This window comes from Saccostrea cucullata, unplaced genomic scaffold (assembly GCF_032062105.1).
Source record: "Saccostrea cucullata isolate Sc308-1 unplaced genomic scaffold, CSIRO_AGI_Scuc_v1 ctg1882, whole genome shotgun sequence".
NCBI classification, from domain to species: Eukaryota; Metazoa; Mollusca; class Bivalvia; order Ostreida; family Ostreidae; genus Saccostrea; species Saccostrea cuccullata.
In genome coordinates, this window is record NW_026925394.1 from 131,661 (window position 1) to 203,749 (window position 72,089).

The 72,089-nt window shown below is 34.6% G+C and overlaps 2 protein-coding genes and 1 pseudogene across 2 annotated transcripts; all 3 read left to right on the plus strand.

The window, feature by feature from the left end:
• Window positions 1-18,000: 18,000 nt before the first annotated feature.
• LOC134268733 (uncharacterized) lies at window positions 18,001-20,750 on the plus strand (annotated as a pseudogene).
• Window positions 20,751-42,779: 22,029 nt separating this feature from the next.
• Window positions 42,780-43,595, plus strand: LOC134268728 (DDRGK domain-containing protein 1-like). The gene is made up of 3 exons (XM_062750968.1): window positions 42,780-42,805; window positions 42,905-43,144; window positions 43,427-43,595. Exons 1-3 carry the CDS (start codon window positions 42,780-42,782, stop codon window positions 43,593-43,595), a joined length of 435 nt encoding a protein of 144 aa, XP_062606952.1.
• A 10,380-nt stretch (window positions 43,596-53,975) lies between these two features.
• On the plus strand, window positions 53,976-54,704 carry LOC134268729 (RE1-silencing transcription factor-like). Its single transcript, XM_062750969.1, has one exon. The coding sequence runs from the start codon at window positions 53,976-53,978 to the stop codon at window positions 54,702-54,704; it is 729 nt and encodes a 242-aa protein (XP_062606953.1).
• The last annotated feature ends 17,385 nt before the right edge of the window (window positions 54,705-72,089 follow it).

Below are 72,089 nucleotides of genomic sequence, written 5' to 3' on the forward strand. Positions count from 1 at the left end.
GTGGCATGTTCTCACGGACATGAAGATATAGTGGAAGAGCTAGTAAAAGCAGGGGCTGATGTCAATTTACGTGGTAAAAATTGTAAAGCATGGGATTTAACCTTTACGCCATTGACCTTAGCATGTGAAGGAGGATATATAAATGTGGTTAAAACGCTACTCAAAGCAGGAGCTGATGTTAATCCCCAGGATGAATTTTTAACACCGATAACAGCAGCAATTGAGGGTGGATATATGGGTATTATAAAAGAACTGCTAAGTGCAGGGGCTGACGTAAATCTATATGGAAAGTATGAAACACCACTGACAGTAGCATGTTATGACGGACATTTGAGTATTGTGATGGAGCTGTTGAAGGCAGGCGCTGATGTCAATCTACAAGGAAATGATGATACACCAATGACAGTAGCATGTAACAGTGGATATACAAGTATTGTTATAGAGCTATTAAAGGCAGGGGCTGATGTCAATCTACAAGGAGAGTGTGATACACCACTGTCAGCAGCTTGTAAGAATGGGTATATGAATATAGCTAAAAATCTGCTAGACGCAGGAAGTGATGTCAATAAGCAGGATAAGGCAGGAAACACTCCTCTCTCTATAGCTTTTTTTATCATTCATAAAACTTTCATCCCTGCTATAATACGAATGTTGGATGGGTATGGTGCCGACTCAACTATCAAAAATAAAGAAGGAATGTCAGCATTCTTTATTGCATTAATTAGGAATGAAATTAGTTTTGTAAAGCAATTATTAAGAACAGAGAATGAAAGTCAAGTAGACAGACTGAGGTTACATTTGTTTGAGTGTTTGGTAAACATCAGACACAGTGACGTGATGACTGATAGTAAGGATGATGTGGTGGTGACACGGAGACGAGTGTGGCGTATGGAGGACTGGGGAGATTTGTATTATGCGGTAGTTAAAAGTGATTGAAAGGCTTTAAAGCATCTTGTATGCATAGGTTTGGATGTCAATCAGTGGATACAGCTGTATAATGAAACCTCTGCTGTTCACTCTAATTGACAGGGGTTATTATGACGACGGATTGGTGGATAATGTGCAGATTCTCCTGGAGTCGAATATGGATGTCAATGTCAGGGGGAGGTACAGCGAGTATGATTGCGTGTTAGACAGAGAGGGGGTGTCTGTTCTAGAGAGGATACGATGACAGATAAATAAGGATAAGTGGGATAGAGAGGAAGTGTTTAATTACACGAAAGTGATCAAAGAGGTCAGGAAACACGTGAGGCGATACTCTGTGTGAAAAATATATAGAACTGTATATATCTCCAGTATTGAGTCTTAATATTATAAACGATAATATTACCATAACCCTATTGTAAAACGCTGAAGGGTAATTCTATAGTTTTCAAAAGGCATATAATTACTATTAAGGACGTTCGATCCTGATATTTTGAACGCATTTCGCGCAGGTCTTTTATTCATAAAATTAAGCATCATTTTTAGGTTCTAACAATAAAACTTAATTCTACAATTCAAATTAAACTATATTCAATGAAAAAACCGTGATTAAATTCCATTCAAGTAGAATTAAGCTAGAGACTATATTTTGTGGCGGAAGGTTTTTTCTAGACGAAAATGGTCAGTATTTTCCATTTGAACTATAACAGTACTGTTAATTTTGGATGCCTATTTTTTTTCATGCTGGTTGCACACAAAGCTGTTTTTTGCAGTGAAATATGTTATGCTGGTTCTGAAATATCTATTAAATTATTTCTTATGAATTCTATCAGCAAATTGTGACAAATATAGTAATATATTCTGAAAATCCGGGAAAAAATTAAGCCAATTTTAACGTAAAATTCACACTTATTTTAGTAATATCTGAAAATGTACATCATATACCCGCACTTTTGATGTTCTTTTATAAATATTCAAGATAACGTTGACCTATTTCCTTAAAATCAGAAAAAGTTTAAGACTTTAAAATAATTTTCTTGCTTATTATATTTTCAATGCCGGAAAAATAGCATTTTATTAGTGCAGAAAGGTCAAATAATTGATTATGCGAAGCAATTTGAAAATTGTTCTTAGTCACAATTTTCAAGTGTCTTTTTTTAAACAGACTTAGAGTTCATTTTGTTTCATGCTTTAATTGGTTAAAAATATTGGAGGGAAAACGTCGAAGATGTAATTTTTAATTACTACAAAAATTTCAGCGCAGAAAGGTCATATTAAATGTACTGAAGCGCTAAAAGAAGCATATTGATCCCCATTTTTTGATTTGAATTTTAATTAAGCTATGTATTTAGAAACTAAAATTATACTTGGCAAAAAAAGTTTAAGACTTTAAATATCAGGATCGAACATCGTTAAATGGAGTATAGAAAGAACAAAAGTCTTAATTACTTGCAATGTATAAAAGTACGAACTATTTACGAGACGTAATGTTGGCTAAAATACCGTAAATCTGGAAATTTTTTACTGTAGATAAATTTTTAGCAAATTTGCGCGTGCATTGCATTCGCAAAAATATTTTTCTTAAAAATAAATCAACATGTGAAAATTTTTTTTCTGAGAACTCGTGTCTTTTTTTTTTTTATAACTCAGTGAATAGGCGTCGGTAAGCACTGGTCTAGTAAAGCTCAAAGCTACGTACTTAATCTCTCCAATCATTCACTTACAGAGAGTGAAACATTTTTATTATCAAAGGGATTAAAATATATCCCGACTCCTAAAACAAAAAACGTCAAAAACAAAGTCATGAAAGATTTTCTGGAATTTGCAAGAAAACTAAAATGCAAATATCATTTTAGCACGGATGAAAATGAACGTTTACATCCATTTCGAGAAAATACGGGTTATAAACCTAGCTATACATGCCAAGCACTCGAAAACTATATTGATCTCACACAATTAGAGGTGTCATCAATTCAGATCAAATCAAATGTTTCTAACATATCACCTTTCGAACGGAGGGCAATGTATGACCTACTGAACAATAAAAACATCGTTATCAAAAAAGCAGACAAAAGTAACACTGTTGTGATAATGAATAAACAACAATACATTGAAGAGGGTCTGCGCCAATTATCAACACAGTATTATACTGAAATAGAAAAACCTAATTTGTCTATTATCTATAAAACTATAGAGAATAAACTAAATGAAATGTTTCAGAAAAGAAAATTAGACAAACAAACATTCTCATATCTTACAAAAACAAGCGATCAGAATATACGACCAGGGCGACTTTATTTATTGCCTAAAGTACATAAAATGAGAGAAAACGATAATACATTTCCAAAAGGTAGACCCATCATATCACAAATAGGGTCACCAACGGAAAGAATAAGTCATTACGTTGACTATTTCCTACTACCTATTGTTCAATCTCAAAAAACGTATATCAAAGATACTAAAGATTTCATCAATAAAATTGAAAGTATCAAACCGCCAAAGAACTGCTTACTCGTCACTTACGATGTAACATCAATGTATACAAATATGACCTTCAATGAACTTTCTACGGCGGTAGAAGAAGCGCTATCGAATTTCGACTGCAGCATGCACTCAGACATTCCTTGTCCTGAAACAGCTGACTTGATGTTTTTACTAAAGTGCATTCTAGAAAACACAATATTTGAATTCAATGGCAAATATTACAAACAAACAATCGGGTGTCCAATGGGAAGCCCCAGTAGTCCAGAAATATCGGACATTAGAATGTATCAAATAACTGAAATGTTAGTAAACTCGGAATACAAACAGAAAATTTGTTTTCATGGGCGATTCCGTGATGACGGATTCATGATTTATGATGGCTCGGAAAACGAAATAAAACGTTTTTCGAAACAGCAAATGAATGCCATCTCTTACTGAAATTTACATATGAATTATCTGAGGTATCACTACCATTTCTGGACACATGTGTATACAAAGGAACCCGATTCCAAGATTATCATATTATTGATGTGAAGTCATATATAAAACCAACAAATACATTTCAATATTTGCGCTCACCCCAAATTAGTATTTAAGGGTTTTATTAAGGGGGAATGTATAAGACATGTTTGCAATACAAGTGACTTGACAGAATTTCATGAAGAACTTGCCGAGTTCAGATCACATCTTTTTAAAAGAGAGTACAAGAAAATTGAGATTGACCCAATTATTAATGACTCCTTGGCTTTAAACAGAGTCATAACGTTACAAGAAACTAAGAAAACAAAGGAAATACCTAATGTTCTTATTACAAAGTATGATCCAAGAATCAAAGGTCAGAAATCCAAGTTATTAAAATACTGGTCATTAATCTTGAAAGATGAAACTTGTAAACAAATTTTTCAAACAAAACCAATGATTGCATATGCTTAGCATAAAAGTATTGGTGATTTGCTAACAAATGCTATTTTGCCACAATAAAAATTACGGCCGGATCCCTGATGAAGGTGGGACCGTGATTTAGATTTTTAATACATCAATACGATATAAAACCACCGAAACACACTGCTGAGAAAACATTAATGTCAATAAGCAATAACTTATTCAAAACGATGTCAAAATGAAAGAAACATAGAAAAATCACAGCACTGTGTCGGGTCCTATAAATTTAGAATTGCGTGGCTGATGGGTGTTGCTTATATGCACTTGCCACGTTGCGAGTATATTGGTGGTATTCTAACTGGGCATAACCTGATATGAAAATCTTCAGTGATTTTTATTTTTAGCACCTGTGACAATTCGCAAAAATTTGAAGCGTAAAAATTAATCAACAGCTTTATGTCCCAAATTTGCAAAAATAAATCGACGTTAAAATTTCCAGATTTACGGTAATGTCTTATGTGGATTACAAAACATGGAGCGAAGACCCACTATTCCTAACTATTTCAATGACAGAAAAAATAACATTCATAAACTTTTGTTGTCATATTTTCAACGGTAGAACTATTTATAAGCTTCGATTGAATCAAATTTACATTATCATTCTCCTGTAAAATAGTGATTTCTTAAATAAAACTGTACATCGGGTTGTATATAGAAGTCATTCGTCTGTTTATTTTTAGTCTAATAGGTCATAAAGTTTAAGATACAGACAAGTTTATCATAATAATACATTTAAAAGCAAAATGAAATTCTAAAAAATACAGCTCATACAATCACATAACAAAATACTTAATAACAAAATCGCATAGAGGGTTACGTCAGGGGTCAAATTTGTAATAGCTCTAGACGTATTTTCTTCAGTAATATACATTCACCTCGTACAATGATTTTGCAGGCGACGATTTGATTGGTTGATAGAATTTGAACTCTGACATGATCATCTATGGTATGTTGTCAGATGTTTGTGTAGCGTGTATACAAGTGGACCTAACCCCCTGATTTTAATTAGATTGCAGTCTATATTCTTTTAACTATTCGTATTTGAAAGTTACAATATTTCAATTTAACACTCTACCTGGTATATAAACTTGTGTATTATTAAAACCCTGAATTTGTTTTATGTGTTTTTGTTGTTTTTGTTATCTATATTTAAGCTAGGTTCGATTCATAATGTTCACGGACATTGTCAATCTTTCTTTGTTGTTTTTAATTTATAAAACAATATAATTAATACTACATGTACCTTATTAATGTAGCAAACTTGCGAACATAGTTACATAAGAAAAGGTCATGAGTTTCTGTGAAAAAGTATCCTTAACGTATTTATTCTGTACTTCTGTATGGTCCAATATCTATTCATAAATGTTTTTATTTCTTTCTTTAAGCATTCTTCTATACCACGCAACGAAGCGCTTATCTCTTTCAATGATAGCACCTACTCCAATGATTTTTACTGATACAGTGTACCTAATATATCGACAAATTTATGAAGGGGAAACCCTGGACCCTCACTTGGACCCTACGGCCATACATGGTTTGATTTCTAATAACTATTAAGATTTTTTTTACTTATTTAAAATTTGATTGAATCTAATACTAATACATTTTGCAAATGATTAATGACCATATCATTTTTTCTTAAAAAAGCGCAGTCAAGGATATCAAAAAACCTTGACTTTAATTCATCGTGGGGAATGGTTGTATATAAAGTTGAAAAGTCGTACGTTTTAAGCTGTTGATTTATTGTAAAATCTTGTGATTTCAAATTGTCCAAATGCTCTTGGGAATTTTAAAGTATCCACATCTGATTCACACCATTCCTGAATATATTGTTGCACAGTACTCCTGAAGTTTTTCCTTCACTTCTGTCAATGTCTTAGAGAGGAGTAACGAAAGAGGCCTGGTCGAACATTTCTTGGAATCCGCAATGTTTCTTTGCGTGTAAGGATTTTTATGAAGTTTCAGAATTTAATATATATATAAATCAAATTCCTTTTGGCTCTGTGGAATATTTAAAATATTTAAAACTGACATTTGATTTTGAAGAATTTCTGTCCTTGATAAATAGAAAATAATCAAAATTATGCCATGATTGTTCTTTTGCATTTGTTGCTATGCCAAAACCTTTCAACAAGTAAAACAACCCTTAAAATATTATGCTTCTTTTTTCATGATGATTCTGACTGTTGAAGAGATAAGACGTGTTTTATGAGCTCTTACCTGTACCCAGCTGATAAGTGAAAATGATCAAGAAATCATGGATCTTAGTGTAAATTCCAATCCATTTAAATCAATTTGGAACTCATTTAGTGCATTATCACAATCTTTTACTGGAAAGGATAATGATCTAGACTTAACCCCATCAGTGAGTATACCAGACTTTCTCCAGATTAAGTTCAACAAAGAAAATGTGACTATAAACTATGATGGCCAGAAACATGATTTGGTTCTATCTGTGCTCCAGAAAATACTCTTATTTCATGGAAATAACAAGAAAAACGGGTGCATATACAAGTCTGCATGTGAGTCAGTAACAGTAACTATTTACAAAAGTACAAAAACTATCCTCATTCAAGGGTCTAGTGCCTTTGAATGATACAGGAGAGAATTTCTTAATGAAATGAAGAGTCAACCTGATATGCATAATTTAAGTCAAGATGCTAATCATAGTGAAACGGAATGCAAGCTGGTTATTCACCAACCATCTCCATATTTTGCATCCACCTCAAAATCTACCCACAAATTTAAATGTTTGTCACATTTTGCCAAAATTTGATCAAATCCAATTAATTTTACATAGTGAACAAACACTGGATGTGTTCGGGGTTTGTGAAACCTTTTTAAATTAAAAAAACAGTTGATAATGAATTAAGTATGGGTGTTTTTGAAAGAAAGGATAGATTAGGTACAACAGGTGGAGGGCTTATTGTCTATGTGTCTAAAGATCTAAATTATAAGCGTCGAGATGACATTAAACAAGATGAAATAGAAACAATATGGCTTGAAGTTATAATTCCAAAATGTAAACCAATTTTTCTTTTGTTCTGCCTATCGACCTCCATCTGCTACCTCCAACTGGATTGATGAGTTGGCTAGAGAGATAAATTGTGCATCCCGCTGTGATGAAAATGAAATTATTCTAACAGGTTATTTTAATATTGACCTGCTCAAAGACCCCCCTCGGTACTGGACTTCTGCTCTAGAGGAGTTTGATTTTACACAAGTAATTCAACAAGCTACTAGAATTACACATACATCAAGAACTCATTGACCATGTTTACACTAATGTACCTGAAAACATGTGTGAAATTCAAGTGCCCCCCATAGCTTTGTCAGACCACTAACCAGTGTGTTTCACAAGAAAAACAAATACATTCTTACGTAAAGGAAAGCACACTGAGATAACATACAGATGCTTTAAAAACTTCAATGAGCACAATTTCGTAAATGATTTATATAGTGCGAATTTTACAACACTGGAAAGCGTACGTGATCCAAATGAAATTTTGGGAAAATTTTATATCCTATTTAACAAAATAATGGACAAACATGCAAAGATTAAAACTAAGCGAGTAAAAAACAATAATCGCCCTAAATGGTTAACACCAGAAATCACTAAGGCGCAACATATGCGTGACAGTTTCCTTCAAAATGGTGACCGTGAAAACTTTCGAATCTGGAGAAACAAGGTCACAGCACTTATAGATAGCGCAAAGATAAAATATTATAAGTCAATTGCAACTATAGAGCAAAGCAAAAATCCACAAGTGTCACAATTTGTGATAAATGGCATGGCAATAAACCCTCGCTGCAACCAAGCTTTGAAAAAGAACAAAGAGTACGTGCAAACAAAAGTTTATTATAGTGCTCAAAACATTATATACACACTCTGAACACGCACACACACAACACTCACACAAAAACAAAAAAAACTAAACAAAAAAAATATAATAAACAAACAAAAAAAATAATAATAATAGTGTCTATATACCGACTAAAATATTGTCAAACCCGACCAGACGAATGTTTCTTTGACACGTGCACATATCCGCAGATCTTTCTATAAATGTGACCCCAAGACGTTACCGTATTGTTCGTTCTGTTCGTATATACACACACTGACACAGTCGTTGGTTTATGTTATCGTTGGTACTCAGTCCACATCGACCGTCAACGTCTTAGTACGTAGGATTTCCTCCAACGCTGTAGTAACGACACCCTATAACGTCACACTTACGTTACTTGTACTCACAGCTGGTCGAGCTGGTCAAGCTGGTCACCTATAATAACACATTATTTCAAAGTCTGGGTTTCCATAGTCGGTAATAACGCATTAATAAGGAATAAATGGATATGTCGGGTATAATATCTATCAAAAATTAAACTGAACAAAGTAATAACTTTAGGAAAAGAAAAACAAACAAACAAAATAACCTAGCTAAGAAAATAAACATTTCACACTCACCGCTGCCAATGTACTAAAAATACTACACTTTCCACACAGGAAAACTTCTCAAACACACCAAACATTTAGGCCAAATGCACACAGCTTTTTGTCTGGAGACCACACAGGTCATACATTTTCACTACAGAAGGACACTTCTTCTCGCTTCTACGGCCTGTTAGCAACTCCCACGTCGACAATTTTACAAACCGGTCTTACAGCAGTGACCAACTATCCGTAACGAGTATACGGTGAGAATTGAAATTATGGTACGCCATAACAGACATAAGAAAATTTAATAAAAATTGTGACAACAAGAACATGGAATGTGGAAGACATTAAATAACCTAGCATCAAAATCAAATAACTTTGTACCGATGACTTTTTCTGACAATAATAACACCACTGAGGACACTCAAGAAATTGTTGAGATTTTTAACAATCATTTCACAGGTATATCAGAAAAACTTATCTCGAATATCGTACAGATAGATTTTGCAATTGATTGCGAGAAATTAATGCAGTTTACAAAAACCACAGGGTATGTATACATCTAAAGCATTTCACATTTTTAAGTATGCATGTGCTATACATTTTTTTTTAATTTTGGTAAATGAGAAAATCAAATTTTTTTAAAGAAAATATTCTATCAATAAATATTGTAATATCAGAGGTTTCACTTTCCCAGAGAAGTTTTGTAACCTATTTTTTTCCCCATTTATATGAATAACATAAATTCACTACAGTATACAATGTAGCATAATTTGTTTTGTCAAATGTAATGCCATTTTATTCTACAATGTATATTTAACAATCTAATAGCATATAACTGCATATATTAATATACTGAAGGGAAAAAGAAACGCAGGGTAAACTTCTGAGGAGAATTAAATTTGTTTTTCTTAAAATACTTTTTAGTTTTCCTATCTAACTTTTAAAATTATCTTTCAAAAAGATACAACCAAATTCTCGTATGATTTTGTGTAATTATTCATGAGTTATTGAAGCTCAAATGATGATACCCCCCAAAAGGGAAAATTGAAAACTCTCACTATCTTCAATGTCCATCTCGTGCATCTGTCAGAGTCTTATTTCTCCTTTGCATGGAATTTCATCAGAGCGTTTATCTTTTAAACCCTGGCTATATTTAGCATGGGTAACCACGCAAAAAAATTAGTCAAACGACGCGCGCATGCGTCAGTGAGAGGAATACAAAAGTAAGTTGACTGGCTCAAAAAACCAAATTGCGGAATTGTTTTCTTTCAAAGTTTGTATGAATGTTATGATTATAATCGTGTACACTATAAATGGATGTTTTTGTGGTAGTAAGGTGGCGATTTAACCGATGGCAGGATGAATAACTAGCTCGTAACATGGCTCTGTTTTGCGTTAACGTCAGCGTCACGGTTGATTGAAATCCACTCCAGACCCTCTCTGACAACGGCTAAAAAGTTTTATAGGGGAAAATTTACAAGAGACTGCTTGGTAAACCGTTGTTGCCTTTTTTCATTAATTAGGCAATTCGAAAACAAGACCCCATTGAACTTCCGTAAACTGCGCCAAGATTGCAATAAATTCATAATGTGTCTTAATATTGAAAAACGATGTGCATACCTCATAAGCATCAAATAATGCAACAAGATTTGTGAAGAAACACGTCGTTATCAAATTGCACGTGTTTTGGGCTTTTTAGCGTTTTCCCAACGTGACGTCATAAATTTTACGGTTGAGTAATTCTGAATACTGATTTTAATACACAGTAACTAAATTTCCCACCTGACCAATTTTCGTAATTTTCGGTCATGTGGTCAAATTTTTATCGACAATTATGCTACCCTGCGTTTCTTTTTCCTTTCAGTATATATTGTGTTGTAGGCCTAGCTATTCCCAAATGTTGGACTAATGGATTCATGCAGACAGCAAGTTAATCCATTATTTAAGGAAAATGGTATGCTCAATATTAGCTATAAATCATGGGCTAGATATGAAAAAGAAGACATTGACACCTTGTCAGAATGGATTAAATGTATCAGATCCATGTTAAAGTCACGTATTAAAAGATTGAGGGGCAAAATGAAAACCATCTATCCTTCTGTGTTCAATAAACCAGAAGTGAAAAAAGAATTAGATAGATTACACGATCAGTACGTACTGGTTCCTACCGACAAAGCAGGTAACAACATTGTCTTCGTTTGTAAGGCTCATTATATAAATTGCATTTTAGAAGAACTTGGATTTAATTCCACGAGTGGTATTCCTACTTATACATATACTAGTCTTTCTAAGGAAGAAATTCTTCAAAATCACCTGTCAGTTTTGAATACGTTTAATATTCCACAGAGCCAAAATGAATTTGAACTACCTTATATATATTGGATTCCGAAACTTCATAAGAATCCTTACAAACAAAGATACATTGCAGGTTCCAGTAAATGTTCAACCAAGCCTCTTTCGTTACTTCTCACTAAAATATTGACAGTAGTGAAGGTAAAACGTCAAGAGTACTGTACAACTATATATTCAAGAAGTGGTGTAAATCAGATGTGGATACTTAAAAATTCTAAAGAACTTTTGGACAATTTGAAATCACAAGACTTTACAAAAATCAACAGCATAAAAACTTACGACTTTTCAACTTTATACACAACAATTCCGCACGACAAATTAAAATCCAGGCTTTTTGATATCATTGACAGCTGCTTCTTCAACAAAAATGGAACTCGTAAGTTTATTTACCTCGTCATTGGTCATTTGAAAAATTATTTTGTTAAAACAGATTCTGATTGTACACATAAGTACTCTGAAGTTGACATCAAGAAGATGCTTGAGTTTCTGATTGACAATATCTATGTGGTTTTTGGAGACCAGGTATTCCAACAATCTATTGGAATTCCCATGGGTACAAATTGCGCTCCGTTATTAGCAGACTTATTTTTATATTCATATGAAGCAGAATTTATTCAAAATCTTTTGCGTGAAAAGAAAAAAACACTTGCTGTGGCCTTCAACTCGACATTTAGATATATCGACGACGTATTGTCAATTAATAATGATAATTTCCATTCCTACGTCGACACGATATATCCTGGTGAGCTTGAGATAAAAGATACCACAGAGTCCAACACTTCTACTTCATACTTGGATATTTTACTTGAAAAAGACACAAATGGTAATCTAACAACCAAGCTATATGATAAACGTGATGACTTTAACTTTTCTATCGTCAACTTCCCTTACTTATGCAGCAATATACCTTCATCACCTGCATACGGAGTATTTATATCTCAGTTGATTCGATACGCAAGAGCATGCTCTACGTATGAACAATTTCTTAAACGAGGTAAATTATTGACAAGCAAGTTGATGAAACAAGAATATCAACAGTCTCGTTTAAAGTCATCATTTCGTAAATTCTATGGTCGATACAATGACCTTGTCAGCAAATACAATTTATCATTGAATGAAATGCTGACTGACGTTTTTCATACCAATTGTTAGTCCATTATTTATACACTGAATTGACTACGGATTTTTTCCGTTATTTCCTGATTATGACAATGAGCACACGGCGGGTGTGACCGGTCAGCAGGGGATGCTCACTCCTCCATGGCACCTGATCCCACCTCTGATGTTTCGGAGGTCCGTGTCTGTTCTGCTCTTATTTTGTATATTTGTTTAATGTACGTTGAGATTGAATACTGTTCGTTATTTCCATATCCTTATTATAAAGTTTTGATAATAAAACTAATAGAAGAATTGAAAACATGTATATGCATTCTATGTTAAATGTTTCAATGCATTTTTGATTTCAATTTTTTAATAATGATATTTTCTGAATTTCTCAAATTTTTAGAATTCAATTTATCCACAAGCACATGTAGTGAAGGAAATAATTTACACCTGCCCAGCATTCTGTCATTGGATTTGAAAAGAAATGTTTATTAAATAAATTTTCTAGATAAATAATTATTTGACTTTTTCGAATATTTACTGTACAGGTGTTGAACCTCCCATTTTAAAATCTTAACTTGCGTACTATTTTGTGTGGAGGGTACAAATGTCCATCAAGATCTTATTTCCAGCATGTGCATTATGTTCATTTATTTTTCAATAATATTACCAAAAACAGGAGACTAGAGGTCCCCCTAATTGATTCAAATTAGGAAAAGGGAGCACCATTTGATTCTGGGGGAAGGGGGAGGGGATGAGGGCCTGGCGAGTTTTTCCAAGTCAGATTTATTTTCATTTTCATGGTAATGAAGGACAGATAAATATTTATTTCCGATCAAGAAGATGAATGATAGATTATTCATTTATTTTCCTCTTCATTGAAAAGTCCGACTAACAAGCAAAAAAAAAATGCATACATAAAATAAACGTCTGATTCGTGGGAGGGGGAGATCACTGATCTGCAAGTACATTGTTTTTATTTCTAAAATCTTCAAGCCCCTCATGCACCCTCAAAATAAAATGGCTCTCCCCCTGACAAATACAGGAGTATATTCCAATCTTTTCTAATTAGTTCCTAACACTGCACTTATAACCTAGTTTAAATCCCTTTATTAACAGTAAGCGGTCTGATTGAAAGCGATCGTAGATCATGAACTCGTTTGCAGAAAGAAAAATTATATAAAATTAAGTGTTTGTGCCATAGGTGTTTGAAGCAAAATGATGAAGGGGGGGGGGGCGTAACCAAAAGAAAAAGGTTATGTAAGCCCCCCCCCCCCCCTCATGTTCCGACATCTATGCATACAGTAGAGAGAGAGGGGTATATAATATACCGGGGTATATTATATCTAATAATAAATGGAGGCTTTATTTTCATTAACCATTTGTGTTCTACATTTATATATCGGCAATATTTAGACCTATGTGTGTTTAATACTACATGTATAACGTTTATACACATCTTTGAGGAAATGCCGGAGGTTTGAAAGACATTAAATGTATACAATGTATAGAGAACGAATACACAGAATAGAAAGAAATATCAAGGATTTTTATGCATACCGTTTTGATTTAGAAAAAAAGAGTCCAGCCCTGTCCGCATGTATACTTATTTAAAATTTACGAGGTAAACAAACTTCACCAAGTACTCAAGAGTATCTCCCATGCTGGGTCAATGATGCGTTTGAAAACTATAATTAGATTGACTCTTCCAAAATTTCAATTTTTAATCAAAAAGTGCAAGGGCAAGGCGACAATGTAAAAAGTAGGTTTTTATTTTAAATAATTTATTTATTGTTTAGTTTTCAAAAATTGATGCTCATTTCATTGTTATCCTCTAGTTAATTTATAATTCGCGATGAAATTAAGAAAATATCCTATTTTTCATGCATTACTGTCTGTTTTAGCTAAATAACTTAATTTTATCGGAAAACTAACTAAATGAGCATCACTTTTGAGAAAATATCGGTACATAGAGACAACATAAAACAATTCAGTAATTTTTTTGTTTGCCTTGCCCTTGCACTTTTTGGTTAAATTTGACATCTCATTTTTTGACCTAAAATCGGAGCTTACGTGACTTCAGGGGGGTCACATGATGTCAAAAAATACCGATGGGAAAAACGATTAACATACTCTTCAAGATAACAAATAGCTATTTTAACTAGAGTGTCTTGCCCAGATATAAAACTGATAAACATTATATGTATTGGATACCGTGAGTTTTTAAAGTAAATGTTGCCTTAACTGTACTGCGTGGGAATTCCAATAGATTGTTGGAATACCTGGTCTCCATAAACCACTTATATATTGTCAATCAGAAACTCAATCATCTTCTTGATGTCAACTTCAGAGTACTTATGTGTGCAATCAGAATATGTCTTAACAAAATAATTGTGCAAATGACCAATGACATTGAAGAAGCAGCTGTCAATGATATCAGAAAGCCTGAATTTTAATTTGTCTTGGGGAATTGTTGTGTATAAAGTTGAAAAGTCGTAAATTTTTAAGCTGGTGATTTTTGTGAAGTCTTGTGAATTCAAATTGTCCAAGAGTTCTATAGAATTTTTTAAGTATCCACATCTGATTCACACCACTTCTTGAATATATAGTTGAACAGTACTCTTGAAGTTTTTTTTCCTTCATTACTGTCAATATCTTAGTAAGGAGTAATGAAAGAGGCTTGGTTGAACATTAACTGAAACCTGCAATGTATCTTTGTTTGTAAGGATTCCTATGAAGTTTCGGAATCCAATATATATAAGGTAGTTCAAATTCACTTTGGCTCTGTGGAATATTAAAAATATTCAAAATTGACACGTGATTTTGAAGAATTTCTTCCTTAGAAAGGGAAGTATAAGTAGGATTACCACTTGTAGAATTAAATCCAAGTTCTTCTAGAATGCAATTCATGAATAATGAGCCATACAAACGAAGACATTGTTGTTACCTGCTTTGTCGACCGGAACCAGTACGTACTGATCATGTAATATATCTAATTCCTTTGTCACTTCTGGTTTATTGAACACAGAAGGATATATGGTTTTCATTTTGCCCCTCAATCTGCTAATACGCGACTTGAACATAGATCTAATACATTTTATCCATTCTGACAAGGTTTCAACGTCTTCTTATTCATATCTGGCCCATCGTCTGACGTAATTTTCAACAAAATTCATAATATTTATGAAATCCGACACAAGTTGAAAATTTGGGGTTTCTTATATTTAGGACCTTTTAAGATAAGTGATCTAAGGTCCTCATTACTAACTATATTTACGTCACCTGTAATAACGTGTCCAGCAGGACTATAGTTAAAGGGCGAAGAAGAGAATGAACATGAAGGAGGATTATGTTTCAGATAATCGGTGTCCAGGCCATGTAATGCGTTTTTGTAATTGGAAAGTTTGGAATCTATGGAATATGTATATTTGTAGGAAATACAAGGTGTAGTCTTTAACTTGAAATATGGTGGAATACAAGACTAGACCCTTCTGTGATTAAGAATATTACTTATATTAACCGCGTCAATTCCTTTATTGGCATATTAAAGTGTGAGGAAAAGACGGATTGTTTTAGCTGCATTTTCTTCCGTGAAACGTGCGGGTTTTAAAAGCCTATGATATGCAATATCTATAATCACATATTCGAGCCTATTTTCAGATGAGAGGAATCAAAACTTGGACGTTCCTTGGCCTTTTCAAGAAGACTACTTAAAAGTTTCAAAGGGACAGAGTAAATTTTTGTTCGAATACTAGTATGATGTAAACCTAACTGTTGATTTACATAAGGTAGTAATGAATCAGAAGAGGCATCGTGTATTGCATGTTTATTGTACGAACGATGCCCATGACTACGCTTATGTCTCTGAGCAGTGTGATCAAGCGTTATTCTCAGAGACCAAGGCAACTTGAAAACTGGTTTTTAGCACTTAGCAGACTATGCCGCAGTACTAGAAATTGTATATCCAAAAGAATTAAAAGAAAATGATGAGCTCCATTAGCAAAATGATGATTCTAAGATGAACGAAAAATTAAGAGACTTGGGAGATGAGGAGATCAATTCAGAGCTAATAAGAATAGTTTTGAAAAATGGCATCATCATAAGGCAAAGGAGGAAGGCGAAATGAATCCGTTATGTCAATACTCCATCAAAGTTAATTCTGAAAATCATTATACAGGAAAGATTTTACTTTTCCATCCATGGAGAAAGGAAGAAATAGACATTAAAGGAAACAAATCAACTTATGAAGAAAAATACAACCAACTGAACAGTTTTATAGGTGCTTAAGTAAAGGAGCTGGAAGAGGCACTAAGGCAAGATAAGAGATTGATGTACAATTTGATAGAGTAGCATCTAGTGAAGAGCAAACTGAACAAAGGGACTTCGAGAATGGAAGTAGGGAAAGTGAGGCATTTATGTATTTTGACCCAAGGCGTCCAGAAAATCACCGGAACTATGGCATTGGAATAGATTTTGGATTACCTAGTAGTTATACTCATGATGATCAAACTCTTCAGTACAAAATGATCAATGAGATGTATTTTCAGCTAGTTAGCAAGTTAAACAAATAGCAAATGGATTTTTTTTACTCATGTTCTTCAATGGAAATGGAAAATGGTAATCTAACAACCAAACTATATGATAAACGTGGTGACAAGTTGATGAAAGAAGAAATTCAGCAGTCTCATTTAAAGTCATCATTTCGGAAGTTCTATGGTCGATACAATTACCTTGTCAGCAAATACAATTTATCATTGAGTCAAATGCTGACTGACGTTTTTCATACTAATTTTTAACCCATTATTCATACACTGAATTGACGACAGATGTTTCCGTTTTTCCTGATTATGACAAGGAGCACACGGCGGGTGTGACCGGTCAGCAGGGAAAGCTCAATCTTCCATGGCACCTAATCTCACCTCTGATGTTTCGGGGGTCCATATTGCTCTGCTCTAATTTTGTATTGTTTTATGGACTTTGGGATTGAATACTGTTCGTTATCTCCATATCCTTTTCTTAAAACCAAAAAAGAACCACTAAGAGCTTTCTTTACTGGTGGTGCAGGAGTTGGAAAGTCTGTTGTAAGAGATTTGTATGAAGCATTCACAAGACACTATTGCTCTACTGAGGGGGAAAATCCAGATGACTGCAAGATTCTTTTCTGTGCTATAACTGGAAAAGCTGCATTTAAGTACAAGTCCGTATAAAAATCAGACAAAAGTGATTCATGAAGGTTCCCAGAATTTGATGATTTTCCACACATAGATTTTTCTTGAACTATGATCCATATCTTAAAAATAAAAAAATGTTTTAGTTAATGATTACTACGGAAACCTGGCCGAAGAAATTTTCCTAGGAACTAGCCAATTTTTCCATTTGGTAGGACAAAAAGTCACCTATCTTTTAAGACTTTTAAAAAATGAAATGTAAAAATGAATAAGATTATTCCTCTTCATTAGCATAAAGAAGATACATAAATTTAAGTGTTTTAACAACCCAACACGAATATAAAAGATTTAAAGTTAGTTCTGTGATAGACAACGAAAGATATACATGTTTTGCATTTTTGGCTGATTAAGCATTCTTTTCATACAGCCTTCGGCTTTCAGAGTATCAACAGCATATTTCTTGACTAATAACATGCGGGCTCGCTATTCAAAGAAATTAAAACCCATGTGACATCACCAGTATACATGTAAATACCGACCGCCATGCTTGAATCACTCATATTTTTCTTGGCGCACGTGGTGCGGGCTTTAAGGTATACTTCGAAATATTTTGATTAAATTGGAGTTTAGACGAAGTCTTAACTTTACGTGTTGTATACACAGTTATTTTTTAAGAGTGTTATTGTTTCTCAGACGTAGTCTGGGCTTTCACGTGGTTCACGTGAATTTCATGGTTTGTTGTGAAATTTACATGCATGTCCTCAGAAAATTCTTACGTACTCTCGATAATGGCAGAGTCGGACGATGAATCTTTTGAGGGGTTTAATAGCGAGGATATTAGAAAAGCAGAGAAAAAACTCGCTTCTAAACTAGGAAGAATAGAAACTAGGGCAACTGCAGGTTCTGCAGTGCAAAATGCACCTAATGACGATGGACAAGGGCCTTCAACGTCGACGGCGAAGCTGTCTTCGGTAAGTAAAAAAGGTAGCAAACGTAAAGGGCCAGGCAGTAATGCCACTAAAGCGAAGAAAAATAAACAAGTTGAAATTTCTGGTAATGATATTACTAGTGCAATGTTAAACATGGACACAGAGAGTGTTGACAAGTTCAAGGAAATGATGGGTATAAATGATATAATTGGGTGCATTTATAACCTTCAGCAAGATAAGTTGAATCAATTAGATCAATTAGAACAAGAGTCCAGTGTGGACCTTGACGTCAATAATAATGAGCATGAAGGCTCAAGTCTAAATGAGAGAAATGATTTCGATTTTTTCACGGATGACAAAGAATCTGACAAACAAGGTCATGATGAAGAATTTGATAATGATTGGGACATTCCAGATTTGTTTACAACAGATAAAAAAGGGAAGAACGTTGATAATAAATTGGCAAACATGGTTAACACACTCTGTATTAAAGAGGGCGAAACGGAGAAAATAATAGAGAGTAACCCAAGACCGGCTAATTGTACTTATGTTTTAGCCCCCAGAGTAAACACAGACATATGGAATATTATGCCCAAATTTGCTCAGAGTAGAGACTCAGGCTTTCAAGCTGTACAAAAAACAATTGCAACAGGTACGAGGGGCGTTCAATAAATAATGTCATTGGGGCTCAGAAAGAAGCAAACGACGCTTTTCAATGATTTAGTCTTCATGATTTTACTTATTAATCTCTTTTAATTCAAACACATGTCCGTAACATTTTTTCTGATTGTTTTTAGAACTCATTTTTGAATATGACCCTTAGTATACTGGAAAATGGCAGATCCAATGATTTCCTGGACTTGTTTTTTCTTCTGAAAGGTGTTTTTTTCAAGTTTGGAAATAGAAACAAGTCAAAATGTCAAAGATCTGGCAAATATTGTTATGTGAAAAAACATTAACTTTCTGTTTATCACGTAAACCCCTTTACTCTTTAGGGCATGCGGGTTTAAACGCTGTCATGAAGAAATTCAATTTAGTGGATTCCTGATTCTGGGTCCTTTCTCTGATAAACCTTTCGATTTCTTTGCAAAAATACTGCTTTGTAGACACCTCTAGATATTAAACTATCTCCCCGAATACGACTTTGAACATTAATACCACTAATATTTAAGAATATTGCATATAAATCTGTTTTGTGCTCTTGCAGACCTTTGCTCTTGACAGACCTTCGCCGTTTTTATCAAGTACATCTTATGTTTAATTTTGTTTTAATGGTTTTAAACAATAGATTCATGTTCCAAAATCTGTTTGAATATAAAACAAACGTGGATTACTATAATTACTGATATTTTAAAATAATTGTAAAGACTTTGGTACACGCTGTCGCTTTTACTCATTTTTCAAAATGCAGGGTGACCTTAGAGTACCAAGCTTAATTACTGTCAAATATTTCTTAAAATCAGTGTAAACTACTCCCGATATGATGTCTATCAAATTTGCTATGTGTCTTAAAGTCATTCATACAACATCAATTATTATTTGTTGAAAATTGGCAAACAGTACATTTTTGTTGGCAAGGAGGGTACCCATTTTTGATGCCCATTATATAATTTTTTATCAATAAAATCCACCTGCTAATTTGTCTATAAAACAGGCATCGGTTGCTGTAAATGTCACATATTTTAGTGAATATTTCTTTGGGATTTTTTTTACAAGTTTTACAGCAGCTTTAATGTAGCTTTTATTTTCACTCTAGTTTACTGATTCTTTACCATTCATTTATAATGCAGTGTCTCGAATAGCCCTTGTTTCCCAGCTTCTCACGATAAAACTATGGGATGAAAAGTGGTCACATAAACTGTTATAAATTCATTAAAGATTCAATAATGAGAGAAAGTCAAGCTTTATGTCATATGACTACTATGTTGTATGTCATCGAGCTAATGACATTATTTATTGAACGCCCCTCGTATTATCCCGTTACTCAAAATAGCTGAATTGTCAAAAACAGATGAGAAAACGAAGGAAGTTAGAAATTAGATTAAACAGTCAATTATTCTGCTGTGTAATTCAGTGTATCAGTTGTCTCAGAAAAGAAGATTTCTTTTGAGAAAGGTCTTGCCAAACAGATTCTCAGATATATGCAATGCCTCACAACCTGTAACGGAGTAGTTATTTGGATCAGATATCCAAAAGAAAATTAAAGAGTTGTCAGATTTTGATAAGTACAAAAGGGTTGATAAATTTAGAGGTACTTATAACAACTCGGGCAACAGGGGAAGAAGAAAATTTCCATACAATTATTACTATGGCAGAGGTAGAGGATCAAACAGACCTTTTTTAGGGGGAAGGAACTCATACTCTCGAGATTCGAGACAGGAAAAAAGAGGAAGACGAGAGAAATACTGAGTGACACAAACACGGTAAGTGTGGGGCAATAAAAACATCATTTAACACAGTGGAAAAAGATCATTAAAGATTCATGGGTTTTGAAGACAATCCAGGGTTATGAGATTGAGTTTGATGAGACTCCTTATCAATCAAAAAAGCCATCTCAAATTTCTTTTAATGACCAAGAATTTATTATCGTAAATGAAGAGATAATGGAGTTGCTTAGAAAAGGTGCAATAGAAGATATAAATGAAAATGATGCTTTATTTATTTCTAATATATTTGTTGTTCCTAAGAAAAATGGGAAACTCAGACCTGTGATAAACTTACGAAGTTTAAATGAATTTGTCTCATATGAAAAATTTAAACAAGAGAATTTAAATCAAATTTTGAGTATTTTACAGAAAGAAGATTTTTTCTGTAGTCTTAAAGATGCTTATTTTAGTGCTCCAATTGCAAAGGAGTTTCAGAAATATTTGAGTTTTCAATGGAACATAAAGGTTTACTGTTTTGTGGTTTTACCATTTGGATTGTCTTCAGCACCCAGAATTTTCACAAAGATTTTAAAACCTGTGTATGGTTATTTTAGATCCATTGGTATCAGATGTTCCTATTATCTGGATGATTCTTTAATTATGAATCAAAGTTTGGCTTATTGTATGAAGAATACTCAATTCATTATAGATACCTTACATTTATTAGGTTTCTATGTAAACTTTGAGAAAACTGTGACAAAACCAACTCAAGTAATTGAATTTTTTGGGTTGATAATTGATTCGAAAAAGTTCATGGTATTTTTACCAAGGGAGAAAATAGATAGGATAAAAAGTACTGCTCAGAATTTATTGCAGGGAGACTGCATTAGTATTAGAGAAGTGGCAACTTTCATAGGACTTATTGTACATGCATTTAATGCAGTTTCCATAGGACCCCTTTATAACAGGTCTTTAGAAAGGGACAAAGTTAGGGCATTGAATGAAAATGGTGACGATTACAATGGAAGTATAAAATTATCTAGTCAAAGTAAGAATGAAGTAGCTTGGTGGATAGAAAATATCGAAATAAAAAACGGTAAACTTATTCGATTACTGCCCATAGATTTTTGGATAGAATCTGATGCTTCTTGTGTTGGAATGGGTGCTGTGTTTAGAACAGATTACTTTAGCAGACAGTGGTCAGAAAGAGAGAAAATGTTCCACATAAAGTATTTGGAGTTATTGGCTATATTCTGTGCTTTAAAGTACTTCTTTAAAGATAAAACAAATGTTCATGTCGGCATTAAATGTGATAATAAGACAGCCATTTCTTATGTAAATAATATGGGAGGAATGGTTTCAAAAGACATGGATTATTTAGCAAAGGATATTTGGCAATGGTGTTGTACAAGGAATATTAGATAACTTGTCAGTATCTTCCTGGAAAGCTAAATGAGGTAGCAGATTATTATTCTAGAGAAACTACTACATCAGGTGAATGGAGTTTAAAATCAGAAATTTTTGATAGAATTACAGTTTTTTAATCCAGATGTAGATCTTTTTGCATCAGGTAACAATTTTAAAATTCAAAGGTATGTTTCTTGGTGTTTTAGTCCAAACGCATGGAAAGTTGATGCCTTTTCTTTTCTGTGGACAAAATTGATACCTTATATATTTCCACCTTTTCACCTGTTAGGAAGAGTGTTCAATAAAATCAAGGAAGATAGGGTAGATAGAGCTATTGTGGTTTTTCCTGTATGGCGATCTCAAACTTGGTTTCCACTTTTACTATCAATGATTGTTTCAATTCCAGTTAGACTGCCAAGACATGCAGATCTTCTGACCAATGGAAACAGAAACCACCCCATGAACAAGAAAATCATCTTAGCCGCCGCAGTTTTCTCTGGAAAGCCTTGGAGGATAAAGAATTTCCAAAGGACATTAGGCTCACCATCCTGTCCTCATGGAGAGGATCGACCCAAAAGCAATACGACCTTGCATGGCGAAAATTCATTTTTTGGTGTAATAAACGAAACAGAAGTGTTTATGAAATTTCTGACAAGGATCTGATGTCTTATTTGTTTTCATTATTTAAAGAAGGAAAATCTTACTCTTGTGTTAATACTCATAAAGTAGCTGTAACTCAGACTTTATCTTTCTTAGATCAAAAATGGAATAAGAATTCAGTATTATTATCAAAATTTATGAAAGGGTTGTTTAATTTAAGACCTAACTTGCCAAGATATGAATTTACATGGGATGTGACTAAAGTTCTTACATATTTAAAGTCTCTTTTTCCTTTGGATTCATTAGATATGAAACATCTAACTTGGAAAATATGTACACTTTTAGCTTTAACAACAGCAGCTAGGGCACAGACTATTGTTAATTTGAGTATTAAGAATATGAAGTTCGGTACAGAGAGAGTTATTTTTTATTTTACGTCATTACTTAAGACTTCTAGACCAGGAAGGTCATTTTCTATCACCCTTGATAGATACAAGGATGAAAAACTTTGTGTTGTGTATACGCTACAGGAATATATTAAAAGAACAAGTGACTTTCGCAAGTGTTATCAACTTCTTGTATCATTTAAGACATTCGATAAAGTTTCCACAAGCAGTATAGCTAGATGGATTAAGTGCGTAATGGAGAGTGCTGGAATAGACATTAAGACTTTCAAGGCGCATTCAATTCGTTCAGCATCTTCTTCTGCAGCTCTGAAAAGTGGTGTCTTTTTAGCAAATATTCTGAAGACTGGAGACTGGTCCTCATCAAAGAACTTCAAAAAATTTTATTTTAGAGACATTCAGAATAATGATTCCAATTCTTTTATGAATGGTGTGTTAAACTGTGATTGATATTTTTTCCAAATAAATGTTTTGATTTAATTTATTGTCAATTCTTTAAACATGCAATTGATACTCTGAAAGCCGAAGGCTGTATGAAAAGAATGGGCCCCTCATCCAAGCATACCCTGGATGTGATGGATGAGGGACATTCTTGGAGTACAGCCTGAGGCTGAAGAGTATCAACTTTCCCACCCATGTGAGAATACATGGAATAATACATCACTTATCTAATCCCGCCTCTTTATTATTACATACATTGACAATAAATTTGCTTTAAATTATGAGTGATTCAAGCATGGCGGTCGGTATTTATACTAGTGATGTCACATGGGTTTTAATTTCTTTGAATAGCGAGCCGGCATGTTATTAGTCAAGAAATATGCTATTGATACTCTTCAGCCTCAGGCTGTACTCCAAGAATGTCCCTCATCCATCACATCCAGGGTATGCTTGGATGAGGGGCCCATTTTTCTTGATTTTGGCAATATTCAATGTTTTCTTGATTTTAGCAATATTCAAGTAGAGGAATTTCTCTGATGAAATCGGAATTCAAACACGTGGGATTTTTTTAAGTTAGTATCCATTGTCTAGCAACAATAATAGATGTTTTGATAAATAAATAGTGAATAATTATGCATTGTATCTTACAGTACTAGAAATTAAATTTAGAGTGATGGAACATAAATCTGACTTCTTAGCCAAATAAAGACTATTGTACATTTACTTATCTCCATGGCAACGACAAATTGTCCATAGCAACAAGGCTGCAAAGCTTAATTTTGTCGATATTTTTGTTCAATGTTAAGAAAACTTTCAATTCTAGTTCTAAAGTTACAGTTTAGCAAAATTAAAAATGTTTTATGGCCCCCATACAAGTATTTTTGCTATATAAATTTTGCATGGAAACAATTTTGAGAACATAACAACCACTTGATTTCATTGAGTGTTTGAAAGATTCAGTCTATTTACTTGGACTTTTATATTTGAGCAAGAGAATACATAGTCCATTGGTCACAGAATTTCTTTTAACTTGCTATATGTGTTGTCAAGAAGTTGATACCTTTAATTCATATGAGGCAAAGATGTATTGAGCATATGTTACATGGTAACCATACCAAAGTAACATTTATGAACATGTTAAGAATTCATTATTAATGTTTACAAGAATTCAGAAAAGTGGCAATGACTGTGTTTAATTGTAAAAAAGTATTAAAGTAACATATTTATACATTAAATGCATTATAAACAGGTTTTTAAAAGTGAAAAGCAAAATTCAATGAGGAAGTATCATTTATTTATATCCTAAAATGTTAAAAGATGAGGGCTATTGAGTTCAATCTTCTGTTGAATAAACTACATGTACATGAAACAAAATTCGTGCATTGAATTTTATTTAAAGAAATATAAATAGTCGTACATGTACTACTTTTTAAGATGAATTTACATGACACACTTTCAGAAATATTTTATAGAGCATATAGTAACGTTGCCGTTTCTTGCTTTAATGAAATATTCTTTTTTATGTAGACATTTAGTGAAATTCAAACTATATAGCCCCGTGGGGATCCGGATCAGAATAGGTCCTCAGTACCCCCTTGCTTGTCTTAAAAGGCAACTAAATTGGGCGGTCCTTCGGATGAGACCGTATAAACCGAGGCCCTGTGTCACAGCGGGTGTAGCACGATAAAGATCCCTCCCTGCTCAAAGGCCATAAGTGCCGAGCATAGGCCTAAATTTGCAGCCCTTTACCGGCAATGGTGATCTCTTTATATCAGTGAAATATTCTGGAGAGAGACGTTAACAGTATACAATCAATCAATCAAACAGTACTTTTTATAATTTTTGCTTAATGACATACACCACATTCAATATGATTATACATCAATCTAAACTGCTTGCTACATGCCTGTAGAAAAGTTTTTCAAAGTGGAATGGGGGGGGGGGGGGGGGGGGCTACAAAAAATCCACGTGGCTTTCGGTTCATTCATCATTGCAAACCATGGCCAAAACGTACGATCCTCTCCTACTCCGGACCTTGGCTTGAGGCGATGGGGTTCATCAGGATCTAGCGGCATGTCCAAATCATTTTCCGTACGAATCCAAAAGAAGTTATTATTATATAGGTTTCATTAGCTTAAGATAATACGAGAATTTAACATTGATTTTATGCTATTATTTTACTGTCGCAACTGAAAAATACACAGGTATCATTTGCAGGCCCGTGAAAAGCAATATCAGTTGGGGGGTACAGCCATATATTTTCTGGCCATGCACTGTAGAATTTGTTAACGATAGGGTAACCTGCTACACCTTTCATAGTCTGCAGTGGGCTCGTCCAAGGATGCTTTTTCGGTGACCGTAAAAAGTTACCCGAGAATCCTAAGGAAAGAAAAACGCAAATTTTTTGTATAGAAACTGTTGCGGCTGCGGAGCTTCACTAATTTGCCATAGAATAGAATCCCATATTTAACACTTAATATATTTGAATATACAGACATTTTTAAGATAAGCTTCATTTTTGTTTCTAGAGATATTTTTATCTACAAAAATAATATATGTTTGTGTTTTTAAACTGAGTTGATCGATGACCTGACATCGTTTTAGATAACGCAAGCCCATCTTGGGCTTGAATAATTAATTCTCTTAGTTGGTTCATTAGCAGTTTTGTCCAGTAATTTCCGGTAAAAGAAATGTAATATAGTCCAGTTTACTACATTTTCTTAGGTTCTTTACTCCCATGTCAAGCACGTAAGCCATTATGGCCCTTCCGGCCTTTGATTTATTGATAATATTACTACTGCTCAAAGCATCTATTCATTTGTTTGCAAATTGAAGAATAAGAAATTATCTCCCAACACAAAGAGCCTGTGCTGGAAAGCATTCGTCATCAGAAAACCTAGCTTGTATTCTGCAGTTGAAAAATGTACGCATGAATCTTTTGGTTCTTTTTAAAATTAGTCCATTTAAAATTTTTAAGGAAACCCGTTTAATCGAACAAAATTCAGTGCAAATTTGATTAAGACCTTATTGTTTATTTGGTTATTTACGTAAGAGAGATGTGAATCTTAAGACGCCATGTATATTTGGTTTAATGTATGATCGATGTCCATTACTACGTTTATGTCATAGTGTATAGTTAGCCCCATTATATTCACATTGGCACATCGGGTTCATGAAGATTCCCTACATTTTTATGTGGTTGTTGTTATCATATGGAAGGCATTGCCAATATTCCTAGTACACTATTCTTCTAGTTGTCTGAATATGAACCTGGTCTCATTTCAAATTAAGTAAATATTAAAAAATAAACACTTTTAAATTGAGTTTAAAATAATTTATAATTTGGGACAAATGATATTTGTATTTTTTTTCAGAATTTAAACATTAATAAATCATAAAAATGACTGTCGAATTAAAAATAAATTAATAAAAATGTATATTCATCGTTATAAACTAGTAAAACTAAAAGAATCAAATTATGTTCAATTTTTAAAATTTGCATATATTAACACCTGATTTGTGTAAAATAATAACTATAAAAAAGAAAATCAATGTTAAATGATGTGAAGCTGTAGTAGAGCACTATTAATTTTGAAATTTTGTTTCCTTTAAGATTTGTGTATATAGAATTAACACAAAAATAAAAAATTTCCTACACAGAAGAGTTTCTTTACATGGAGAATATACTTGTATTTGAAATTACACTTTTCTGTATGACTGAATAATAAACGGGAAACAAATCCCAAAAATAAGGGGAAAAAGGAGGTTCTTTGCTATCCATTTATTTTCATTATTATTTACTATTGCTATGTCATGGTCTTTTATAGATGAAGTTTGCAATAATCGGAAATAAAAATTCACCGCCCTCCGTAGAGGGTAAAATGATAGGAACCAAACCTTCTTATATGCGTGTACAAGAAAATGAAACTTTTCATCATTTTCAAAAAAAAACAAAAATAATTTTTAAAAAAAGTTTATTTTAATATGAATTATGCCAAAAGAATTAAAAAATTTCACATTTTGAGATTCCTTAATTCCTGACTTTCCTTCTCGAAATATGTGAGAAATCTTTCTCTATACTCGTCTTCCTTCATTTCAATGTACATCACGGATTCCTGGTTATCGTAACTGAAGTGACTGTAGGTGAAGTTAGCACTGGTCACTAGAACTTCAGCTTTTTTCCCGTGAATGCAAGCAATGAATTTAGCGTGAAAGTATTCTAATGTACACATCCTTTCAAACACTGGTTTTGTAACAGCAGCATGGCCTTTTCCAATTTTTTTCTCGACCACGTCCTGCACCTGATCTAGATTGTTTTGATGAAAACAGTTTTCTCGCACAAGGATCGCCAGTTGGATCCCTTTTTTTGGTTGCTCAGACACGATTTCACAGATCTCCTTTAATCTTTCGGGGTCAATAAAAGGTGTGACTAAGTAGATTTTGTTATATTGGATATTAAGCCATTTCTTAATTAGTTTTCTCCAAAGTGGGTAGATGTAGTCTCTTCCCGACATAATAGCAGGTATCTTTAGGTATTCCAGCGCAGTATCCAATTTTATCTGTTAAACAAAATGCACATTAAATGATAATGTTCATGTTAAATTTCTTTTCCTTCAAGGTAGCATTCATTCGCTTGAATAAATTTGAGTATTCATAGTCACTCTTGGATTTTCAGACAGTTATTTCTAACAAGCTTCAGACATGACAAATTCTCTTTTTCTCTCTCCCTTTCTCTCTCTACATATGTATTGGAGCAACCTTCTAAGTCTTTAACTAAAATTACTTAAGTTATATTGAACAAATGCATACAATAAATAATATGTTTATTTAAGAAATAAATAACAAGTTTATAAACTTCAATGGGAATTGAAGTGGGTCGGTCACGTGATCAAATCTTGTGAAGGCCGAATGACTTTTTAGTAGATTTGATCACGTACCGACCCACTTCAATTCCCATTGAAGTTTATAAACCTGTTATTTATTACTTATATATACATTTGAGCCAGACAATTGAATATTTTCGAATTCAAATTATTGCACTAACCGTCCATCGTAGATTTTGAAAAAATGACGCAAGGTGTAAATCGGCTTGCATGGCGGTTACGCTTCAAATTCATTAGGCTAAGGAATCTATTTCGAAGGGAATATTTTGTGAAAGGCTACTTGTGATCAGTAATAGTGAACAGATTGCTGTCTGGGAATATTTTATTCGTGAAAAATGATAACCGATGCTGAAAAGACACAAGAAACACGTCCGAAGTTTGATGATAAAAAGTTGGAGGAATTTCGGTCGCTGGAAAGAGATGGCTGGATCCGATGGACTGAGACACTTGTCCGAGCCAGTTAATTTGCAATTTGATCAAAAACATTCCACGGTTTCAGTAACTAAAGGCTTACTTATCGTAATACTCTGATAAACACGAAGACAATGGCGACAGCTTTACATTGAACTACGAAAACGCCGAGGTGTTTCGCAGCTGTTCATGGCATGATTGCAAAGATATTTTCCAACAGATTTACACATTTATCGTGAGTAAAATTTAAAGATAAAATAAAAGTTTACCATGAAAATATAACCAAAGATCTATCCAAAAAATAAGGATGAACGTTAGAGACTGTGCAGCTGACAAAAGTGAAGAAAAATGTAAACAAACGCTAGGTTCTACACAGGTTGAATCGATAGCCCCAAAACTGTATGAAATACTTGTTTACATTTAAAATAAAAAAAATTATCATTTAACTTGCTTATTTTATTCATTTTTATACACGAAAAGCACGTAGAGCAGGTCATTTTATAATTTATGTACCGGTAGATATTATTGCGCCGTGTGATTAGGTCACGTATTGACCTCTGACCTCTGACAAACTTCATACAGAATTGAAGATATTATCTCTCTGTATGTTTATAAAGTAGAAAAATACCACAAATGTATATATTAATTAATGGTTAATAATGCATATTCAGTTCGATGTTGAATAAATTTCATGATAATATCTCGTCAGATTTTAAACCTTTCCCTTAGAGAAAGATTCAGATTACTTCCGGCTGATTAAGATTTGTTCACATTGTGATAAATTCGCGATGAAAATAACAAACAAACTATAGAAAAAAATATCCAGATAGCAAAGAAGGATATATATGGAGATAATGAACAATATTCAACATCAGAGTCTATAAATTAATACAAATAGAAGAAGAGCAAAAACGGACCTCCGAGAAATTCAGAGTTGGGATCAGGTGCCGAGGGGGAGTGATCATCCCCTGCTGATCGGTCACACCCGACGTGTGCTCCTTTTCATGATCAGAAAATAACGAAAAAATCCGCCTTCAATTCAGTGTATAAATATTGGACTAATAATTAGTATGAAAAAGCCAGTCAGCATTTGACTCAATGATAAATTGTATTTGCTGTCAAGGTTATTGTATTGACCATAGAACTTACGAAATGGTGACTTTAAACTAGACTGCTGTTATTCTTGTTTCATCAACATGCATGTCAATAATTTATCTTGTTTTAGATTTTTTTCATACGTAGAGCATGCTTTTGTGTATCGTATCAATTGAGATATATAAACTCTGTATGCAGGTGATGAAAGAATATTGCTGTATAAGCAAGGGAAGTTGACAATAGAACAGTTGAAGTCACCACGTTTATCATATAGCTTGGTTGTTAGTTAACCATTAACGTCTTTTTCTAGTAAAACATTTAAGTATGAAACTAATAATTCAGACTCGGTGGTATCTTTCATCTCAAGCTCACCAGAATATATCGTATCGACGTAGGAATGGAAATTACCATTGTTAATTGACAATGCATCGCCGATATATCTAAATGTCGAGTTGAAGGTCACAGCAGGTGTTTTCTTCTTTTCAGGCATAAGATTTTGCACTCACTCTGCTTTATATAAATGTAATATTATTGCTAATAACGGAGAGCTATTGGTACTCATGGAAATTCCAATAGATTGTTAGAATACCTGGTCCTAAAAACCATAAACGAAAGTTGTTCCAAAAGTCGTAAACAGGGAGAACAGTTTTGCTTCTCTTTGTTTAATTAAATTTCTTTCCTTGTCATAGCAAAGAGTAACATTTTATGATCATGCACTTCAAGTTTCATGTTGATATCACATCTTATAAGAAAATTATGAAAAAAATGAAGAAAGAATGTAAGTGTACACCGGCGCACAAAAGCAAGCGTAAATTACGTCTCTAATAACGTCATGATTTCTTTGTCTGCTTCACTCGCATGTATTAACATTCAATAAATTTTTGTAAGTGATAGACCACTCTTGACTAAGGGAAATATTTAAATTCACTAGTGTCCGTTTGTTTTTTACTTGTTTTAATTTCAGGCGAAATTTAGTCGAAAAACCAAAGCCTTGTAGGAAGCAGAGAATGCACATTGTTTGACGTCATTAGCGGTCCAGATTGTCCCCAGTTGTCTGCGTTTAACATACAGTACTCTAATTCTTACATGTAAATAACTATTTTCGGTAAAGAAGAAAAACTCTCATTGAATATCGTGCAATTAAAAAATAACTTCTTTATTAGAATATGGTGTGACATATCACTTCTGTGCTCTATTTTTCCATCTCTGATGTATTTTAACTATATCCAACACAATTTATTACATCTCCGTGCGCCAGTTATGCGTTTGATGATGTCATTTTCATCAAACTCAATTTCAATGATACTATGAAAATCATGACTCAGATCGTCTGCTTGTAATGATATTTATGTAAAATTTTGACATATTATCAAGATAAAGCAAATGTGATAGTCATATGTGTAAATTATTCCGAATTTTTTCTGTGCGCCGACAGGCCTTATCGCCCTTCATATAAATCGTCCTAATATTATTAATATGAAAGATATGTATTTGAAAATTTCACGGTTTTTAAGAACATTGCCTAAATTATGTCTATGCAAAAGTTGGTAAGTATTTTTTGCATGTTTAAAAAATTATGAACATTGTCTACGACATTTTGGGACAAACCTCGTAGATATTCTCTCAGAAACTAATCCATCTTTCATATGTTAACTTCAGAGTACTTGTTTTTGCTATCGTAATGTGTTTTAACAAAATAATTTTGTAAATGCCCCATGACCAGGTAAGTAAATTTAAGAGTTCCATTTTTATTGAAAAAGCAGGTTTCAAATGATATATAAAATCAGTTTTATCGTGGGTATTGGTTGTGTATAAAGTTGAAAAGTCGTAAGTTTTTAAGGTTTTGATCTTGGTTAAATATTGTGATTTCAAATTGTCCACAAGTTCTTTGGAATTTTTTAGTACATCCACATCTGATTCATACTTTTTCTTGAATATATTATTCCACAGTACTCTCGAAGTTTTTCCTTCACTAATGTCAATATCTTGGTGAGGAGTAACGAAAGAAGCTTGGTTGAAAATTTAATGGAACCCGCAATGTATCTTTGTTTGTTCTGAACATATACTGAAAGGAAAAAGAAATGCAGGGTAGCATAATGTTTGAAAACATTTCGACCACATGACCGAAAATTACAAAAATTGGTCAGAGGCGAAATTTAGTTACTGTGCACCAAAATCAGTATTCAGAATTACTCAACCGTAAAATTTATGACGTCACGTAGGGAAAACGCTAAAAAGCCCAAAACACGTGTAATTTGATAACGACGAGTTTGTCAACAAATCTTGTTGCATTATTTGATGCATTTGAGGTATGCACATCGCTTTTCAATATAAAGAGACATTATGAATTTCTTGCAATCTTGGCACAGTTTACGGAAGTTCATTGGGGTCTTGCTTTCGAATTGCCTAATTAATTAAAAAGGCAACAACGGTTTACTAAGCAGTTTCTTGTAAATTTTCCCCCATAAAACTTGCTACCCGTTGTCAGAGAGGGTCTGGAATGGTTTCAATCAACCGTGACGATGACGTTAACGCGAAACAGATCCATGTTACGAGCTGGTTATTCGTCCTGCCATCTCTTAAATCGCTACCTTACTACCACAAAAATAGCCATTTATACAGTAAACGATTATAGTCATTACATTCATATGAAATTTGAAAGAAAACAATTCCGCAATTTGGTTTTTTGAGCAAGTCAACTTACTGTTTTATTCCTCTCACTGGCGCATGCGCGCGCCGTTTGACTTATTTTTTTTTGGGTGACTACACATGCCAAATATAGCCAGGGTCTGAAAGATAAACACTCTAATGAAATTCCATGCAAAGGGGAAATAAGGCTCAGACAGATGCACGGGAGAGACATTGAAGATAGTGAGAGTTTTCGATTTTCACTTTTGGGGGGTATCGTCATTTGAGCTTCAGAAACTCATAAATTATTTGACAAAATCAAAGGGAATTTGGTTACATCGTTTTGAAAGATGAGTTTAAAATATAGATATAAAAACTAAAACATATTTAAAGAAAAACATTTTTAATTCACCTCAGAAGTTTACCCTGCGTTTCTTTTTCCTTTCAGTATATTTTATTGTATAATTTATACAAAGGGATTGGTCAAAAGTTCTTGCATCTTGAAATCTTGATTTCCTAGAGACTTCCACGTTACTCAAACTGGTAGTAATGAATTATTTATTTTATAACAGCTATGATATTCGAGCAATTAAAAATAAAACTGTCAATTAACAAAAGCTTTTTAGTTTTTAAGGGCCTTGAATGGTAAATACGCAAAGAGCAGATATTTGTTTCTTTTAATGTTTGTTTCTTTTAGTATGAAATTCTGTGTGTGTGTGTGTGTGTGTGTGTGTGTGTGTGTGTGTGTTAGTGTAGGTGAGGGTGTGTGTGTGTGTGTGAGAGAGGGTGTGTGTGAGGGTGAGTGTGTGTGTGTGTGTGTGTATTTTTTATATTCATTTTAAAAATCAGTATTAAAAATATTATTACTACACTCTTAGCTAATATTATTACAAAACAAATGCCCGTGATTAAGTTAATAAATTCTGTAGAGAAATAATGTAGTAAGTTTTTCATGCCAATGACAAAAAGAAATTAGATATGTCAAATAACAATTGTTTCTTGATTTCTCTAAGGTTTTTCGACCCTAACAATTTTAATGGTTCAAAAACTGCATTGATCCCACCTCTGATGTTTCGGAGGTCCGTGTTTGTTCTGCTCTTATTTTGTAAATTGTTTAATGCACTTTGAGATTGAATTGTATTCGTTATCTCCATATCCTTAATTCATATTCAATGAATATAGTTTAGATTTACTAATCGTTGCAAATGATGTATAGGTACCCATAGCTTGCTCTACGAATGAATAATTTCTATAACGAGGTAAATTATTGACAAGCAAGTTAATGAAACAAGCAGTCTCCTTTAAATTCATCATTTCGTAAGTTCTATGGTCAATACAATGACCTTATCAGCAAATATAATTTATCATTGAGTAAAATGTTGACTGTTTTTAGCCGGGCTTATTGTTCAAAGAGCAATTGCCGGCTTATGTCATCCTGTTCAAGGCAGGAAGTCAACCACATAGTCGCCATTTTAAAGTTATGTGCAAAAATATAGTTCTTACTCTCAACCGCTTTTGAGCAAATACAAACAATAAATAAAGCAAGAAAAATAAAACGAAATTTTATCTATATAAATAAAGATTAGTAATAATGACTTTGTAAACTTCAGTCCTAAGTCAAAGAAGATTATTCATAAGCGTAAGGATTTTCGATAATCAATGTTATCGTAGTTCTCTACACATACGAGGTAAAGCAGGAGAGGGAACCAGACTGGCCTGTTTGTTTACATTCAGCTGCGGTACCAGATTAATTCTGATTCTGACAAAATCGGACAGTGGTATTAGGATTGAAAAACTCACTATCAGTGTCTTATCATTTATATTGATAGTTTTAAAATAATTTTTTTCATCGGAATATAAACGTGATTCATGTAAGAAATTCAGTCTACTCTGTAAATGAGCCCGGTTCTCTGTACTTCTTAGTACTTTGATTTTCATATTAATTGTTAGGCCATTTTTTATACACTGAATTGACGACGAATTTTCCGTTATTTCCTGGTCATGGCAAGGAACACATTCCGGGTGTGGCCGGTCAGCAGAGGATGCTTACTCCCCCATGGCACCTGATCCCACCTCTGGTGTTTCGGTGGTCCGTGTTTGCTCAACTTCTATTTTGAAGTTTTTTTGGACTTTGAGATTGAATACTGTTCGTTATCGCGATACCCTTCTTAATATAGGAGACATTAATAAACTGAAGTGTACATGGAGATAAAAAAAAAACCGAAGATTTTTTGTAAATATAATTATAATAATTTTATAACAACTGGTTCAAATGCATAATTCTGATGCTGAAAGTTCCAAAATACTTGCTACTTTTAAAACACTTTTGAATTGTAAATACAAGGGAAACTATTTAAGATGTATGATAAAGAAAATGCCTGAATTAAGACATGAGGAGTTTTTGCCCTTGTAAAGATTGAATAATTGATTAAAAAAAGAAAATAAACATTTCGAAAAAAAATTATGTAAAATACTCGTATTTATCATTATACCTATTGAAAAGCATTCGTATGAAAATAACAGTTCTACTTAGCATTAATTGAAATTGATAACAGTTTTTGCAATAACCTTTGACATCATAGGAGGATGGAAATACCTTAATTAATACAGGGCCTTGAAGGCTTTGCAAACAAAGAAAAACCTTTTTTTTTGTTTTGTTTGTTTTATTTTTTGTGATATATTCTTTCAATCAATTTTTTACAGATATAAAAAAATTCTTAAAAAGCAAGTGGTTCAGGGAAAGAATGAGTGTACAAAGAGCGTTTACCATAGTAGTACCCTTTTCTGAGTTTACTTTGTTTAAAAGTAAATGCTAATGTATTGATAAACGATATATTTATGATCGGGATCGGGGTCCTTTTAATGTATATAAATAGCAAGTAAATACCCTCCAGACCTTGCAGAATGCGGACGTATCGATTAAAGTCAGATCCTGTAGCCAGTAGCGGATTTAACCCCCCCCCCCTTTGTGACAATCACTTGTGTATCAGGCTAGCTTTACGGACTGAAACAATGATTTCCCATAGTTCTTTGTCGTTGCAAAAGTCACGTGATTTAAATTGGCAGGGACAATTCCTGGGTGAGCTGCCGTGTGAGTAAGACATACATTAGAGGGCAGTCGAGTTTACTGCAGGAACAGTGTATTTTGCAGTATGCAACGTACAGTACCTAACTAGTAACAAAAGGCACGGAGAGCAGACCGTGGTATGTATATTTCCGGGACTACAGCCCCAGAAGCGATCGGACGATTGATGAACCTAAGCTGAAACTTTTGGTGTTGAGATTCAGATAAGTCGATCTGAAAGGGGTTAGAACTTATAGCTCGTGATTGTGGCAAACCTAGATATAAAGAACTGTGCAAGTGAATATTACTACAGGGCAACAAAATAAATCATAATCTGAGATAATTTTATAAAGGAACATTTAGTCTGTCCTTCTGTCTGTCAAGTTATAGGGTTTATTGATTTTTTTTCTTACAAGTATATGTGAAATAGAGGTGTTCAAGTGCGTGTGAGTGATAGTGTGATTATGTAAATATATTTCCTTTCATTTTGTAAATAAATTTCATTAATTGGAACTGTCTTGAGTGTTATTTGGAGATAACCTGGCTCAACCACGTTACATTTCGTGGTAGCGGTAGTTGAGCACCTGTCTTTCTCCAAATCAGTTAAGATTGTTCCAATTGTAAAGGTTTGCCAAGTTTAATTTAAAGTAAATTTTCAAAATTTAGTCAAATTTTTAGGCTAGGTATTAGTAGTCCCAGGAAAGATGGCTGATATTATACTTAGAGGTAAGTAAGAATATGGTTCACCCATTTATTGCTAAGAGGTAAGTATCCTAGATAGAAGTAAATAAGAGAGGAGCTAAGACACTTGGTGCTGATTGTTTACAAGGTATACTGGTTCTCTTTAGTATAAGTCACAATGTCTTCTGTCGGTGAAATGGAAAAACTTTTGGAACTTGGTACTAAGATGGGACTGAAAGACGAGGAGCTGCAAAAATTCGTACAGGAAGAACAATCCAGGATGCGTGATGAACGTGAAAAGGAAAGATCTGATAGACAAGCACGTGAAGAAAGAGAATTTCATCTTCAACTGGAAAAGAACACAGTGAACGTGCACGTGAAGAACGTCAGCATCGGCTCGATATGGAGGAGAAAAAGGAAACTTATCTGAACATAAACGGAAAATTCAGGAACTTGGAATGGATCATCAATTCCAGACTTTTGCTTTAGAAAGATCTCAAAAATCAACACTTGATTCTACCCATTTGACGGAAGTTCATCAACCTGTAATAGGTCCTTAACTTCCAGCATTTGACGAATCCAAAGACAATATAATGCTTATATCCAGAGATTCGAGAGATATGCTACAGCTCAACGTTGGAATTACAATAACCGGGGATCTCACCTAAGTGCTCTCTCGACAGGAAAGGCATTAGATGTTTTCGCAAGACTTCCACCGAACAGAGAACTAAATTTCAAGGAACTTAAATAAGCTCTCTACAAACGTTTTGAATTGACAGAGGATGGTTTTCGGAAAAAGTTTCGAACAGCAAAGCCTGAATGGTAGTGAGACATTTTCACAGTTTTCCTCAAGACTTAACAATTATATTGAACGCTGGATTGAACTTTCCAAAACTTCAAAATCCTATGATGAACTGAAGGATTTGTTTCTTCGTGAGCAATTCTTATTATGTTGTTCTCAAGAACTTTTACTTTTCCTAAAGGAGAGATGTCCGTCAACAATCCAAGAAATGGCACAGTATGCTGATAAATTTGCGGAAGCCAGAGCAAGTAAATCTTTTTTCTTTACTCAAAAGCCATTAGGATTTGACAGAAGACTACAGAGTGAGATACAACAAAATGAGCGGCAATTTCAATTAAACTGCAGTCTCAATCTACTTCGCAGAAAGGATATTTTGTTTATGGAAAATTTGGACACAAAGCTTTTATTAAAGGAAAACAGTACAAAACAGACCAGTTCGATTTAGTGATGACAGTGAAACTAATACAGAGAACAAAAATCCTAATCTAAATTCAGCAAAACAATAATCTAGCTTCAAACAATTGGATAAAACCCAGAGAAATCAACGATCTGGAAACAGTCGACAAGGTCAAGGATCATCGGTGATACACAAACAAGACTTACCACAAGATACTGACTCTTTGACGATTAGTGAAGTATAAATGCCTATTGTTAAAGGATGCATTGGAAACAAAATAGTGAATATTCTTAGAGACACTGGTTGCAGTCGTGCTGTCATTCGACGAGATCTAGTTAAACCAGAACAGATGACAGGAAAAATTCAAAAATGCGTTTTGGCAGATGGTAGTGTAATTGAAGCAGATGTCGCAGATGTGAATGTTGACACACCTTACTTCTCAGGAAATGTTATGGCCTGGTGTTTCGACAATCCATCTTATGATTTGATTCTAGGAAATATCGAGGGAGTAAGAAAAGCAGAGGATCCGGATACATCATGGATTATGTCTAATGGAACAACAACTGACGTGCAAACTCGAAGCCAGTCAAAGAAACAACCTTCATCTTATAATCCCCTAAGAGTTCCCAAGGCTTTAACAGAAGTGTCACCAAACGAAATCATGAAAGAACAACAAACACATCCAACTTTGGAAACGTTAAGAAAATTTTCACAAGAAAACTCAGTGAAGACGTTTAGAGATGGTAGAACAACCAAGATATACGAACAAAATGGAATGTTGTACAGAGATTTCATCAGTCAGAGGGTGTCCAATGGAAAAACGTTTCAGCAACTGATAATACCTAGGAAATACCGACCGTTGGTTATGAAACTTGCGCATGAAACATTGATGGCAGGACATCTAGGGATAAGAAAGAAAACCATAGACAGGGTGACATCAGAATTTTATTGGCCAGGTGTGCAAGCAGACATCAAACGATTTTGCAATTCTTGTGACTTGTGTCAGAAAACCATTCCAAAAGGAAGAATATCTTCTGTTCCACTTGGTCAGATGCCAGTAATTTCTGAACCTTTTCAGCGTATTGCGGTAGATATTGTTGGACCACTAGAGCCCAGAACCACTAGAGGAAACAAGTACATCTTGACCATAATTAACTATGCATATCGTTATCCTGAAGCAGTAGCATTATCTGGAATAGAGACAGAACGTGTTGCGGAAGCTTTAGTTGATGTATTTAGTCGTGTTGGAGTTCCAAGAGATATGTTAACCGATCAAGGATGGATCACAATTCACATAGGATGTAATGAAAGAAGTCAGTCGTTTACTATCTTTGAAAAGAATTACAATACACCTTACCATCCAATGTGTAATGGGATTGTTGAGAAATTCAATGGCACACTAAAGCAGATGCTAAAGCGGATGTGTACGGAAAAACCAAAAGACTGGGACAAATATTTGAATGCTTTGTTATTCGCCTACAGTGAAGTACCACAAGACAGTTTATGTTTTTTTACCTTTTGAACTCTTATATGGAAACAAGGTGCGGGGACCAATGGAAATACTGAAAGAATTGTGGACAGAAGATATACCAGATGAAGAAGTAAAATCCACCTACGAATATGTAATTGACCTCAGAGAAAGATTGAAAGATACCTGTAAGATAGCTCATGAAAGCTTATGAAAGCTTAGAAAGTTTATACCAAACTTTTCTACTATAGCGATTCCACTGACAGATTTGAAGAAAAAAGGACAACCTAACCAAGTAAAGTGGACGGATAGTACACAACTAGCTTTCGATACACTGAAGCAATTACTTTGTGCTAAACCAATTCTTAAGTTGCCTGACTTTACACAGATATTCATTCTACGCACCGACGCGTCTGACAATGGTATTGGAGCTGTGCTACTTCAAACTGAAAGTGACGAAAATTACCAGTAGCTTATGCAAGCAGGAAACTTCAGAACAGAGAAAAGGCATGCATATGCAGTAATTGAGAAAGAATGTTTAGCCGTGGTTTGGGGTACACAGAAATTCAACCAGTATCTTTACGGTAAAGAGTTTATCCTAGAAACAGACCACCAGCCCCTCACTTATTTGAACAAGTCAAAAACTGAGAATTCTCGCTTGATGAGATGGGCCTTATTTCTACAACAATACCGTTTCCGGATTGTGGCCATCAAATGCAGTGACAATGTTGGAGCAGATTGCTTGAGCTGTGTGTAGACATATAAACAAGGTATGATGAGATAATTTTTGTAAAAATATTCAGTATTTTTGTTAGTTTCAGTGATTTCAAATAATTGCAGGTTGTTGAAAAAATTGTAGACAATTTTCTGGAAAAGGGGGACGTGTGTGACAATCACTTGTGTATAAGGCTAGCTTTCCGGCCTGTAACAATGATTTCTCATAGTTGTTTGTCGTTGCAAAAGTCACGTGATTTAGATTGGCTGGGACAATTCCCGGGTGAGCTGCCGTGTGAGTAAGACATACATTAGAGGGCAGTAGAGTTTACTGCAGGGACAGTGTATTTTGCAGTATGCAACGTACAGAAACTAACTAGTAACAAAAGACACGGAGAGCAGATCGTGGTATGCATATTTTGTATTTTTTGAATTTATTCTTAAAGTGTATTTTGTAAGTATTCTTGTTTATCGAGTGACCTAAATATAACCTTGGCTTACATCCACTTGTCTAACTTACCTGTGTGAGCAGTCAAGTGTATCGGTAGCGAGAGTTTAACAGGTCTGGACGATTTCTAAATAAGGAAGTCAAGAACGATAACCGTGAATTGCTATTAATACACAGAGTAAACAAGGCGCTAGTCCCTCTGACCAATCAGATAATGTTCAGCATTTAGACAAACCCATGAGAGAATAAATAAAACACGTGGTTTTTAAGTTTTTTGCTCAAAAGATTTTTTTAGAACAAACTTTTTGTAAACTTTATGCGCAGTTGGGAATAATATAATACTTATGACAATTCTACCGTGAACAACCACGACTTGAAAGCTTGGAATACGTTTCAAGTGGGATAAAAAAATCTGTCTATACAATGCTATAGGAGAATTAGCAATCCCAAAGTTTACTTACGTTAAAAAATTGATATAAATACGGTACATTTTCAGTTTTTAGAGCCTGACATAAAAATCTTATCGAAAAGATAACAGTCTGTATTATTTTTGAGTGTTTATTACAGAATACTAGTATTCCATGCAGTTTCTGATATGCGAGGTAAGATATTGGGATAAAACGCATTCTTTTATAATTACAGGATTCTCTTTTCTCCACGTCATATGCCTTTCCTTATGCCCATTTAAAGTCTGCTTAGCTATGTATTCGGCGCTCATGAAACCCGTGATAATGCAAAACTATTATTATGTGTATGCTCCATACGATAAACACTTGTGTGAGTTGATCTATACACATGGAATTTAAGCATTATCAATGTAAATCGGACGGCTAAGCAAAATTGTATTTACCATCATATAATATATTCTGGTAAATGTTATAATTGAACTTGATAAAAACTTGCTGGTGCGATCTATACCTCTGTAAACAATAACATTCTATCGTGCATTGTTTTTTTTTCTTTACCGAGAAAAAAATGTCAAGGTTGTTCATGATCAAAATGTGGGAAATACCTTACTCTTCAAAAGTTTTCATCTTACTTCTACAGATTTTTTGTTAAAAAAATCTTTTTGAGGAAAAAAACAAAAGCACGTGTTATCTTTTTGTTCTTTTAAAATATGTTTTGGGGTGTGTAAAAATGCTGTTGTCTGGTTGGACAGAAAAACAATTACGTGTACTTGATGTACATTTATAGCAACTTTCGGTTATCGTTCTTGACTTCCATATTTAGAAATCGTCCAGACCTGTTTAAATACCCAGTTCTTTTACTGTCGATAGAATATTGTATCACTTTATTTGTGTCACCTTTGAGTGTTTCTTTAGGTGTATTTTTGTGCTCGATATTTTTTTGGCGAATTCTTTCAATGTATTGGGCGGAAGTGACAGCCGGAAGTGGTCGCCATATTGTTTTGAAATTACAATACAATGAATGCTTTTTATCATAACTTGTTGAACTATTTAGACAGACATATTTCATTTATGCTTTATCTAAATATTACATCATGAAGTGTTGTCTTTTTGGAAAACTTATCAGTCCTGTAAATTGTAGCGTTATGACGTTGGTGAAGTATGAGGACGTAGCTGAGTGAGCTTACGATCCAGATGGGACAAGTATAGTCAAGCTTTCTGAGGGTTATCATCGCCTTTCCACAAGTTCCGGACTACAGCCCCAGAAGCGATCGGACGATTGCTGAACCTAAGCTGAAACTTTTGGTGTTGAGATTCAGATAAGTCGATCGGAAAGGAGTTAGAACTTAGAGCTCGTGATTGTGGCAAACCTAAGTTACTTTTAAAATGATGAATTTATTATATACCCCCTTATAACTGGCTAAATATATTAAAATAAACCTTTAGAGATAAATTGGATAATATTAACCGATTAATCAAAGTATTATAACAAGGGACTTTTTAACGCGTAAGAAAAATAACGTCATATTTCTGCGTACTACGTCATCAGTTTCAGAGAGTGGTGATATGGATTCAGAATACAACATGTTGGTGATCCGGATCACGACGTCACGTGATAGCGTAAATTCAACAGTAAAATTGGGTGATACACATTAGGTATATAATAATTTGTCATTATTTTTCAACATTTTCATTTTTCATTTTTTTATTTTTGCAATCTGATTTATATCCGATCATCGATCAGCTTCTTTGTTTTTTATCGTCGCTACACGAGGCCTTGTGTAGCGACAATAAAAACAAAGGAGCGGATCGAGGATATGATTTTAATCAGATTGTAATTTTCTTAGCCTACATTTTTTTTTTTTTGCATCTCATACAAATGCATGATTATTTCGTCAGGGTATCTTATGATTTAGTCAAATACATCATTTAAGGGGGGTCGCGGGTTTAAAAATTCGCGCCTTCTGCGCATGATGACGCGCATAAGTCGTAAAACAAAAACTGGTTTGAAAATAATCCTTGAAAAGTTTTAAATGGTCATTTGTATTAAAATAATGTGAAAACAATAATTTTATGCGTTTTCAGAGAGTTTGATTAAAAAATATGCTCAGAAATATGAATGTATGCACTTCCGGTTTTTTGGTAAACACTTTCATTTCACCGAGTTCAATCAGAAACCCAGGATCTGGACAATAATTAAGGGCTCCATTCAGAATGAGATCATGGAGAAAGAGAAAGAAATACACGTGTAAGAGAAAAAAATTAATTGATACAAGAGAAAAACTGTCCGTCTTGAGAATAGTGAAGAGAAAGTGTCAATAATACAGAGAAGTTTGGTGGTAAATAGAAAGAAATATGATGACATATTTGAAGAGCTACAAAAGAAAGTGAATTTGAGAGAACAAGAACTGAATGAGCAGTATGAGAGATTTGAGGAGCAGAAACAAAAAGTAAAAGCATTAGAAGAGCAACAGCGTGCAGAAAGGGAAGAACGTTTAAGATCAAAAATGAAAGAAATGGATAAGAAGAGAGAGGAAGAGAGAGAGATTGTAAAAAGAGAAAAAGAACTAAATCAGATGAGATCAAAGTAAGAACATCAATGTTTACAATCAAGATGAAAAGGAAATTGACCCACAAAGTATTTATAGTCTTAAGAAAAAATTTGATGTCGAAAAACCTGAAGAGAAGAAATGCACAGTTTCCAGTCCAACACCCCCCAAATTTGCTACATACGATGTTACATCAGCATAGAGGCTATACTTCACCCAATTTGATCACATTGCCAAAAAATACAAATGGGACGACTCGGAAAATTAGATAAGCTGATTGAGTTTTTAAGATAAAAAGCATTAAAGTTTTATCGTTCAAGACCAGAGAACCTACGACAAGATTACAAATTGCTCTGTCAGAAATTGAAAGAACGTTTTGATAGAAAAGACCATTCACACATTATTCGAAGACAACTAGAAGAGGTTAAGCAGAATCCAGGAGAAACAAAAAAAGGATTTGCTGAGCGCATTGGAGAACTTGCAACTTAAGGTTACCCAGACACTCCTGAATTTCTTCAAAAACACCATCACTGTTGATGTCTTTCTTCGAGGTTGCACAGAGAAATAGGCTGTACTGGTCACTCTTGATAAAGATCCTCAAACTCTCGACCAGGCAATTATAAATTTTTGCGAGTTACTTTTTAAAAAAAAAAATTATAATCCTTACGTATATGTATTAAAGCGAGGGTCAACAAGGGAGTTTCAATTATCAACTGAGGCCATTCCTCAGCTCGATCTAACAAACCATGACCTCAGCCACACACAAGATTCAAAATGTATGAGACCTTAAAATGATCAAAGATGTATAAATACTACTTTTCCAATTTCTATAAGAACTTATTAATGAAATAAAATTTTGTTTTATGTGGTAGTGGAGGATTATCTGGCGATTGGCAGATAATAGAGTCGGATACTTTGATTTTATTGTTTTGCAACAATTTCTCAGATTATTCTAAGAGAAAGCTAATATAAAGGTTGATTATGGTTATGATTGATTGACTGTATGTTGTTTAACGTCCCTCTCAAGAATTTTTCACTCATATGGAGACGCCACCACTTGCCGGTGGAGGGCTACAAATTTTGTCCTATGGTCGGCACTCAGGGCCTTTGAGCAGTGAGGGATCTTTTTCGTGCCAGCACCTACTGCGACACGGGGCCTCGGTTTATACGGTCTCATTTGAAGGACCGGTCTCCACGTCCCACAGTGGGATTCGAACCCGCGACGTAAGGATTGACTACTTACTTCGCGACTCTAGAGGCAGACGCTCTAACCACTGCGCCACGCGGGCAACGATTCTCTTTATGATACTTCATTTTGTTAATATACTTTATTTTATTGTACATATGTAATTTACAAATTTTTAGGACATTACAGTTTGGAAAACAGATTCATTCTAAATATATTCTATATACAGCAGAACACAGTATAAAAAGATATTGTGAATATGTTTTGCACAATTGCACACAGTGACTAGGTACTGCCATTTATTTGGTCTTTTAATTCGTTCAAAAGATGTGGAGTCTTATTTACATCAATTTGCTCGTCTTCTGTTCTATGTCTAAATTAGGCAATTTATCTAATTTTAAAAATATCGTTTTTAGAATTAATAATTATATGTATCTAGGCTTCATTAAAATCTCAGAGAGATTTAAAATAAAGAAAAGTGGCGAAAAGTCTGATATCAACAAGATTTTACAATATTTTATGCAAAAGTTTTGAAGTTCATCATTAAAAGTATCATTTAAGTTTTAAAACATACGTGTATTTTATTATTATTTATTGCACATTGACAGTACCGATAAACAGTCAGATCGTCTGATTGTTGCCAATACGTTCTATTTCCACTATTGAAGAGTTATAGTTCTTAGTGCGCTCTTTTGTGAAAAAGTCGGAAAATGTACAAATCTCGCGGGATTTCTGGGACAAACGTAACATAAACATGTAAACAACATGTTGAATGTCAATGAACAGATGCTTAGAAAATGCATATGAAATATTTTATTGTTGTGGGCTTTATTTAAATCAATAGTAGAGATGACAAGGAAATTAATTTTCATTTTTTGGTGATTGTATGTATCTATTTATCGTAATGGTACATTTAAAGACAATACACATACCTCGGAAATGTCGTATCTTTTATAAATGGACAATAAAGTTACGGTTTTTGCTCTCTTTCATATGTCTTTTAGTTCTTCTATTCTTTGGTTAGAATGACAAATGCACTAAACATTTAAAATTGGATTGAAACTGGCATGTTTTGTATTATCCGCAACGCCATGATGTCCCAGTCAGACGACCAAACGCGCCTCTAATTCTTAAGAGTTCCCTAATGGAAATATAACGTATTTCATAGTTTGTGTGTAATAAATAAAAAAAAGCTTTTATTTCGGCAATATTCTTCTTCAAAAATATAAAAACTTTATCTGTTTTTTATATTTTAAAAGACGTATAGATTTTTATCCTTTTATATTCATAGCCTTTCAATTAGGGGGAGGAATATAGTGATAGACGATATATTTATGATCGGGATTGGGGTCGTTTAATGTATATAAATAGCAAGTAATTAGTTTTCAGTAGTTACCCTCCCGACCTTACGGACGTATCGACTACTGTGAGACCCGGTAACTCATATATTTGGTGGGTTATTTATTCACTTAATAAATAGCTATCGTTTATTAATTATTCTTCGTTTTATTTATATGTAAACATACTTACACAACACTTATTTAGAAACAGGCCACACACACACTCACACACCCTATCACATATACACCCTCACACCCTCACACACAAACACCATCACACTTTCACACACCTTCCTTAACCCTCTCATACACACTTAGAATCTGGGATTTTCAAGGGTTTTTTTGGAAAACATTGGATTACAGTATGTCCTCCCACGTTTCAAGCGGATGGTATAATAAAAGCTACTTACCTAAAAAAATTATGTGATTTGTACATAAATTTTGCGTGTTTTGTTAATATAGTATTTGAAGGGTTTTGTCTTTTATTGTCTGTATTTTCTGCAAAAAGTGAAAGGAGAAAAAGTTTTTACACCTACTTTGTTACTGACGTCAAATAATAGATTAAACCTATAAAACTGTTGTTATCTGAAGTTATATCCGAAAGATTTTTTGGAAACTCTCTTCCGGTGCCACGTTACGGACCATTTTCTAAATTCAAAATGACATTTTGAAATCGCTAAAATAGCATTTCGCTAAAGATATATTACCAGTTTTAAGGACTAATTGCTAAATTTGCGTCTCGCTAAAATTTCCACTTATACGGTAAGGATATGGAAATAACCAGGTTTTTGATATCATTGAAAGCTGCTGCTTCAATAAAAATGGAACTCGTAAATTTACTTACCTCGTGATTGGTCATTTGCAAAATTATTTTGTTAAAACAGATTCTGATTGCACACATAAGTACTCTGAAGTTGACATCACGAAGATGCTTGAGTTTCTAATTGACAATATTTATGTGGTTTTTGGAGACCAGGTATTCCAACAATCTATCGACGACTTTATTTCGCGATTTACCAGGGATAAGCAAGTTCGAAGCAATTAGTTTTCGCGAGCAAGTCTTAAAGGGATCAACAACTTAAAGCTGAACACTCTTCATAAATAGGCATAGGCCGCCATATTTCTCGTTGTACAAAGCGTTCCCCACAGCCCATATATAAGGAGAAGATAGCTTATCGGTTCAATGTAGTTTGCTATAGAGATCTGACGAGTGTAGACGTACATCTTACACAGCTGTGCAACTCGGTCGAGATGAAATTATCAAATTTAACGTATTTTTTGCAAAAAAGGACAATAGTATCATGAAGAATAAAGGTCAATACATTATATACAAGCAGAAAATGCACATAAAAACAAGGAAAAAACGCAAAAAATCTAAGACCACGCAAGGAGTACTACATGTCGGACACGAGTTTCGAATGTGCAACCGAGTGTAACAAAATCGGACGGCTTATATACCCGTCTGACAGTGGCTATTTATGAAACGTGTTCAGCTTTAAGGTAGATCGCGGGTTTATTGTTTGCCTGAAAACATAGGCTTAAAATTTGTCAGCTAACTCCTCTCGTTTTAAATTTTTCCTTCTGAGATTTATTTGAGATTCGTCTGAGAGGTTAAATTGTAATCGTAATTGAAATGCGCTAATGTTGATGAGAACAGGCACCTGACGCTTTTTCAATGAAATATATAGTGAAATACGCCTTTTAAGCTGGTATACGCATTTCAAAACCATGGTCATAACATAAAAACGAAGCAGACGAATTTTATATTACTCGATACAATGAATGTGAAGCTAATTTCGAATCGATCTATTAAAAAAAAATAATATGTGTTCTCGCTCAATTTCTTGCAAAAAAAACTTTAGAGTTTTACAATTTTCGATCAAAAAAATGATATTTTTCTTCACGACGTTATATAACGTTGGTGCGACGTCATTATTTTCGGATGCCTGAATTGCCAAAAAAAAAAGAAATGATTTAATCAACAATTCACTCAAAATAAAGCATGTAATCCGTGAATTCAATTATTTATCAGTTTAATCATTTCCATTGTTTACCAACGACGTGACACAATTTCAATTTCATATGTTTTTTTTCTTATTAATCTCAAGGGCAGGAGTACGGAAAAATTATTACAAATGTAAGTAGATGACAGGGGACAAAACATGTTAGGCCTACCGGATATATAAGAACATTTTCAAACATATATGTTTGTGTATCATTTTCACTGATTTAACAGACTTAAGTTTTTCACTCCAAATTGCCGTATATGCTATATATCTTAATATTTTGCCGATATATAAAATACTTATGGATAGCTAGCATACAGTTTACGATAAGAAATAGGTTACAATATTATATAAAACATTTACTACTATATGCTCGAGCCCCCTCAGTGAAAGCGCCTGTTACCCCCTCCTTTTCTTTTGCTTGTCAAGGAAATTTTGGTTGTTAATAGGACACTAACTAATGAAAAAAATATGGTTGTGCCCTCTAATTGATTGCTTCCTACGGGCCAGCTACTTTTGCCTTGACCCCCCCCCCCCACACACACACATGTAATATTCCGGAAATTTGTATTGTAATCATTCGGGTTCGGTGATTAGGATGTGGACGTAAACATCCGCTTTAAAAAGTATATAAAGCCTGAATCGCAGTAGCGAGCGTTCATTCGAGTTCCAGCTGTGAGACTAACAAGATCGTGTGCGAACATAACAGTGGTAAGTGAGACTTGCAAGAAATAAAGTCAGCTTACTTAAGAGGTTGACCTGAAAGAAGTAAGGTCTAGTCTACAAAGATTATTAATAAACAAATGCTGTTGTGTTTTCGAGTGGCAAGCCACTCAGAGGCTAACCAGGAACGGAGGTTAGCCACCACACTTGTGATAAAGCTTGTTGACCTGTCTGGCAACCAGGCTGTTGTGTACAGTGTGTCTGCCTGAATAAGGCTAGCAGTGTGCACAGCAGTTGAAGGGCTGTCACTTGTACTGACTGTGTCCTGAATAAGGCTGCAGTACAAGCGTCAGCCCGAGGTTGGCCAGCATTAGAAATAGTCTACCCACTGCCATTTGCTTAATCATTTGTAATTATTTGATTTACTGTTAAATATTAACGTGATTATTAACCTAGATAAGGTTGGCCATTTATTTGTATATTTTGCAGGCCTTTATAATCAATCATTTGTCAATCATTTATTAAGAAAAATTATATTATATTGGAAATCATCCCCCAAAACCTTGAATCAACAAGGTACGACCCCCGATTGCTATTTATATATTCCGCTCGACACGTTACAAAATTTGGTGGCAGCGGTGGGATTTTGGGGTACTTGATTTTATTTAAGAAATTTGCTTGTTAACTTTAGTAGCTACCAATAATCGTATATGTTAGTATGAGTAGTATGGATGACCTTACTAAAATCGAAAGAGAGCTAAGTAGACTTCAGGCAAGCTTTGATGAAGATAAAATGAAGACCGCTAAAGATTCAGGTCTACCTGAAAGCAGGCGGACAACCTTAGAAGATGATTATTATGAGGCAATGGGTGCGAAACCTAAATTAGTTAGGACGACCACTCTGCCTACTGATATATCAGAAAGAAGAGAGCCTGAGAGCCGCATTAGCTTAGGTAGGTCAGATGACAAGCCTCCAGATAGGTTTTCCTTAACAAGTACACCTTATGATAGATATAGGCAGGATGACCCTCTGTTTACAAATATTACAACACGCAGACCTGATGTAAGGGCAAACAGTAATCAACATAAAGGTAACCATGTAAAGCCAGATAAGTTTGATGGTACTACCTCATGGCTAGACTTCAAATCTCATTTTGATGTATGTGCTGAATTGAATGGTTGGTCAACCTCTGAGAAAGGCATGCACTTAGCTGTTTCCCTACGAGGTCGGGCACAGGCGGTGCTGGGCAGTCTTCCAGAAGGAGAAAAATGTAACTACAGGTTATTATCCCGGTCATTGGAAGAGCGATTTCTGCCACCTAACCAAACAGAGCTGTACAGGGCACAATTACGAGAAAGGAGACAGCGGGCTTCTGAAACATTGCCAGAACTTGGGCAGGATGTACGCAGGCTGGCCAACCTCGCATATCCTACTGCCCCGATAGATGTCAGAGAAACCCTTGCGAAAGAGCAATTTATTGATGCATTGAAGGACAGCAACATGAGGATCCGCATCAAACAAGCAAGGCCTGTTGACCTGAATGATGCGATACGTCATGCTGTGGAGTTAGATGCATTTAATTCTGCTGAAAGACGTCTCCAGGAAGATAAAGGTTATTTGAGAGAGGCCAACCAGCCATTGGAATCAGACAAAGACACCGTAACCACGCTGTTGAAGGTAGTACGTGACATGCAAGAGGAAATGAAATCAATCAAGATGGCAGTTCAGAGCTCAAAATCTACGAAGCGTACATCGTCAAACATAATTTGCAACTTTTGCAAGAAGAAGGGCCACATGAAGAAAGATTGTTACTCTTATCAAAATATGCAGAAGAAGTTAAGGTTAAAAGAGAAGGAAAAGCTTACCTCTTTTCCAAGGCAAGGAAAAGGGGCAGACAAAGATGCAAGTAGAACTGGTGTAAGTCGGAAGGCCGGGGAAGCCGGTATATTTGTTGATGCTACGATAAATGGTAGTAAAGTGAAGTTTTTAATCGACACTGGGGCAACCGTTAGCATCATTTCACCATCAACATTGTATTCTGTGATGGGTGATACAAAGCCAGTTCTTGACAAGGTCAACCAGGACGTTCTTACGGCAGATGGGACTGCAATGAATGTAGAAGGTTCTATCTCAATTTCTTTCCTGTTGTCTGCCCTGACAATCAATCAGAAATTTACAGTAATTGATGTTGGTATTGATGGCATATTAGGGCTTGATTTTCTTACCACTAACAATTGCTCGCTTGATTTGCCAAATTCTTCTATGCTGATAGGAAGTAAGAGAGTAAAATTGTCATTCGAAGGGAAAATAGGTTGCTGTAGGGTTACCTTAGCAGCCAATATCACAATCCCTCCATGTAGTGAAACAATTGCCATTTGTGATGTTGTTGCACCTGTGTATGAGAAAGTGCCAAACCTTGGTGTTATTGAACCGTCAGATCGTTTTATAGAATCAGATCGCGGTTTGGTAGCCAGGACCTTAATCAGAGGTAGCAAAGTCACTCCAGTCAGACTTATGAATTTATCTACTGAAACAAAGAATTTGTATAGAGGTACTTTTGTTGCCACTCTGTCGGCTGTCGACAATGTGTATGAAAAGAGCAGTCACATTAATAAGATAGGAGAGCTGCCTTCTCATGTACAGGACTTGTATCAGCGGTCAGTCAAGGAATTGACCACAAAGGATGCCAAGGCAGTAAGAGGACTGTTAAGAAAGTATTCGAGTCTATTTGCTGCGACTGATGCTGACCTTGGTCAAACCAAGATGACGGAACATACTATCGATACTGGTACGAATGCTCCCATTAAGCAGCATCCAAGACGATTGCCAGTACATATGCAGGAAGAGGCAGACCGTCATGTTGACGACATGCTAGAAAGAGGAATCATAGAAGAGTGCACCAGTCCCTGGTCGTCTCCAGTTGTATTGGTTAAGAAAAAGGATGGAACGACTAGGTTCTGCATTGACTACAGGAAGCTAAATGATGCAACTGTCAAAGATGCTTATCCTCTTCCTAGGATAGATGACTCCCTAGGTCAGTTATCGGGTGCCAAATATTATTCCACGTTAGACTTAAATGCCGGGTATTGGCAAGTGGAAGTTGCAGAAAAAGATCGACCCAAGACTGCATTTGCAACCAGAAAAGGGCTTTATAGTTTTAAAGTTATGCCCTTTGGGCTTTGTAACGCCCCTGCGACGTTTGAGCGTCTCATGGAGCTTGTGCTAAGAGGTCTGCAATGGCAGATATGCCTTGTATACCTGGACGACATCATTGTTGTTGGAAAAACGGTAGGAGACATGATTTCAAATCTCACACAAGTGTTTGATCGATTGTTAGCTGCGGGACTAAAGCTCAAGCCTCGCAAATGCACTCTATTTTCAACAGAAGCAGAATATTTGGGACACGTCGTATCTGAGAAGGGGATTGCTACGCACCCTGATAAAATTAAGGTCGTTCAGACATGGCAGGTACCCTCAAATGTATCAGAGTTAAGATCATTTTTAGGATTCTGCAGTTATTATAGGCGATTTGTCAAAAACTTTGCCAATATTGCCAAGCCATTGCATGATCTGACAAAGAAAGGTATTAATTTCAAATGGTCTGATGAATGCCAGGTATCATTTGACAATCTTCGAAAACAGCTATCAACAACTCCTGTCTTGGCCCATCCAGATTTTAATGAGAGATTCATCCTAGATACTGATGCCAGTCAATATGCAATTGGTGCAGTATTGTCACAGATAAAAGATGGTGTTGAACGACCAATTGCCTTTGCCAGCAGAAGCCTTTCTAAATCCGAAAGAAAGTATTGCGTTACCCGAAAAGAGCTTCTGGCTGTTGTACACTTCATCAAGTATCTTAGACATTACCTATACGGCAGACAATTTACGGTAAGGACAGACCATAGCGCCCTTAGATGGTTGATGAACTTTAAGGACCCCGAAGGACAGCTTGCTAGGTGGATGGACGTGTTATCCACATATGACTTCACAATAGAACATCGGCCAGGTAGACTACATGGTAATGCGGATGGTCTGAGTAGATTGCCATGCAAGCAGTGTAAAGTCAGCCATAATGAATTGACTGACCAAACCACAAACAAACTTGAGGCCCAAGACAAGTTGATCCTAGAAAAGCCTTTGAAATGTCTTCAAGATGAAGATGAGGATATCAAAAAGGTAAAAGTTTGGCTCGAAAGGAGAAAGCAACCGAAAAATGATGAGATTGCGTCCCAATCTGTTTTTGTGAAATCTCTTTGCTCTCAGTGGGACCGACTGGTCATTGACAATGGAATGTTGTATAGAAGGTGGTCAGATCTTGTTACAAAGCAGGATACTTTGCAAGCCATTGTCCCGAAGCAGGAGCGATGGAATGTTTTGAAACATTACCATGACTCGAGGACAGCGGGCGATCTTTGTATTCACAAGACACTTGCAAGAATCCGCCGATCTTACTAATGGCTAGGCCTCCAAAGGAATGTTCATTCTTATGTTTGCGGCTATGAAGTGTGAACCAAGAGAAAAGCACCTAGACAAAACAACAAAGCTCCGATGCATTTAGTCTTCACAAGGTATCCAATGGAAAGACTAGCGACGGATCTGTTAGGTGAACTGCCAATGACATCAAATGGGAATAAGTATATCCTTGTTGTGGCAGACTACTTTACAAAGTGGACGGAAGCATTTTCATTGCCAAACATGGAGGCAGAAACCGTCGCAACAAAGATTGTTGAAGAAGTCGTTTCCCGATTTGGAGTACCAGCCACCATACATTCTGATCAGGGTCCGCAGTATGAAAGCAATCTTTTTAAGGAAATGTGCAGACTGTTGAACATACAGAAAACCCACACCACTCCGTACCACCCACAGTCGGACGGAATGGTGGAGCGGTTCAACAGAACGTTAACTACAATGTTAAGCGGTTTTGTTAACGAGCACCACACTGATTGGGATGTCCATCTTCCTTTTGTGATGATGGCTTATCGAAGCTCGGTACATGAGACAACAGGGATGACACCAAATATGATGATGTTTGGGAGAGAGGTGTCGACGCCATTGGATTTAATGTACGAGATGCCTCCATCCATAAAAGAGGTGCCAAGCAATAAATGGGCATGGTATCTACAAGAACGCCTGGAAAACGCTCATAAATTCGTGAGAACAAGGATGACTCAGGCAATGGTCAGGCAGAAACATTACCATGACCGAAAATTGAAATGGCATAATTTCGAAGCGGGTGAAGAGGTTTATGTTTTCTTCCCAAGAAGAAAACCAGGTACTTCACCAAAGTTCACAAGTTATTGGCGAGGTCCATTTAAGGTGGTTAAACAAATGTCTGACCTGACATGTCTGGTCAACTGTGGTCCAAGAGGATCAGATCAGGTGATTCATGTTGGCAGAATGCGGAAAAAGTATGCGCAGACTTTATCAGGGGACAACAACGAGCCGTTGTCAACGAATGAAACTCTTGAGGACACTGGTCCTATGAGTGATGATGTTGACGAAAGCGTTAATGATGAACTCCCAGTGTCCCATCGCCCTAGCAGACATCGTAAACCTCCCAGTTGGTTACATGATTATGAGACAGATTTTTAATTATCTCTGTTGTACGCATGTAAAAAAAAAATTATTAGGAAACTTGTATTGTTTTTATGTTTGTATATTTTTGTAGTGATGGCTAAGACTAAGACGACCACACGAAAAGAATATCGGCGGTGTCCAATGTGTTCGGAGCCTGCATGGACAGAGGACGAATTTAAGAGGCACATAATGATTTGTGCCATGAGGCATTTTGAATGTCCCATATGTGACTTCACAAACAGTAGGGAACTTAACCTCAAAAGACACGTCAAAAGATGTCACCCTGGATTGGGACCAAATGATGAACCCATTAAACTGGGCCCAAAAGAACAAAATAAGGATCCGGAGAAGGCAGGTTGCTCGTTTGGTGACGAAAACAAAGATGAAGGCGCAAACGAAGATTGGTTGGACCAGGACCCTGGTGAAGTTATAGGCGAGATTTCCTCTGCCAACTCATCGAGTAGTAACTCAAGTGATGAAGAAGATGATATTGATGAGCAGAAAGAGAAAGAGGATCGAGAGAAGATAGAAGGCAATTTGTTAGAAGGAAGAGTTTTCCGTAAGAAGACACAGCCAACATTGCCATTCACTAGAAAACGACCAAGTTTGGAGGGGATCCCTGTTCCAAAGAAGACCACTTGTATGGATTTTTCAATCCAGGTTGACATACCAGGAGTAACACCCGTACAAAGTAACAGAGTTGACGCTTATACACAAACATCCCCAAAGAAGAGAGAAGTTATGACAAAAACGACAAAGAAGTATCGTGAAGGAGAGGCAGATATCAAGGTCGTAACAAAGGAAAGACTCATTTACAAGTGACATATTCATGTAATTTAATTGAAACTTACATTTAACACAGGTAGTGTTATTCAGTGGTTACTACTTTTATTGCTGCTCTTGTGTTGTTGGCTATTTTGGTCAGCCATCTAAATACAGTTATGTTGTTTAAAAGAAAAGAGAAACACAAGATAAATGAATAAATAATAAATAAAAAAAATGTTGATCTTTTGAGTTTGCATGCGGGACGCATGTCATCGGAGGCGTGGGTAGTGTAATATTCCGGAAATTTGTATTGTAATCATTCGGGTTCGGTGATTAGGATGTGGACGTAAACATCCGCTTTAAAAAGTATATAAAGCCTGAATCGCAGTATCAAGCGTTCATTCGAGTTCCAGCTGTGAGACAAACAAGATCGTGTGCGAACATAACAGTGGTAAGTGAGACTTGCAAGAAATAAAGTCAGCTTATATAAGAGGTCGACCTGAAAGAAGTAAGGTCTAGTCTACAAAGATTATTAATAAACAAATGCTGTTGTGTTTTCGAGTGGCAAGCCACTCAGAGGCTAACCAGGAACGGAGGTTAGCCACCACACTTGTGATAAAGCTTGTTGACCTGTCTGGCAACCAGGCTGTTGTGTACAGTGTGTCTGCCTGAATAAGGCTAGCAGTGTGCACAGCAGTTGAAGGGCTGTCACTTGTACTGACTGTGTCCTGAATAAGGCTGCAGTACAAGCGTCAGCCCGAGGTTGGCCAGCATTAGAAATAGTCTACCCACTGCCATTTGCTTAATCATTTGTAATTATTTGATTTACTATTAAATATTAACGTGATTATTAACCTAGATAAGGTTGGCCATTTATTTGTATATTTTACAGGCCTTTGTAATCATTTGTCAATCATTTATTAAGAAAAATTATATTATATTGGAAATCATCCCCCAAAACCTTGAATCAACAAGGTACGACCCCCGATTGCTATTTATATATTCCGCTCGACACGTTACACACACACAAAAAACATTAATTGCAGTTGTATGTCGAATCGCTATTCATTATCAATAACAAAAGATAAATATAAATAAATAAATAAAAGATGACAATTTATAGGACGTAAATATTTCATTTGTGATATTTTATTTGGCTATGTTACCTAAATCGATAACGTTTCTCCTGTTGATTATTAAATAGTTTCCTCCCCCCCCCCAAAAAAAAAAAAAAAAAAAAAACAGTAGGAGAAATTTCGTGTAGAAATGAAAGTTCATATTAAGCATAGTTACGTATCATATATTGTCCATTTCTTTATCGTTTTAAAAATCTCACACCTGTACTCAAACAACATTGCTGCACATAAAAATATTAACAGTCGTAATATAGTAAAAGGCGTACATCATCACGATCGCGATGAAAATAGATACTTTGTATATTAATTTATCTAGAGATGATTGTTGTTTAAAAGAAAGAAAAGTCAAGTAGATAAGTATGTAGGCTAAATTAAACAAACAAAACAAAATTTATAAAAGTGAACAAAAATGCTAAACTGCAGGTCAGAGATGCCGGTGTAAAGACGAATAATGACCCCCATCGAATAATGACCGGGGGCTCATTTTTCAACGGCAAAAAATGACCCCTACCCGTAGAAAAAAATCATTTTTTGTAGAAAGAAGGTCCTAGGGGGTCATTATTTTATATGTTAGTCCTATAAAATAATGACCCCCATTGAAAAATGACCCCCTTTAAAGTGATACAAAATATACACTCTTTGATATTTTTGTACAGCGAAACTAATTTTTACAACCAGAAATTCACGTGGTCTTTCAATGCTAAAATTCTGTTTGAAAAGAGATTTTTTAATTGTCAGGTAAATAAGAATTCTTTTTAATATTCCTCCTTATAATGTTTGCTTAAAGAATGATATTCCACTTGTTTTTAGAAATAAAACCATGCAGAAATCAGATTTAAATATACTCTTAAATGAAGGATATGGAAATAACGAACAGTATTCAATCTCAACGTCCATTAAACAATATAAAAAATGAGAGCAGAGCAAACACGGACCTCCGAAACATCAGAGGTGGGATCACGTGCCATGGAGGAGTGAGCATCCCCTGCCGACCGGTCACACCCGCCGTGTGCTCGTTGTCATAATAAAGAAATAACGGAAAAAATCCCTGGTCAATTCAGTGTATAAATAATGGACTAACAATTGGTATCAAAAACGTCAGTCAGCATTTCATTCAAGAATAAATTGTATTTGCTGACAAGGTCATTGTAACGACCATGGAATTTACGAAATGATGACTTTAAACGAGACTGTTGATATTCTTGTTTCATCAACTTGCTTGTCAATAATTTACATCGTTTAAGGAATTGTTCATACGTAGAGCATGCTCTTGCATATAGAATCAACTGAGATATAAATACTCCGTATGCAGGTGATGAAGGTATATTGCTGCGTAAGTAAGGGAAGTTGACGATAGAAAAGTTAAAGTCATCAAGTTTATCATATAGCTTGGTTGTTAGATTACCATTTGTGTCTTTTTCAAGTAAAATATCCAAGTACGAAGCAGATAGGAAAAATAAAATTTTCCGTCATTTCAATTTTTAGTTTGTTTAGGTTTTGCAAATCCTATTTGACAATGAAAGAGGAGGAGATTTTTACCCCCCCCCCCCCTCCAAAAAAGGAAGAACATTACGTTAAATAAAAAAAATAAATAGAAATAATTAATAATAAAAGTACAATTTCTGATAAATATTTAATTTGAAAGTAACCCCAAACAGTCATTTAATTATTAAATCCCTTGTAAGTGGAAAAAGGTCAAGAATATGAGTATCGGTATGTAGCCTATCTTTCATAAGTAAGAGGGGAAAGGTATATATTTTATTTTTTTGTAATCATTAAGCTGTTCTTCATTGAATTGAAGATTGAAAACATTGTGACAAAGACTTTTTTTTATTTAATGGTGGACGTATCTTTTATGTAAATTGAATAAAAAAGAAATTATTCTTGATAAAATATTGTTTAATATTATTCAGTTAAAAAGTTTTTAAAGGACTATATTTGAAGAAGTATTTATGTGATTTTCATATACCCTTTATAACAAGTACCCCTAAAAATGTTTGAAAATGTGATGTCGCAGTATTTAAATACCATACCAAGTTTCACAGCCTGTTTTAGATTTAAAAAAAAGGAAACATATCATGATATCTTAACTGATTGATAAGCAAGTACTAATTAGTCATTTTGAAAAGTGTGAAAATCTTGAAACAAAGACTTCTCCGACATAGGTTCTACCTTTATTCTTATTTTACTCAACCCTTTTACTCAGTTCTGAGTATATTTTTCTGAGAATTTAATATGAAAATCAGAACAATCATTTTCATTGTTGTAACGTCTTCTTTATGATATATTAATATGAAAAGTTAATTGAAGACCGTTTCTTTTTTATGTCCCCGTAATCGAAGATTCGGGGGTATATAGTTTTATCGTGTTTGTCTGTATGTCCGTCTGTCTATCTGGCGGTTTGTTTGTCCGCAAAAACCTTAACCTTTACCTTAACTTTTCATTTATTGGAGCTATGACCTTCATATTTAATATGCGTATTCTTTGTGACAAGACCTCACTTTTGGTACCACTAAATTTGACCTTTTGACCTTTACCTTGGAGTTTGTCCCATTTCACACAGAAATGCCAAATTTTTACTTTGGCCATAACTTTTAAACGGTAGATACTAGTACTCTCATACTTCAAATATGTAGTTTTTGGCATTACCTTTCATTGGATACTAAATCCTTGACTTTTCGACCTTGACCTTCGAGTTTTCCGTACTTTTTTTGGCCATAACTTTTGAACGGTAAGGGCTAGGGTATTCATACTTCACCTATGTAATCTTTGTTACATTAAACATTTTCTTAAGAAATCATCAACTTTGACCTTTGAGTTTGACCTACCTTTCCAAAACGTATCCCTAGACATTACTTTACAACGAGCACACGGCGGGTGTGACCGGTCGGCAGGGGATGCTCACTCCTCCACGGCACCTGATCCCACCTCTGATGATTCGGAGGTCCGTGTTTGCTCTGCTCTTATTTTGTATATTTGTTTAATGGACTTTGAGATTGAATACTGTTCGTTATTTCCATAACCTTTTTTTGAACAAGTGGTGCTAGGGCTTTCCTATTTTGTAGTTGTATTTCTTGTGAGAAAACCCTTCTTTGGGTAACAATATATCTAAATTGCATTTAAGAAAAGTTTAATCTTTGCTATGTTGCCATACAGGGGCATAGCTGATTCACAAACACATCTTTTTATATATGAGGATTTGCGGATAGAGATGGATAACTCAAAGCGTAACAGACGGACGGACGGACATCCCGATCACTATACTCCATCCCGCTTTTCAAGCGAAGGATATAATAATATATAATATTGCTGATTTTTTCACTCACTTCGACCATCAAAAAAGAAAGAAAGAAAAGGCGTTAGGACTTGCTTGTGAGGTGCATATAAGATAAAATCGACATGTCTTTATAAGGAATTACATAGGGAACGGTTGAATGAATAAAAAGTCGATTGATATGCATTGTAAAGTATAGTTTTTTTTAATCCAATGTTTTCTCGGGCGTCCTCGCTCAATTAAGCGCGGACAGCTGCGAAAAATACAATTGATACAAATGTATTCTCAGACATCCGCATTGTGTTTATTGCGGACGTTGGAAAAAACTAAGGAAAGTGTCATTGATTCATCAAAAGGACAGTTTATATTATTTTGATTTCAATTTTTTATAAAACCAACACAAATAAATTATTTTTAATCAAAATTCTACAAGGAAATTATAACTTTCTTGGGAATAATATGGCAAATTAACGACAGGCGAGGTGGCGTTTTGGAGATGAATATTTAAAAATAATTTTACGATACGGAAAAACAGAACTTAAATCATGATCAGTCAAAGTTTTTTCAAGGAACAATATATGAAATTAGTATAATGTGCGACCACTTTTTTTCCTTGTGCGCTTGCATCATATCAAATGAATAGAAAAGTCAAAATAAAAGAAATTCTTTATAAAAGATTGTATAATGAAGTTCATATAAACATTTCTTTGTTCTAATAGATAAGATGCGAGTTATTGAACATGAAAGGTATCTAATTCCTTGTCCAGGGAAGGGCGAGGCATGTTTTCATGCAGCGAAACTTCCCAGTCTTTTCATGAATATGTAACTAATCGGGAAAGTTTAATATGGGGGATAAACAGGAAATTGAAAAATGATTTTTTTAAATCATTGCCATATCACTGCTTAATTGTTACTTGCCATTATGAAATAAATATACATTATATTTTTAGCAAAAGGTCCATTGAAGTATTCATATACTGAAATGATAAAAACCCATATTAAACTTTTGACTTAAATTAAAACAATTTTAAATATGTTTTCCAGCATTGTTACAATACAATTTAATTCATCCTTAATCAACAAGCTACCGAATTCTTGTGTGATTTTGAGTAATAATTCCTGAAATATTGATATCAATGTCGACACCCCCTAAAAATTAAACTAAAAATTTTCATAATCTCCCTTTCTCATCAGTTACAAACTTGATTTTCCAGTGCATTGAGTTCACCAGAGCATTTTTTTCTTTTTCATAGCAATATTATTCAATACTTCCGATTGTAGTCTTAATGACTGAGATGGGATTTATTATTCCAAAGCCCACAAATCCCCACACCCAATTGAATCCTATAAATTTTCGAATTTTATAGAATGTACAGAACCCATCAAGTTTGGTACACGTGAATGTTTGTAAAATAGTCTCAATAAACACAAGCAACATATTTCTAGTGTGAACATGCTGAAAAAAATCGCGCAAACGTGCGCGTTGAGAGTAAAATCGACGTAAAGTGGCCTAGCTCGCGACCAAAGTTATAGCAGAGAATTTCTGTTAATTAACGTTAAAAAATTGAGAATGAATGTCTGCTGTATAAACATAATAAATATCAGTTTGAGTGATTATGCTTTGACAATAACCGAGGTAGCATGATGAAAAGCCCTTTCGTTTCGTGATGTTGTTACGCGCCAACATCACCGTCATGGTTGGTTTGAAACATCTTTAGTTAACTCTCTGACAACCAGACCCAAAGTTGACAAGTTGAAAACATTCTTTGCAGCAGCATGTTCACTTATACAATAATGAATTCAATTACTAAACCCACAGTAGTTTCCGTCAGCCATGCCACGATTGCAAGAAATTTATACTGACTGCAAATATGCAAAAACGATGTCTCTAATGCACCGTATTGCAGTACAACATTTTATCAAAAAATTATCATCATCAACATGAACGTGTTTTCATCATTTCCCCTACGTGACGCAATACATTTTATGGTTGAGTATTTTGAACGATTTTAGTGCAGTAACCAAAATACAAATCTGCACAATTTTCATAATTTTCTGCCATATAGTCAAAAGATTTTCCCATATTTTGCTATTATGTGTTTCTTTTTTTTTCAGTATATTATGCCTAAATGCCAATAAAGGAATTGACACAGTTATTATAAAAAATATTCTTAATCACAAAAAGGTCCACCATATTACAAGTTTAAGACTACAACTTGTATTTCCTACAATATATATATCGACCATTACTTTCAAACTTTTCAACTACCAAAACACTTTACATGGCTTTTATACTGACTATCTGAAACAGAATCCTCCTTCGTGTTCATGTTCTTCTTCGCCCTATATTCGCTCCTGTTGGACACGTTATTACAGGTGACCTTATACCTTAGATTTTAAAAGGTCCTAATTATAGGAAACCCCGATCCTTCAACTTAATGTTATCGATTCTGTTGAACATTAAGCAAGACGATGGACCAGATATGAAATATAAGACGTTGACACCTTGTCAGAATGGATTAAATGTATCAGATCCATGTTAAAGTCAGGTATTAAACATTGAGGGGCAATATGAAATGCATCTATCCTTCTGTGTTCAACAAACCAGAAGTGAAAAAAAATTAGATTGAATACACGATCAGTACGTACTGGTTCCGGCCGACAAAGCAGGTAACAACAATGTCTTCGTTTGTATGGCTCATTATTAATGAATTGCATTCTAAATTCATAATCACCTGTCAGTTTTAAATTCTTTGTATGTTCCACAGAGCCAAATTTAATTTGAACTACATATACCTTATATATATATTGTATTCCGAAACATCATAAGAATCCTTACAAACAAAGATATATTGAAGGTTCCAGTATATGTTCAACCAAGCCTCTTTCGTTACTCCTCACAACGATATTGACAGTAGTGAAGAAAAAAAATTTAAGAGTACTGTGCAACTACATATTCAAAAAGTGGTGTGAATCAGATGTGGATACTAAAATAATCTAAAGAACTTTTGGACAATTTGAAATCACAAGACTTTACAAAAATCAACAGTTCAAAAGCTTACAGCTCTTCAACTTTATACACAACAATTCCCCACGATAAATTAAAATCCAGGCTTTTTGATATCATTGACAGCTGCTGCTACTTTAATAAAAATGGAGTTCGTTAATTTATTTACCTCATCATTGGTTATTTGCAAACTTATTTTGTTAAAATACATCCTGATTGCACACATAAGTACTCTGAAGTTGACATCAAGAATATGCTTGGGTTTCTGTTTGACAATATCTATGTGGTTTTTGGAGACCAGGTATTCCAACAATCTATTGGAATTCCCATGGGTACACATTGCGCTCTGTTTTTAGTAGACTTATTTTTATATTCATATGCAGCAGAATTTATACAACATCTTATGCATGAAAAGAAGTGATCACTTGCCGTGGCTTTCAACACGACATTAAGATATATCGACGACGTTTTTTGTCAATTAACAATGGAAATTTCCAATGGTGAGTTTGAGATAAAAGATACTACAGAGTCCGACACTTCTGTTTTATACTTGGATATTTTACTTGAAAAAGACACTAATGGTAATCTTACAACCAAACTATAGGATAAAGGTGATGAATTTACTTTTCTATCGTCAACTTCCCTTACTTATGCAGCAATATACCTTCATCACCTGCATACGGAGTATATATATCTCAGTTGATTCGATACACAAGAGCATGCTCTACGTATGAACAATTTCTAAAACGAGGTAAATTATTGACAAGCAAGTTGATAAAACAAGAATATCAGCAGTCTTCTTTAAAGTCATCATTTCGTAAGTTCTATGGTCGATACAGTGACCTTGTCAGCAAATACCATTTATCATTAAGACAGATGCTGACTGACGTTTTTATACTTATTGTTAATCCATTATTTCCTGATAATGTCAACGAGCACACGGCGGGTGTGACCGGTCGGCAGGGGATGCTCACTCCTCCTTCGCACCTGATCCCACCTCTGATGTTTCGGTGGTCCTAGTTTGCTCTGCTCCTATTTTGAATTTCGTATGGACTTTGATATTGAATACTGTTCGTTATCTCCATATCCTTCTTCAAGAACATCGAGCTTGCTCCGTGATCAGGAGATCGTGAGTTCGTATCTCGGCTGCGACTAATCTTGTCGATGAAATGGGTAGCAACTGTTCATTCGCCATGCGCTCGGCACTTTGAAATGAAAGTTGCGGGTCCCTCGGATGAGATCTTAAACACCAAGGCCTCATGTCAGCGGCAGGCATTGCCATGACAAAGATCCCCCACTGTTCAATGGCCCTGAGTGCCGAGTAAAGGTCAAAATTTGAAGCCCTTCACCGGCATACGGTGACTTCTCCATAAGAGTGAAAAATTTTCGAGAGGGAAATTAAACATACAATCAATCAATCAATCAAGAACATCGAGAAATGGTATCTGCATATCGTCCTTTTTCATCGTGATTTTTTTTATATCAGTTTGCATTTAACCTTTTTTAGTGTACCTCATTATCAACAATAAAAGTACATTATATGAAAATTTGAAATTTAAAACTTAAGGATGTACAACACACCAAACCCCTAAAAATCCTGTCGTTCAATTTTTGCTATTTTTGTATATTTTATATATATGTGTCTCGGTTGCTATGGCAACATCCGGAAAAGATTGAAAAATCGAGATTTCCAGCCACTATGAATCTTGACTGTGGCTTAATAAAAACTAGAAAAAGCAAACAAACCATTCTCGCAAAAACATGACACCTTGATGTCACTTATACCGTAAAGAAACTGTTTAGAACATATCTCTGAGTAAGTGATAACCAAGGGTACATTTGGAATACATTTAAAATGCTGAGATATGCTGAAAAACATTCGGTATTCACTAGTGGTAGGTGTTACATGCTCAAACTCGATCAACGACTTAAGAAAAACAATGAAAATGTTTGACATTAAGTATATAAGTATAAGCAATATTATTCTGAAAATAACTTTTATGGTTGTCATGGTAACACAGTGTAACAATGCAAAACCAGTAATTAAGATTGGGTTAATGCCACTGTCTTGAGGAAAAACAAGAAAATTCAAGACTGGCAAATATGCATCCTTAGGACCTTGCAACACAAAAAACATAAGAAAAATTGGGTATAATTGCTACTTTGCAGTGTTACCATGGAAACAAAGTACCAGTGCTTAAAAGTGAATTACTTTTCGCTGCATTAAGAATTTAATTGCCATTTAATCAAGAAACCAAAGAAGAAGGTATGGTTTCCATACAAATTTCGCCCTTTCATTTTCTAAAAAAATGAATCTGGTGTAAAAGTTGATAACTCATGTCTTTTAAATAATTTAAATTCAATGCAGAAAAATCATACAAATCATTTTTCTCACATGTGCTTTTAAATGCTAATTATGACGTCATAAGTATGTGCATTTTCCCGTATTTTCTTAAAAAGTTGCAGAAGACACCAATTTTTCAGATAACATTGTCCAAAGGCATCGCCCACAAAAATCTTGAGAAATGTGATTTGCTATTGAATTTTGCACAAAATATAAAAAAAAATTAACGTGGGCGACGGCTGAGGACACTGTTTTCTACAGGAAAATCACCCTTGAAATGTGCCATTTTAAGGGTTTTAATTTTGAAAATAGAGAAATACTTCAAATTAATGACGTCATAGTTGCAGAATGGTAAGCTTTTATGCCATATTCTTTCCTGATTTACCATATGGATTTATTTAACTAATATTCAAGCCAGTTTCAAAACTTTTTGATGTCATTTCATTTTTAGGGCACAATAAACCTAAAACCATACCTTCTTCTTTAAGGACTCAGCTTGAATACTACTCATCTGTTAGAACTGAAGTTAAATATATCATATATTGATAAAGTTTTATGAATAAAACAACACTGTTGCTATGGTAACCAAGAAGGGAAAATGTTCGATTATGTGAACTTTATATCAATAAGAAACCCTGTGTGACAACTTCTTGCATCCACTTAGAGATTGGATGATAGTCAAAATTAAAATGCAAGTTAGCTGTTAATAAGTATCAATCATTAAAGTTTTGGGAATCTACATTTAAGGGTGCGTATCCAAGGAAAGAAAATATTTTTCAGGTTTTTAAGCATATATTTTCTGCTTATTTCCATAGCAACGCTCTGTTTAAAGAATCTAATCTGAATTTTTTTCAATGGGAAAACTTGGAGCACACCATCTTCTTAAAAAATTGATCATTAATTATGAGGAAATGTGCTTTTTTGAAAAGATAGGATCATATTTAAACATACATAGTGTTACTTTGAAGGCTCCCTGGGGCATAAAATCCTTGGCAACCATTGCCAACCGAAATGAAATATCATATTTTGTTCTTGGTATATGTTTCAATGCTCTTTTTTCTATTATTTAGTCACTTTTCATCCTATAATTACTTTTTATTATTACGTGTATGACTTTATTAATTTCAATGAATATTTATTTTTTTTACTTTTGAATACTTTGTTACCATAGTAACGTATGTAATAGTTGATTTACCAAACATGTTTATCATGCATTTGAGACATCTGACCTTCAACTTTTGGAAACAATCATTGCCAATTGTTTGCTATGCCGCAACTTTTAACTATGGAGCTCTAAACATGTTAAAAAATGCCATTTTACGAGCTTTAAGACATGTTGCCATGGTAAGAATAAAACATAGCAACCAATTTTTGTCTGATTACAGTTTAGGGCATCAATGACTTTTATCATAGAGAGTTTGGAGAAATTCTGATACTATGCGTGCCACAGCTCCTACATAAAATTTCAAATCATTACAGAGAATGGCTCTTAAAATACATAACTATATCTACTGAGTGTATGAACATTTTGATCAAAATCGTTGATGTCGAATTTGGACAGGAAGTTCCAAAAGTTAACCCCCCCCCCCCCCCCCCCCGTTAGTTGATTACGAGGAGAGAAAATTCTTAATTAATGAACTACTTAAACATTAATTTTGAAAAAAAGCCAGGTAAGCTTTAACAATCAAATTTCATTGACTCATTCTCTGGATCATTTATCACAAAAATAAAGTCATCTTTTTGTTGAACATATCACCAAAAAATTTTAAAGACCTTAAACTGAAAAACTATGAATTATCTACGCATTGAAAATGTGTATTTTTCAAATTCAGAATGAAAACCTGTCATTTAAAATCGGTAAAAAACTTTCTTTAGGTAGCTGGTAGTAAAATAGTCTTCATCATTTTTTTGTATAATTTTTGTACGACCAGTTTTGATTTAAAAGTGGAAAATTACCCACTCCCCCCTTTTCTCTAAAACACGTCCCCGCGCGTCTTCCAGACTTGGGTCGATTACTATGCGTAGAATCTACTAATACACATTTTAAAAAAATCAAATTGGAGTATTACTTTTCCTTTAAAAACATATTAACTTACATATATCCGATTTCTCATATGTAAAACGTATTCAAATGTTGATTTTTAGGCAATGTTTGAATAGTATTACCCCTTCAATGCCGATATGCAGTCGTCAGTTATAGTGCAGATATATTTTACCATACGAATCCTTGAGGTATACACTAGTTTGTTAATTCATGAATGCCAAAAACATACTCACTACTGTTTTTATGTATTAAAAAAATACTAAAAGTTTTCATGTCCAAATGTTTAGTCCATATGCGCTTTGCATTCAATATCACACAAGATACCTGGATTATTTTGAACATGTTAAACTTTAATTTATTTCTTTAAGTTTCATTTAATTTATTTAACATGCGATATAAAAGAAATAATTATAGTTTCCAACATGTCATAATTTAAAACAATACAGTGTGAGGCCGTGGGGATACATCAAAACATATGTATGTACGCCCGGCCCCTCACAATATATATTGTATGAATGCTTCTCAAGATAAAATAAAATGAAAATTTTGTATTTGTCTACATTAACTTCTATATATCAAACATTAATTATTCATCTATTCTAATTTATATTCATTCATGCGTGCATTGATATTCAATACGTTTTGTTTCGAATCGAGGAAATACTTACCGACATTGTTGACAGTGGCAGAAAGTCAAACGATTTGCTGCATATTCATGAATTGAGATAAATACAGTACTAGTGAACAATTCCTTTCCAATTTCTATACTAACATTGTTTGTATTAGGTCTATAGAATATAATTTTCGGATTTATCAGGTCTTGCTGTAAATGTATATCTGATTCTGTGGGCGTGCTTGATTTGTCTACACCTTACTTCACCCGGTGTAGACAATTTACAACTGATAATCAAGTAAAATTGGTTGTAGTGTAGCAAATTCAACATGGATGTTAAAATTTCAACAAACTGAGGGGATCCTATTTGCAAACGAATTTTAAATAAAATATTTGTTGTGATTGTTAACATTTCTTAAAATCCATTTAAAACAAAACAAAATTATAAAAAAGGCAAATATTTTTATAAAACATTTTCCTAGCAACCCATAATTAAACTTATACCTAAATATCTAGCCATTGTCAAATAAATTTATAGACTTTATCACCCACACTTGCAAAATTTCTTTTATTACAAATTATGAAGTTTTTCATTTTCCATAAAATGCACAACACACGACACGGTCCACTGAATTAGTAAAAACTAATTTATTACAATCAACCTATCAAATACTTGACAGTAAATTCAAATACAGAAAAAGAAATTCTGCAGTTTTACTGTCTCGTAATTTGTCAGCCATTTTGAATTTTCGTTGTAATTACCTACACATGCCCTGCACAGGGTGAAGAAGGTGTACATCTAAAGTATACACTTTTGCACTTGATTATTGAGAAGTGTACACCAGGTGTGAGGTGTAGACAAATCAAGCGCGCACTGTGTATACATGTATGCGGAAAACAGTGAATAAAGGGAGGAAAACAAAGCCAAATTTTCAGAGTTGTTCCTCTTTGATCAGTAGGGCTCTTAACACGTTATCGATGTTGTAAAAAGTTTTTGTTTGCTTAGTGGTGTTGTTCTTTTTTAATTAACGAAGAACAAAACAATATTACATCGTGAATGTAAAAAATTTAATATAGACATTTAATCGAAATGGTATGTAGCCAATTGTACATAACGAGAATTTAGGCAATGCATGCTAAAATAAAACTTTCAAGAAAAAATGCGGCGCTTTGATCAACAACACAATTCATTGCGTTTGAAAAGAAATATATATCATGAAAGGATGATCTTTTGAGTTTTACTTTTTACGGAGTTTAATCGGTTAAATAAAAAAAAAAATCATGGATTGAGTATGGTACTCATAATCAAAGTCAAGCCCCATATACCATTTTTCTTTTATGATAAATACATCGAGATCGAAGTATTCGTCATCACGACGCTTTCTTACCGACGATAAATTTGCCGTTACGTCAAACGTTCAATTGAAATTGTAACCCTGAATGTAGGGATTTCTCCATTCCTAAAACCTACAAATCTGTTTTTGAAGCGAGTAATAAATTTGTTAATAATCATTATGATTTCACAATGAAAGAACGACGACTGTTGCTAAGACATATGCACATAATTTAGTTTCGTTTTAATTAAGGAATGACTCTAATTCTTGGCCAAATTATCGAGTATAATCTGGTTTAGGTCAGTTTACGCTTTATAATCTGCCGCGCAATAATACAAGCGTACATGTAGTAACGGAAGTGATGAGAAGCGAGGGCAGGTAATAACTGATACATAGATCTAGAAGGCATGATGTTTGTTTACGAGTACATGAGGTAAGATCGAGAAACTGTTTAAGGTTAAAGGTACATTTACTAAATATGGAATTTTCCATGGATTCCTGGGACTGGAAATGAGGGGATTGCATAGATAAGATAAACAAGAGGCCCAGGGGCCACAGCGCTCACCTGAGCACATCAGGCTTAAATTTACTCCAACCCCCCCCCCCCAGGCGTTCATCATTTAAACAAACTAGAATCTACAATACCTAAGGATGATTCCATATAAATATCACAAATCATAGTTTTGAAGTACTTGACAAGAAGATTTTAAAAGGTTTCCCTATATATCCCTATGTGAAACTTGGGTCGGCCATTTTGGTCCCGCCCTACCCCCGGGGGTCATGATTTGAACAAACTTGAATCTACACTACCTGAGAATGATTCCACATGAATTTTATCTTTCCTGGTCCAGTGGATCTGGAGAAGAAGATTTTAAAAGATATGTCCTATATATTCCTTTGTAAAACTTGGGTCGGCCATTTTGGCCCCACCATTGCCCCGGGGGGTCAAAATCTTGACCCCCGGGGCTAGGGTGGGGCCAAAATGGCCGACCCAAGTTTTACATTGGAATATATAGGAAAAAGACTTTTTTTGAACAAACTTGAATCTACACTACCTGAGGATGATTCCACATGAGTTTCATCTGTCCTGTCCCATTGATTGAGAAGAAGATTTTGAAAGATTTTTCTTATATATTCCTATGTAAAACTTGGCTAGGGCATTTTGGCCCCACCCTTGCCCCGGGGGTCATGAATTGAACAAACTTGAATCCACACTACCTTTAGGATGATTCCACATGAGTTTCATCTTTCCTATCCCAGTGGTACTGGAGAAGAAGCTTTTTTAAAAATGCCATAAATTTTTCACAAATTCATAATTATCTCCCCTTGGAAAGGGGTGTGGCCCTTCATTTGAACGAAATTGATTTCCCTTCACCCAAGGATACTTTGTGCTAAATTTGGTTGAAATTGGCCCAGTGGTTCTTGAGAAGAAGATGAAAATGTGAAAAGTTTACGTCGACGCCGACGACGCTGACAACGCCAACGACGATAGACAACGGGCAAATTTTTATCAGAAAAGCTCACTTGAGCCTTTGGCTCAGTTGGGCTAATAAGCTGGTCGTCAAGGGTTGTGCCCCCAAACCAAACCAGATTATACAAAATAATCTGGGTTCCTATTTGGAAATCAACCAATAAGGGGCGAGAATAAAAACAAAACTAAATTATTTGCAACTATGAGCTTTCGCGACTGCATTAATTAGGAAAGACAAGACAATAAGAGCAGCAGTTTAACAGTTTACGAAATTAACTAAATTCTTTTACATGGGGTTCAAAATACAAGTTGTCGATTATTTTAATTTTGTCATATCAAGTTATAAATTTGAAAACCAAAAAATTTATAGAAACATATTATTGCAATGTGTGATTTTATCACGCTGTGACTAACGCCCAACTTTTTTTTTTACATATACTTTATAACTATATAAATTTGCTCTTCAATTTGTTCAGCTGAAAAATATAATTGCAAAGTTTTCCTTCGTGCCTCCAATTTGTAAAATTTAATTGGATTTTAGAACTTAGTAGACTGTTTGTTGATTACAAAAAAGTGAGATTCTCAAATTATTACCTCAGGATTAGCACATGCTCCCTTTGTATCAGACTGTTGGTCAGGAGCAGTTTCATTATCGGATTCCTGAGATGATTTTCTGAAATAACAATGCAGGGATAAAAATAAAATATTGTTTACAATAACATTAATACCAGTGTGTTTTTTGCAAAAATAGAAAGTTTGTGAATTAAATACATCCTTTTTTATTTAAGCTGATCGTAAAAGTTGAAGAATTAAATTGATAGGAACTTTGTTATATCGATCTTAAGTACCCTTGAAAATTCTTAGTGATAAGAAAGGTTCAACCTCTATTTTCTTATTGTATTTTAACCTCAGTTCGCGAATATTCAAATACTTTGATGTTTTTCCCTTGGTCTAAATGAGTTTGATCTAAGCAATGTTTATTCTTGTCCAACGCTTAAAGTGGGGGATATGAATTTCGGTTTGCCTGTCCACCCGTCTAACTGTCTCTCTGTATTTATGTCTGTCTGTAACACTTTTGATTCCATGCGATATCTCGAGAAGCCTTTGAGCATGTACAGTGAAGTATTACACACACACTTCATCTGGCTCAAGAAATACCCAGTGTTGTTTTGACAATCTTTGTAAATGAAGGATGTAGAAATAACGAACAGTATTTAGTATAAAAGTCCATAAAAACAATACAAAATATAAGCAGAAAAAACACAGACCTTCAAAACATCAGAGGTGAGATCATGGGGCCATGGAGGAGTGAGCATCTCCAGTTGACCGGTCAAACCCACCGTGTACTCCTTTTCGTGATCGGGAAATAACGGAAAAATCAATTTGGTGTATAGATAATTGACTAACAATTATTCTGAAAAACATCAGTCAGCATTTAACTCAATGATCAAATGTATTTGCTGACAAGGTCACTGTATCGACCAAAGAACTTACGAAATGATGACTTTAAACGAAGCTGATGATAGTCTTGTTTCGTCAAATCGTTTATCAATAATTAACATCGCTTTAGAAATTGGTCATACAAAGAGTATGCTCTTGCATATCTAATCAACTGAGATATATAAAATCTGTATGCCGGTGATGAAGGTATATTACTGCATAATGAAAGGAAGTTGATGATTGAAAAGAAGGATTTTGGGATAAAAAACAAAATACAATGTAAAAATAAAAAATAGGAGCAGAGCAAACACGGACCTCCAAACCATCAGAGGTGGGATCAGGTGCCTTGTAGGAGTAAACATCTCCTGCTGACCGTCACACCGTGTTATCGATATCTTTGTCATGATAGGGAAATAACTAAAAAATCCGTCATCAATTCAATGTATGGATAATGGACTTCAATAAGTCTTTTGCCAGAAATACAAGATGTAGTCTTTAACGTGAAATTGGATGGAATACGCGACTGGACCCTTTTGTGATTCAGAATATTACTTTTATATACTGCGTCAATTCCTTTATTTGCATATTGAAGTTTAAAGAAAAGACGGATTGTTTTTGCCGAATTTTTTTCAGTAAGATTTGCAATAGCCATACTCTCAGATCCAAGCCTATATCTCGGTGTTAAGGAATCAAAACTTGGACTTTCCTTTCCTTGGACTTAGCCTTTTCAAGAAGACTGTTTAAAAGATTCAAAGGGGCAGAGTAAAGTTGGTGCAAAT

What these genes read in the sequence shown, in the direction of transcription:
- LOC134268729 (XM_062750969.1), top strand. Translation starts at nt 53,976, where the DNA reads ATGGCTAAGACTAAGACGACCACACGAAAAGAATATCGGCGGTGTCCA.
- LOC134268728 (XM_062750968.1), top strand. Translation starts at nt 42,780, where the DNA reads ATGGAGAAAGAGAAAGAAATACACGT. An exon ending in AAAGAGAAAGAAATACACGT is followed by an intron (nt 42,806 to 42,904) that starts GTAAGAGAAAAA and finishes GGTGGTAAATAG; the next exon opens with AAAGAAATATGATGACATAT. An exon ending in CTAAATCAGATGAGATCAAA is followed by an intron (nt 43,145 to 43,426) that starts GTAAGAACATCA and finishes TTATCGTTCAAG; the next exon opens with ACCAGAGAACCTACGACAAG.